Source organism: Urocampus carinirostris, chromosome 7 (assembly GCF_059441175.1).
Source record: "Urocampus carinirostris isolate Australia breed hairy pipefish chromosome 7, RoL_Ucar_1.0, whole genome shotgun sequence".
NCBI lineage: Eukaryota > Metazoa > Chordata > Actinopteri > Syngnathiformes > Syngnathidae > Urocampus > Urocampus carinirostris.
In genome coordinates, this window is record NC_142355.1 from 21503838 (window position 1) to 21575926 (window position 72089).

Consider the following 72089-nt stretch of genomic DNA (forward strand, 5'->3'; position numbering starts at 1 on the left):
GAACAAATGAGTGAAATCTAAGATAAGGCTCATGCAAGCGCTGATTACCTCCATCTTCCTCTACAATTGCAAGACATTAACTCTCACAGCAAAGCTGGAAAAGAAGATCTACCTGATAACACAGCACCGATAATCAGCGACACCGCCAAATCGCCAGCCTAAATTCGGACACCGGTGCCTTCCCACAAACCCCCTTGAGAGCTTAGATCCTCGGCACAACCAGCATGTTTCAGCACGCCCTCTAAGCGCCGAGTATGGCAGCTGTGAGGAGTCGTAATTAACACCCTACACAGAGGTGAGAGGAAGACACGTTGCGAGACGACTCTCATGACAAGACCAAGAACAGGAAGTCGTCCGGACGGCCCGTGTAATCTCCGCTCTGCTCCAAAGGTGCTATTAACTCAACGTGAGTATTTTTTTTAGAGGAGCCAGATGTTCAGTTTAGTGAGGGCACAAAAGCCTGCAGCTCCACGTCTACCTGATTTAACCAAAGATTGACTATACTGCCATGTTTCCTCTGAGAGCTTCAAATCAGTTTAACACAGTTCGGTATGGTTTGGGTTCTCCCCGTGTTAACGTGGGTTTCCTCCGGGCACTCCGGTTTCCTTCCACATTCCAAAAACATGCACGTCAGGTTAATTGGCCGGTCTAAATCATCCCTAGGTGTTAATGAGCGATTGTGTTGCCTGTCTTGATGTATCCTGCTACTGGCTGGCAACCAATTCAGGGTGTCCCCTGTCCACTGCCCGATAAAAGCTGGGATGGGCTCCACCAACCCCCTTCTCTTCATCGGCTGATCCTGTCTCACATTGTGTATTGCACTCAATGAAATAAGGTGGTGGACCTAACATTCACGCTTAAAATCACTTTTGACCATAAAATGAAACCAAGTTACATAGTTATAACTAGATAAATGAAGAAGTTATGAATAAAGAAATTATACAATTATGATTAAATATGGGAAATGACATATTTTGATATCAAAACAATGATAGGTATCAGTATCATTGCCAATACCAGCCTACATTATCACTACTTATAGTGGCATTTGACACCATCTTTAAAAGTAGTGGCCTTCAACAAGCAGGAATTAAAAGAACGACAATTGCCATCAAATGAATGCAATATTTAAGAAGAAATATCATGTAAATTACAGTCCTTTATCTCACCTTTGACATCATGGTGATACCTGATGTTTATAAAATGAAAGATACCGTAAATTCCGGACTATAAGCCGCTACTTTTTTCCCAAACTTTCAACCCTGCGGCTTATTCAGTGATGCGGCCAATTTATGTAATTTTTCTAACGGCCGCCAGCGGCGCTCGAGTACTAAAGGTAAGATTTAAACTGCAACCTCATAGCTTGTGCACAAATTAAATTAGCGTAGACATATCCTCATCATGCAAATTGCAAAAAGAAAGGCACATGACGCAGCTTTCAAGCTAAACGCAGTCGAGCAGTCCGATGTAGGACTTCCTTTGTAAGCGTGATGCTAGCGTGTTTTTAAATAAGGGAGCGTGGGACGACGTCTACATGACAATGTCTCTTTCCCATATTGATGGAAGACGACTTTGATTATGTTAGTTAGAAAGAGGAAGATGCGGATGGTTTACCGTGCTTACTCCAAGTGCGGTATGTTTTTTTAACAGAGCTGTCTACTGTGTTGCGAGCGTGTTGCTAGTAGCGTTTTGCTACCCTTCACAGGCACGGTTTGGGATGAAGGTTATAATATTATTATTAAAGCTTTGAAAACTCTCTTGGTATACCGTCTTTCTTTGTAAATATGTGTAAACATGTATAATATGTATTTGCAACTGTATATTTTTGTAATGTATTTATTTTAGAGACTTATTCTGATATGTTTTGTACGAGCAAATGAGAAAGAAGAGGCGGGGCAATGCGGGCTGACGGGAAGTGGAGTAAAGGTGAGCCGTGTTTGTGGACGCGGCTGACAATAGTGGATATATATTTTCCCACCCTTACCTTTGGAAATATACACTTTTTTCCTTGGATTACTTTCAACGGGCACCTGGACTCTGCGGGTCTGCATTAAATGTTAAGTACCGGTATCATCTACCATTCATTTTGACGGCTGTGTTTTTTGTACTGTATCTGGTAAGTATTAACTTCGTGTTTGTATTGCGTTTCATCAATGTGGCAATGTGGGCGCATGCGGCTAATATACAGGTGCGGCTTGTGTATGTACAAAATCGGTTTTCCTCCCGAAATGTAGTGGGTGCGGCTTATAATCAGGTGCGCTCTGTAGTCCGGAATTTACGGTCATTTGTGTGGAGGTGATTTCCCCCCAGGAGCAGGACGCCTCATTCACAAAAACACAGTGCATTCAAAGACCAGACACAAAAGCGGATCTTATGAAAAACTCATGTGTAAATACTTTTTGGGGAGTTATGTTCCAGATGTTTGACATCAAAGTACTTCTCAGAATTATGTTTTTGAGAAGAGCTTAATTATTTTGTTGTACTGTGTGCATGGCTGACAAAAAAAACAACTCACAGTGAAGGGTCTCCACGGTTGTCCCTATAAGCATTGCCATTCCTAGCCATTTGGGTGCCCATAGCACAAATGCTTTATGGTGCCCATAAATTGGCACACTTGTTTTGGTATTAAAGGTGGTCGCGTAAGACTCGCATCTTATAGTCCAGTGCGCCGGACCGGTCACATCCAATAGGCCAGTGGGCCAGGTGAGCCGACAAACTAAGAAAAAGTGCGCCCTTTAAAAAAGTGGGCCAAATAATGAGCTTTATTATTTCAACATTGACTACCAGCAAGCGCCGTTTCTTCTTTTTTTTTCTCCGCTCCAGACTTTTGTTGCCGTTTTGAGGCCATATTAGCACAAGTGTTCACCAAATTGCGATTGAGGCATAATCGATCATATCACTGGGAAGGGAGGGGGAAATTTTACGACCCTGATTTCTTTTGGTGCCCCCCTGGGCCCTTGAAGCCCTACGCCGTGCGCGTTATGTGCATTTTCGGGCCTTGCCTACAAGCGGATGCACCCAGGGATTTTGACAAATAGGAGGTAAGAATTTGCAGAAGTACTCACAAACGGGTCATTGAAAACCTAGTTGACTGTGTTTTTAGTGTGGAAAAATCTAAGTTTAAGGAAAAAGTTGCTGTCAAGATTTAATGGTATTTTTGGGGAATATCACAGATTTTATTTTTTCACAGGGAGGGAATTTTACGTACTAATGATATCAGTAGCAGCACGGTGATTAGCGCATGTGCGGCACAGTTCTGAGGTCATGAGATCAAACATTTCTGTGTGGACTTTGCATGTTCTCCCCATGGGTATCCTTCGGGCACTCCGGTTTTCTCCCCATTCCAAAAACATGCATGTCAGGTGAATTGGCCAGTCTAAATTGTCCCTAGGTGTGTATGAGCGAGTTGTCTGCCTCTGGTGTGCCCTGCGACTGGCCGGCTACCTAAAGTTAGCTGGGATGGGTTCCAGCGTCCCCGCGACCCTACTGAGTAAAAGCAGTTTAGATAATGGATGGATGATATCAGTATTGGGAATCAGTATCAATAACTACTCAAGATTTAGATATCTGTTTCTGTCGCTGTTCCTAGTCTGCCCAGTATGCAATTACTTCAAACAAGGATTTAATTGTGTACTTTATTATTTGAGAATTATCTTTTTCTTTAGCAAATGTGAATATTGCATATTTTTTATGCTCCGTCTACATCATGGCGGGTGGACTACAGATAAAAGGGCTTTTGGCTGAATCTGGTTTATTTTTTTGGGAAGTGTGTTTCATATGTTTTGTTAAATTTGTTTTTAAATCAACCAATTAATCGTTCCTAATATATATTGAATGAGAGCATCTTCAAGTTTCACACAGAGGCTGCAGTTAAAATTTAGGCCAGAGGTGGCAGGCGTGAGTAAATAAATAAAAAATAAAAAAAAGTTTATATTAGAGGTTATATCGAGTCTAAAAAAAACAGCCTGACCCGGCCCGCAGACATAAAAGCCAGAACCAGCCCAAACCCGACTAATTAATCTGATTTGAGGGACTGAAGTAAACCCGAAGCTGTATTTTGGCTGAAGTACGTGCGGTGCCAATTTGCAGAGCCAAAGTGCAGCTTCGGGTTTACTTCGGGCTGGATCCCTCAAATCAAGTGTGCACCTCGGCGCAGAGGTATACGTGACTCCGAGGTGCAGCGCCAAAGTGCCCTAAAGCACGCAATTCAGTGCCAAAGTATGCGTGTCGCAAAAGGTACAGTTACTTTAGAATAATATCACTGAAGTAGAAGTAAAAAGTAGTCATCGAAATAATTACTCAGAAGTAAGTGCATGTTTTGGGGATCCTCTGTGAAGGAAAAAAAACAGTGGGAGAGAAACCTGGCTCTGCCTGGCCCAACTTAATTATTACTATTTTATGCCCGAAGTTTGGGCCAGGCTCGTCTAGGTTTGAGTCTGGTTCGGGACGGTTTTGGGTCAGGTTTGTTCCGGGTTTGGGTCCAGACCAGAGAGCTCAACTCTAATTCATATACAAAACAGTGAACTGTCATACATTCCAACGGCAGTAGCTCAGGAGGTAGAGCGCTCGTCTTGGGATCAAGGGATTCCAATTCGAATCCCGGCTCGTCTGTGTTACATGTCGAAGTGTCCTTGGATAAGACACTGAACCCCTAATACCCCCAATACGCAGGTTAGCGTCTTACATGGCTGCAAGGCCGCTATTGGGAAATGTGGAGCACATTGTAAAGCGCTTTGGGAAGTCATTGACTTGAAAAGCACTATATAAATGCAGATCATTTCATTTCATTTCATTAAAAAACAGTACATGTTATCACGCTCTCTATTTTTACACAATCTGTCTCTAGAACATAACAAAAAAAAAGGGAAAAAAGCACAAGTCTTGCTTCAAATTAAAGCTGCAGTAGCCTAAAATACTAGTTTTAAGTTAAGATTTGTTTTCCTGGTTTAAATTTTTAAAAATAAATTAAAAAGGTAGATTAAAAAAGAAAATTGGAAGCCGGTCATTCATTCAGCACGTTTGAGAAGTACTACATCTTATTTTATTGTGATTTGGTTGGTTTCATTTCCTTTTCCCCCAATCAAAATGGTTCCCAAGAAGATTAATGATAAGGGGAAGGAAAAGTCACAGTAATGATCAAGTTGAGGAAGGAAATGATTGCTAAATATGGTGTACTGGTGTCTACCACTAAAGTGCTACTGTAAAATACAGTACTTTTTTTTTTTATATATGTTTTTTGCTTTTCACTCCTATTTTCATCTTTGTTAAAACAAAAAAATTCCAAAAAGTATCGATGTTTAGGTACATACTTCAATATAATATAATAATTTTTTAGTATGTAGTGATTTAAAGCAGTTTCAGGGGGTTGCTTACAGTATATTTTATGTACTTAAAGTTGTTTTGGTTCTGCTGGTCATTTTGTTTTTTGAAAAAAAAAAAAAAAAAAAGAAAAAAAAGGTGAGTATATTTCACTACCTTCGCTTTAAACTGCACAATCATTTCATTGGATGAATTTGAGTAGTGGATTTTTTTTTTAATTGTTTGCGTCGCATCTTGTCTCTAGGGTAAAATGTTTCGACCAGTATATAACCAGTGGTCTAACGCATAGAACGGTAATGTTGGTGAGTATAAAGTGGTCTTATTTCAATCAGACACCGCACAAAGTGTGTATATGTAACCATCGACACCCCAAAATAACAAAGCTGGGATTGTAGCTCGTTGTTGCAGGGTTCTCTGCTTCTGGAATAGAGTGAGACTTTGGCAGCGCACAAACCCTAATAACAGGCTTCGGAAAATCTGAGCTTTAAAAAGAAGTTGTGCGCTCGCACACACGCTCGCACAAATACTGTAAAATCCAGCGTTTTTTGGGGGGAAAAAAAAAGATGAAAAACATGCTGTTCAAGAACATCCAACCAGGGTCACCCACAAACAAGAAGTAAACACTCTATATGAACTGTCACTTGGCTCCACCCAAATCTAATTAAAGCCCATTTATCCCCCGGGAGGCTTGTACAATGCCCACCCCGTATATTTTACATAATAGTCTTCTAGATCCCCTCTAGTGGTGATGTGGATCTTTCTCCCCTCTTAGGAGACACAAAGGAGCAGGATAATGGCGAGTAGAGGCAAAGCTGAGCTACCCCTCAATCCTCTCCACGACATCGGCTCCAGACGAAGGGGGGAAAAGAATCTCATTATCGGGTTTAAAGGCGCTCCCGGTTTCAGACGGATGTCGCCGCTGGTCTATTAAAAGTCGCTTGTGAAAAGGCCAGCGAGTGGCGCTTGAATTGCTCCTTTGCTGCGCTGTGGCAAACACACTTACCGCCTGCGCCACCGATCTGACCCAACACCGGCAATTAAGAGGAAAGCCAGCAAAAACCACATCCACTCTGGCAGCAGTTTGGAGGGTTCCGGTAGGCTTGTTAAAAAAAAAAAGGCGCACATTCCACCTTCTAAAGTCCTTCCGATGTGTTTTATGTACGTCGGGAGAACCCAACTGGAACTTGAGAACTTTGAGAGGTCGGCCATTTTGTCTTTTTTCAGTGTTATGGAATATAGGGACCTCAAGGATGATGCAGGCGTATAGAGTTAGCCTGGTTGATATGTACTTAGATTAACTACTAAGTCGAAAAAAGAGAAAAAAAAGTTTTAAAATTTTAGCCTAAATCCTTGGTCTGACTTTGGGCATCTACTTGAGTGTCTGATGAGTTAATATAGGGACGGCATCGGCCTGGTGTCATTTAGCACCAATTCCTGGTAAATATATTTATTTTTGCCTCTTCCATGATTCTATTTATTTTGCCTGAAAATGATTGACACTCAAATAAATTGGGATGGATAAATACAAAGGATGTTTGGGATAGGGATCGACTGACGTGGGTTTTTCAGGGCCGATACCGATTTTCGGTATGAAGAGGCCGCCGATAACCGATGTTTGGAGGAGATATTAATTTGCTGTAAAAGCTTAAAGATTGGGGTAAGACATTTTTAATCATGCAAAAAGTGACAAAGACATTTTTTTTATAAATTGAAATTAAAACTTTTCATAGCTCTGAAAAATTTTACAGGAAATAAATTGTAATTTCAACACAACTTACATGACTAATCTTTCACTTACAATGCAGCAACTCGTATAAAGGTACATGAAAACATAAATAGCTCCCTGATTATTTTTTTACAATAAATTAAAAAATACAAATGTCAGTACAACCAACGTGACTTAAATTAACTTAAAACATAAAGTGCATGATAATTTTAATGGAGTGGGCAAATTAAAAAGTGTGGGCGTTCCTATTTTAGAGCCACTTTAACCAACTCATGTTAAAAGCTAATCACTTAGCCTTTCACTTTAGCATGCCTTGTTTGCTCACATATACAAACGCGTGGGTTACTGCCAGGCACTCCCGTTTCCTCCCACATTCCAAAAACATGCATGTCAGGTTAATTGACCATTCCAAATTGTCCCGAGATGTAAATGAGAGAGTGACTTGTGTGCCTTCGTGTGAAACCAGTTCAGGGTTTCCCCTGCCCACTGCCCGAAGATGGCTGGGATGGGCTCCGGCATCCTCACGATCCTAGTGAGGATAAGCGGCGTAGGACTTGGATGGATGGATGTTTTAAATAGCTTTTAATCAAAACATCATTCCTTGAATTTGAGTAAAATCAATCACTTAATCCTCTTATTTCTAGTTCCTGATTTCAAAGTGCCCACTAGGGGCACTAGTAAAATAGTCCATTGTCAGTACCAACACCTATTACTCCCCACATTGCTGATATCAACGCTGATAGCTATTCAACGTCAAATACTCCGGGCAGCTATAACTCAATCAGTCCATAACTTAACATCAATTCAAAGGAAAATGCTGATTTTTGTCAAATTGCAGGTATTACTGGTACTTAGATATCGAATTGGCTGACTACTTTAGTAGTTATACTGTTAGTGGTAAAAAAGCTGTATTGAACATATCCAATATTACATGATGGAATTATACTGTGCAAATCAAAGACAACATATTTTGGTCCCGGCTGAAATATTTTGGTAACATTTTTCAAGAAGTAAATATATTTTAGTTAGGCATTACCAAAAACACATTTTTTTGATTTAAAAAGCATTTGTCGGTGATGATTAATCTATTCTATATTAAACATAATTTTGTGTTCTTTAAGTCTGAAGAATCATTGAGGACATGTAAATTATCAAATCATTGTAAACACTGCAAAAATAATAATCATTTTAAGTATTATTTTCTTATGTCAAAATTATTTAACCTATTTCTCTAATAAAAACAGGAAAATTCCTTTTTAAAATAAACCAATTGTCTTATGTGGCAGATGGTAGATAATTTACCTTTTTTCTACCTGCTTTAGAAAAAAAGGTTTTTTTAGGAAGCGCTAAAAATGCACACCTTTCAGGAGGTAGTGTGCAATATTTAGGGCCTCCAAGTGGTCCAAAAAGCTTTTATTCAGTACAAATGATTGATTTGAATACTAATCAAAAATACATGAACATTTATGCCAATGTTAACCTTTATAAAAATCATAGATCAAGACATTTGTGTTTGCTTTAGATAGCGGAATCCCTAGAAGTCGCTACCATGTCTGTCTGGCATCTTGCTGCTACGTTGTACTCTTGGCACTTGATTTTCGTTCGCATTAAACAATACAGTGTCATCTAGTTGTCAAATTTTACACACTGGGGCTTTAAGCAAGCTGTGGTAAACAGTAACAGCAAGTATTGACATTCTTTCCACATAGATCCCTTAAAACACTGTGCAAAAAAGACGTAAGCAAGTGTACTTCTTATACGAATACTTTATTATCAATGTGTGAATGGTTAGCTTTTCGTCTGGATATTAATAGCATATAAAAACTATACACCAAATCCAGGCTCAGTCCTAATTCCGCGGTATAATTTCTCCGGTCGGTATTGAAATTTTCTTTTATACATTTATATATATAATATAGATAAGCCAAAGTGCGTTTTCCGTTTTTTTCCTCTTGTCCATAAACACATTGCACCATACATAAATAATGACATTGTAAAAAGGACTCCGTATGTACAAGTATAATATATATTTCGTATAATATATAAAACTTTATATTAAATCTAGGTAGACGATATTTGGGATGGTGTGTGTGGTGGTAGGGTCCGTGTTATCTGTGTTTGTTGAGGAGGATCTCCAGCCAGCAAGGGCAGGAGGTGATGAACTGTCTTGAGTAGCAGGGCCCCCAGCCCTTAGCGAAACTGATGCGAACGCTGTTTGGGTCGTAGGGCCCGTCGGGGGGTTCGGACCGGGCGCCCGACGGGCTGGAGCGCTCGTAGTCGAACACTTTGACGGAGAAACCCGGCATCACTTTGCGCACGGCGAGGCTGCGCCCGCCCGGCACGTCCAGGGTGGGCGAATTGACGAAAACGGGGTGTTCGCTTCGGTTATACGCCCACACGCCGTCAGCTTCCTTGCTGAGCAAAATGCCGTAACCGATCTTGCCGCGGGCTCGCTGCACCGTGCTGCTGCGGCGTTCGAGCTGGAGCTGGCCCAGGCAGAAGCCCGTGCCCTGAGGTAGGTCGTAGAAGATACTGACGGAGCGCTCGTACACCGTGTAGAGGCGGCCCACTCGGGTTCGGTGCTCCCAATACGCCACGCTGCACCAGTGGCTCTGTTTGGGGGCGTCGGGCGACGTACTGGCGTCTGTACACAGAATGGGGAGAGACGCTGGAGTCAAAACTTTAAGCAAGATTTTAAAAAATGTATGTTTATTTAGCTGTCTTCTTTTTGGAAGAAAATAGCATATCATTGATATTAACATATCGTGCATTGTGTTCTGGAAATGCTATCACAAGGGGCAGCTCTGTGTGTTAGGAGGGCATGACTGTCAGGTGTGCACGACTGTGATAAGCTGGTGTATGCTTTTAGTCAAACATAAGTCAAAACCACCTGCGTAGCACGAAAAAAAGTTCATCAATTAAATGGGAAAGTCAGAAGAGCCAAAGAAATGTGTGTGTGCTCTGTTGACTGTTATCGGGTGAGGGAAGTGACTGAGACAGCCTCTTACAGGGAACAATATCCAGGCTTCAGGTCCCGCCTACAGGTACAACTAAGCTAACAACTCTCACAAGCTACCCGTGCCAGGTTGTATCTCGCCAACGCCAGATCCATTACCCATGAAACGGATGACCTGGAGCTACAATTCGTGGGAAACTGGTCAATTTTGGGACGGTTGAATTTTTATCATCACAGAGACCTGGCTCAGTTCGAAAATACCCGATGCGAGCCAGCCACTCTCTAAATAGCTTTCTCGCACTGAAATTCCGTTGTACGTTTGTATGTTGACAATAAAGACCAGTTGATTATAGTTGTTTTTTATTTTACCATTGTTAGTATTTTTACTGTTGTATGCAGTAAATTTCGGACTCTAAGGCGCCCCTTTTGTCACAAGCTTTCAACCCTGCGGCTTATGCAATGATGTGGCAAATTTATACCAGGGGCACCCGAGCAGTAAAGGGTTAAGAGACTGTAAATTATTCAAACTCTTTCGGTGTACCGTCTTTGTTAGTAAATATCTTATGTTTCAATGTGAGAACATGCAGCTTATAGTCAGGTGCGGCTTATGTTTGTACAATATGTTTTTCTTTACAAAATGTATTGGGTGTGGTTTATAATCCGGTGCACCTCACAGTCTGAATTTTACGGTATGTAAAGGATGTCATCTCAAGGTAGCTGTGATCCAGGGTAGCTGCCATGCTACTTAGCCGATTTCAACGTTTCACGGAATATTCTGGTTCTCATTAACCACGATAACCGAGAGATTACTGGACTTCACAGAATAAACATACTGTAATGTTTGTTTTATTTACTATTCTACTGCTGCACCCACTAGGGCCACCATTTCCTGTGGTGTGTCTTGGCCAAGTACAGCCTGGTGGCGCCCATCCCTCTCCTGGCCAACAAATGTCTCGAACCGAGGACCTTTCGCATGTTATGAGAATGTGCGACAGGGATAAAATGTGAACTTGATTTTTTAAAATTATTATTTATTTTCCTGTTCTTAAAAAATGGACAGAGCTTTATATATGGAGTTCTGTCTCTACTGACTGAACACAGTGCCTAATAGGGCATGCTTTTATTTTATTTTTGTACAAATGCGCAGAATCTTCAATAAAAGATGCATTTTTCATAGTGACCATTATCATTTTCCACATAATTAGATCAACTTCAGGACAAATTTAGGAAAAAGATGAATAATTATATGATTATTGGACTAATCGTTTCAAAAGTCGGTGAAGAGTCGACTAATGAAATAGTCGTTAGTTCCATTCCTAGTCAAAATGTCAACACAAGAGGGGGGGTTGGGGGGGGGCTGGTTTTATTGTTGCCAGCAGTTGGCTACGCTATAAATACTGGATTGAAATCCAAGCCTGTGCATTCGCCCATCGCAGTCGCCGACTATACATAACCCGAGGGTGTATCGAGGTCATTACCCGCAGTTACCGTTTCTGCCTCGAGGGGTCGCCATGATAACGACAACCCTCTAAAACACACCTACAGTATATCACAGAGGAAGGACTTTTACACGTATATCAGCTTACTAACATGCTTTTTTAGGGATGGTGCCTTGAACGGTTTTCAATGATGGCTTTTAAAGACTTATTCCTGATTAAATTGAAAAAAAAAAAAAATGCGAGCACTGTGTAATAGTTGACCATTATATGTCGCTGTATTGTGTGGTGCAACTGAAAACAAGTGCTATAAAGTACAAAGAAGAAAACACACTACTGAGACTCAAAGTGACTTAACCACACCATTTTTCTTCTCAGCAGCAAGATGACGGACAAACATATCGGCTCCCTGTAGGTGAGCCTCGTTATGTAAAATAAAGGCCAAATTCGGGGCCTACGGGTACACGTTTATATGATAGTTTATGTGGTTTTGCTCATTATTCAAATCAATGTTGTTCTTTTTAAAGTTTGTATACACTAGGAGGTGCTAAATAATACCGAATTTCCCTTGTGGTAAGAATATCTTATGGGGATTTATATGCATTTATCTAAATTTATAAGTTCTTTTTGCAGGGGGGACAGCAAATTGTATTTACTAGTACCAAAGCAGCTTTCAATACCAGATACCGATACCATTCGCAAACAACATTACCAAAAGACTCACAATTTTGGCTTTAATACCTCATACAGGTGCCCAGCAATTCCAAATTATATCATTATGTTATATTGGTACAGACAACTACTTTAGTCTAATATTGATCTAAGAAAAAAAAGTGGTATCATGCTTCCCTAGTTTTCAGTCCACTGAATTTGAGCACGTCTTCCTCCTCACATTCCGCAAGAGGAAACAAGGAGGGAAGGCGGGGGTGGGGTACCCCCTCCCCCAAGCGAACAACTCTTCCCCCTGCTGTGGGCCCAGGGACGGCATTCAGCTCCCTGACAACTTAGCACAAGCCCGTGACCTGCCGACCCTCCGGCCTTCATGCTATCAGCTCCCATTAACTCGCACACAGAGTGATGCCATTATTTTGCTTCACAGCGTCTATTGGCGCAGATGATTTTAGGCCCCGTCCTTTTGAGCCCGCACGCTCTCGGGGGTGTACCGAGCACCCGTCGCATACACGGGTGCTTTGGAACGGCGGAGGAGTCAAAAGCAACGCCCGGCCGGTGTCGTTCGCGGTTAAGACACGACTACGCTTTAGGCCAGGCGGGGGTTTAGTCGCTGAAACAACACCCCCACCCCCAGGGGCCCCAAAATGCATGCGCCATTAGTGAATTCCACGCTGCGACTCCCCCCACCAGAGTTCAGCGTTTATTGCGAGCGGTCAGTACAAAGGAGTCCCGGCCGACTTGTTTACGGCCCCCTCTATTGTCTCAAGTCAAACGGAGCCCCGCGGATCAAGGTAAACTTTCCGAGGGCGCGCACAAAAAGGCCAAATGGCGAATGCCGCCTCGCCTGCAACATCCTTCGGACGTAGCTTCATACCAAGTTGGGCAAAGCGAATACATAAAATGTAACCCCCATTTTAAATCTTGATTCAACTGTTTCCAAAAGCATCATAATGTAAGAAAAACTATTCCTGCACTTAAAGGTATTCTCTAATTCTTAAACATGGAAAATGTGAGGGAATAGTATATGGTTTTAGCGTAAAATCTGTATCAATACAGAATAATCAATTTTTAAGTATGTCTCTTCTTTATCTTCCTGAGCTGTGACGTCCTCGGAGGAATACCAGAACCCTGGCAGGCCATTTGGCATATTGTCTAATGTGTTAATCAAGCAAAGAGGTTCAGAGTGTTTTAAGTGAAGTTTTGGTAGTTTTTGTGGCGAAAACCTAGGCGTTGTGTCGCAGGGGCGAGCAAAATACAAAGGGACACACCAACTGGGGCTAACCAAAAGCGATCAATGGAAGGAAAACGTGAGGCTGTCCGACCAAAAAACACGCAGTGAGCAGGCAGCCTAACCAGGAACCAACAACAAAAAGAACTGATCTGCGACAACTGAAGCCAGCCGGGAATAAAAAGACCAAGAGACATGGTAAAACTGGCCGATCAGAAAACGTGCGCTGAACAGCAAGGCTAACATGGAACCAACAACGAAAAGCTGCGAAGACAACAGCGATACACCCGAAGCTGGCCGTGGAATTAACCGAGCGTAACGACAAAACTGGCGCTAACGCCAGGCTAGTCCGCCAAAAAACACACGATCGGCAGCCAATGAGGGGCAACCAGGAGCAAACAAAACAGGAAAACCCTCAGCAGACCCGACGCTAATGGGAGCTCGCCGGACAATATTTAACCAATTGCGACACACGAGGACTTAAACACAAACAAAAAGCCACATTTGCTTACTTAAAGGGAGGCAAAGGCGAAGAAAGAACACACGCCGTAATGGTGGCAAATAAACTTCCCTCACGCAACCTTTGGAGTTCAAAACATTTACAAGACCCACAGAGACTGGGTAAGCGAAGTTCTAATTTCTCGAAGAAAAACTGAGCGGTATACAATTGCTCTGCACTACAATCAGTTTTGTAGCTGCCGCACATGTGTTAATGGGATTCGCCATTTTGAAAGTGTTGAGTTCCTTCTACAGGAAACAAGCATGTGTGTCAACTTTGAGACTAAATTTCTCGAGTCACCTCCCTATGGAATATTTTTCAACAAATTTGCATAATTGTGGGAAGGAACACAACATCTCCTGTGCCTAAAATAGAAAAAAATGTTTGGGAGTACTTTTAATGTTTAGGTATGTGTTGCCTATTTTTTCTGACATTTTTTTAATCACATTTTTCTTTTTAAGCTCTTCATTAATATGAATTAAAAAAACATTAAAAATTTGGACCGTGATAGACATTTGCTAGATCTTATCTGATAAGCCATTTCTAATTACTGGTGGGGCCTAGTGAGACAGTTAGACTGGGGGTCAGCATCCTATAATTTTGAAAGAGCCATAACTGTCCAAAAACAAAGAACAAATATGCCTGGAGCCGCATAACAATTAAAAGGCTTATGTAAACCTATTTTTAAATCAAAAGAATGAAAGAGGAATAATGCATTAAAGTAAGTCATTTAATATTTATTGAAAATATTTCCAAAGCGCTGGAAAACAATAGGAATTGATAGGGTCCTGCAATCTACTGTTCTCCAGAGGGCACTAAAAGGTAGAAGGACCCCACACCGGTTCATCATCTGCACCTGACTTTAATCAAGAACCTAGTATTAAACAACTGTGCCGACAGCAAAAGCCGTTGTTGCTTGCCATTAATGTTTCTGATCTCCTGAGTATGATGGGTGATTTGATTTGGACTTCCTAAATTTTTGTGTGTTTGTTACTCATTTTTCTCCTCTCTCCCATGTGCCTTTTGTTGATTGCATTTGCCCCCAAATAAACTCTAGTCAGTCAGCCTGGGTCCACCTCACCAGAACATAACAAAGAATCTTTGTGTCATGTTTTCCTCCAGCAGAAAACGATGGCATGAAAGTGTATCTATTATTCCCGTACCCATGTTTTTCTATTTCCAAGAATTTCTGGAAAAGCTCCAGGGAACCACTAGAGTGGCGCTAAAGAGCCACATGTGTCTCTAGAGTCACAGGTTGCTGACCGAGGTTATAAGACAATGAGTCTATGAGCATCCAGGCCTTTTCCTGAAAAGTGGAAAGTGTCTTGTGCGTCTACGTTTGCCTGCGAGCCCGTTTTGTGTCTTTGTGATCGAGTTCTGTGTTTTGGCTATGGGAGGGGGCACAGAGGTGAAAAGTTGGAGAGTAGGGCTGATTAGGATCGCTTTGACCGAAGCGTGACTATCGGCGATCATGCCGGGTGCTCGGAAAATCACCAGGGCAACCTTCGGCGGCCACTGATGACTACAACTCAGTGGAATTGTTCTTTCACTGTGGAAACTGATTTTCTTCTACTCGGAGCGGTTTACGAAGAGTGAGATTCATACTCGCATGAGTCAGAAGTGCCTAAAGTTTTTTCTTTCCAGACTGGGACAGTTATGCTAACTCACGAGCTAACCAACAGATACAGCAACACATTAATTTGGGTGCCTTGAAAAGATTAGCAAATGAGCTGATTAATGGTCGACTGCTCTGTGGCCCTTTTAATTTTTTTTTACCAAGAATACAAGTGCTTCACTGATTCTAGAGGTAAGATCTTGGGCCCCGGCCAAAACCGGACCTGGTTTGAGGTTGAAATGTCAATCTTTAAGTCGAGAGAGGCCTCTCTCTCTCTCTCTCTCTCTCTCTCTGTTTCCCCCCCTCCTTCATTGAGGATCTCCACAGCATGCATTTACTTTTACTCAAGTAATTATTTAGATAAAGAACATGCTTACCAAACTATCGTACAATACGCATAGCATCGCTTGTGGATTTCAGATTTTTGTTGGAAAACAAACTTTTGCTTTTGTGACATGTTAAAGGCTCAAAGGCTCTTTGTCCAGGAAAGGATGTTATATTTTTGTATATTTTTTGTATTCAAATTTTGTCCCTGAAAAAAAGCTCGAACGACACAGTGTTGAATTGGATAAAGAAAGACCTTTGGAAATTTCCTGATTTTATCTTTGCCAAAAAACCATGCCATTGTTCAGTATCTTTGCTTTCTTCTAGTGATCAGGCCTGCATTAAATACATATGACTTTATTGATTTATTTTCATATTACTCACATATACATACATATAAATACAGTAATCTATCGCTATAATGCGTTTTACTTATGATTTTGCTACTTCATTGTGCATTATGTTCTGCATTCTGATTGGCTAAACTTCTTATTTGACAGTACAGTATTTATTTGCGAAAACAAACAAATTAAAAAAACTTTATGGTACAGTACTTTTATTTTGTTAAAAAAAATGCTTGAGTCTGTATAAAGGGCTTGTTCTTTTGTTAATAGAGTAACTACTTGTATCTTAACTGTAAACGAATGGAGGTTTCTACTTCACGGATTATCCCTATCACGAGTTCTATTTGGGTCTAAAGCTGTAATACTTTAAATATATTTTTTAAATCCTTAAAATAAAATAAAAAAAAACCTATATACTTTTAAGATTGATTTTTCCTCCCTCACATCGGATGAGACATATTTGTCCCTTAATATGTATCTTCTCCTTAGAACTTGTGCTAATCTACAATCAAAATCGATGTCGCCATATACATGGATACAAGCTAGGCCTGTTGGCTACCAGGGAAAAAGGTGAATATTTGCTCCGAATCAAGTGTTTGGATTACAAGCAACAGAGCTAACTTTACACCCTCTGAGTCTAAAACGACATCAACCATTTTCAAGGTCCAGCTAACAAACGAAGACAATTTGATGTCAGCGAGCAAACGTCAACCAAAAGCGAGCAAATCCACGCTGCGCTTTGAGAGGGTCGGCTCAGGGTGGTGTCGTGGCAGGATGGGAGCAATTACTGGCGCTCTGCCTCCATTTAACCCCGACGCCCTTTAATAGCTCCGTTTACCCATTAGAATAGTAGCACGTGTTATTATTGTTGTTTTAATTCAAAAGCCTCTCCTCTTAGCGTCACTCTTCAGTCCTTGCGCCCGGCCACCACGCAACACTTCCTCTTCTGGGACGCAAAAATTAGTTCAAGAGATTGGGCCCGTTACGTCGCGAGATTCCTAGGGTCGGGATACAAAGAAATAGTTCAGCAAGTAGGGAATTTTCTGATTAAATAGAAAAAAATGCAATAGTTTGGTATTTCAACTAAGCGTTGATATCAGATGTGCTATGTATTGACACACTCATTCACATTCTGAAGATGGGAATGAGGGAGACCCCAAGTACCACAAACAAATGTAGAAAATAGTGAACGCTTGTTTGTTGGTGATAACTGTAAAACGGAAAAATTGAAAAGAAAGTTTTTCTACAGGACAATTTTTATCCTTAATTACAGTGGTGCTAAGCTTACAGTGTAGTTGGTTGGTCGGATCCCTCAACTACTAGAATCGTAGGGGCACCATTTTCCAGTGGAGCGTCTTGGGCAAGTACAGCCTGTTGCCGACCATCACTCTCCACGCCAACAGATGTTTCCACCCGGTCTCGAACCGGGTACATTTTGCGCGTCAGGCGAATGTGCTTGTCATTCCAAATGACGAGAGAAGACATCAAACGATTCTGAGCTTGCGATTAGAAAAGGAGAGAACCAAACCCTCAGATAAAAAAAATCCAACTTGCTCCAAAAGCCCTCCCTTAAACTCTGTCTTAATTACAAAAGCGGGTCCGCCCTAAAGGGTGTGGTGATCAAAGAACGTCAACATGATTGGTTGATAGTGACAATGATGTAAACAGTGCATGATAGTCAAAATAACGAACAACCGTGAGGTATAAAAGTCAAAATAACTAAGTGGAATCCTATGCAATCTACCTCAGCTGTCCATAGGGGGCACCACGTTGGAGACCATTGGCTTAGAGACTTAATTCATAACAATAGGACAAGGACAAAATATTGGAAAACAGTTTTTGAATTAATCTAGCAGTTCTCTAAAATTAGCTTCCGAGATAAATGCATTAATCTTTAGCTCATTCAAATGTATTGTCGAAACTGCAGCAGTTCTACGTAAAATAAGAATAAAAATAAATGCTTGCTTTACTATTCTCCTCCCTTTAGAATGATTAGTAGTCACAACAAAGCAAATTGAAATCCGAGTTTGATTGTGTAATGAAAGAGGAAATAAAGATGCAGCAGTTCAAGAATTACTTTCAGGGGGATTTTTAAAAAGAGACCCGTTGTATGAACTCGCTCCTCGGCAAATCTGCAGCGAAGGGGTGGAGGAGACAAAAAATAACACCAGAAAAAAAACACTGTTTCCAGTTCAGTTCTGAGCGGCCCGGTGGTGGGGGGTAACAGCCTCTCATCCTGTGCCAAGGATTAGATTCCCCTCAGGCTATTAGTCTCTTTCAATGAACTGATAGGCTGGAGGGGGAAGGCTGTTTTTCAAGGGGCTTGAATTTAGGGTCTGTGGATTGCTTTCGGAGAGTTTTGCTCGTTTTTAGGGCCTGACCTCATAAAATCTCCAAATAATCGAGCTCAGACTGGCAGACTAAAACTGTGAGGGGGGAACATTTAGGCTGGCGTCTGCATTATCTCTACCATCAGAGTCCGCTTATCAGTCAGACACTTTTATATGGCTCTGTTTTTTTCCCTCGCAGAGAAGGCAAAACAAGCATGATCCCACAAACACACCACAGGAAATAATAAACCATCCAAGTTGAATTAATAGAATAAGAATCATTGATTAAAAGGTACTTGTTATGATTTGCTGTGGACCGTTATGCAGGGGTGCAGGAACCATGGCAGGTTTCTCAAAAATGTTGGTGTTTAAGAACAAAACCATCAACGAATTAGCAAACAAGTAGTCAATAGAAAATTAACAAAATATCCAAACTAGAAAACAAAAAACAAATCTCACTAACCAGGATGAAACTAGAAAACAGTGTGATGGTAATATGGCGATAATTGATGACGATGACGATGTCGATGTCGGAGCAGTACTTTTATAAATGGAGTCAAATGTGGAAGATTGGAGCCAGGCATGGGCATTCTCAGGTCCCAATATCGGTTGGCGCACTCTGGCTAACGGTGGCAAGACAGTACAAAATAAGAGAGTGAGATGTCCGGCCAATGGACCAAATCAGACCCGCCAACTAATTGAATCCGGCCCGTAAGAAAACCCTTATGACAGCACCAAAATAAATGAGGAGCATCATGTCAAGAAACAGACCTGCAGTTTTTAAAGAAAAATCAATAGGGTGTTGGAAAAGCGTTCGCACCCTCAATTCACACTACTTTTCGTTACTTTTTGTCACTTTTTGTATATTTGAATACTTTTAAGTACTTGTTGTATACTTAAATAATTTTCAGTGCCTATTCATACATTTGACAGTTTTATCGTACATTTCAGGAATTTTTCGTACATTTCAGTGTTATTTTTATATTTCCATGCCTTTCTGTACTTTTTCATTCTTTACAATATGTTTTCATACTTTTCATTCATCTTTTCCCATTCCAGTTTTTAAGTTCTTTTCAGTACTTTTATATATTGTAGTTAATTTTGCTGACAAACTACGGAGACGGTGATCAAAACACACAATTTTTCTTCTTATTTTTTTGCCCAGCTTTTTGGGTGTTTTTAAGTACCCGTAGCAGAAAGATGGCGGACAATTATGTCAGCTCCCTTTAGATGAGGCTCATGTTGTGTAAAATAAATGCTAATTCCCCGACCTTCTGTATAAGTATTTTTAAAATACACGTTAATATGGTAATATATGTAATTTTTGCTCATTACTCCAATCAATTTTTTTTTTAACTGAAGTTATTTTTACCACTAGAACGCACATTATCACTTTACCTTTCTGTTACAAGTGATTAAAATTTATTTTAATTTTTCTGATTATTTTTCGGGATTTTCTTTTTAACAGAGAGCTCTATAGATTTTGCACCTTTATTTATTTTTTTACCCGATGATGCTACCTCCTCGCTTGTGTCATTATTGCAGCCTTAGTCAGCTTGTTCAGGAGGCACGTGCAAATACGTGCATTTCTTAGATGCGCTTGAATAAACTCACCCTTTTTCATCATTCTTGTGGCTTCGGTTGGTGTTTTGACTCTACTAGAAGCAGAGCTTTTCATACTTTCACGATTTAAAGAAACCCCTGCAGGGATGAGCATGAGTATCAAATACTCCCCTCACCCCCCATTCCTCCTACCTAATGTATTCTGCTCTGAACAGCTCTGCTAAGAGTAAGATAAAATAAATTAGGTGAGGTGGGAAATAAAGCATAATGGCTGTTTAAACTCAGTTGGACATTGTTAGCACGTACCAAATAGAGAATACATCTAGTTCTTGTCTTTTTTAAGGAAACCTCAAACAACGCACCCCACCTTTAAAGTTTCTATGAATAAATGTGTATGCCAAAGGGTTTATCTTTTGAAAACCTATTCATCCACAGTGGTATTTTGATTGTTGTCCCCAACCAAATCCAGGTAACTATAGAGATCCATCATTAAATTACAGAAAGCCTGCAAATGAGGCTACATAGAGGGCGAGTCTTTTACCCGGGGGCCGCAACTCCGGGCCGCATCCGAGCGCCTAAAGCAAAACACTCAGCGAACATCCTGCTGGGTGGCTGCGCTCTTTGACCCGCCGACTCGTGCAAGCTACGTGCGTACGTGCACGCGCTAGCGTTTGTTTGCAAGCGTGTAAGGTGGATTTAAGCCAAGTGGGCTGGAAGAGTAAAGAGGGGACCCTTGCACATTCCTCAACTACCCCCCCTCTCCCCGTGCCTCCAAACTTCCTACTCTGGTTAAGATATAGGGGGGTGGGGGTGCAAAAGCGAACACTACTTTAGAGACGTAAAAAGCAGCTATCGTACATTAAAAAAGAAACTCAACGACACCCAAAGGGGCAGAGGTAAGATCGGGCCTCAAAAATTCAGCCCGACCAGACCCGTAGCGCAGGTATATAAACCCGAACGCGTCGAACCCGACGGATTAACTTGATTTGATAAGCTAGCCCGAAATAAACCCAAAGCTTTATTTTGCCGCCAAAGTAAAAACGAAGATTTACTCTGGCCGAACTGTGAGTTTCGGCTGAACTACGCAGCTTGGGTTTCCCTCAAATCAAGAGTGCACTAAAAGTGCAACGCCTTAATGAAACTGAACGAAATGGCACTGAAAAGAAAATCAAATTCTGCAGACTACAAGCTACAAATAGTGAAATATTTGGCCAAAAAGCTGAAAGAACCTTTCTAAAGCTTGTAAGCTATTGGCAAGAAGCTGAAATGACGTCTGCCGTTGGGGAGGTGGAAGAAGGAAGCCAACAACGACGAGGAAAGTTTTTCTTGGATTTTGTGTTTTTGAGTTAAACTCATAGTTTGGAAAACATTTTTCTTTATCTAAACAATTACTTTAGTAAGTTTATGATGTGTAAATCTTCCACGAAAGGGAAAAAAAAAAAATGTCGAGAGAGAAGCCGGATCGGCCCGACTTAATGCCTGACATTTTAAGCCCAAACCCGGCCCGAATTTCGAGGGCCAAGATCTTACCTCTACAAGGGGGGCTGTGTTTTGGGTTTTACTTGAATGACTGACTTGCCTTTTTTGCTCGAAAATAGTGTGAGCATTGCCTTGTAAAGCGCTGAACTTGCATTAGGCTAGTATTTAGCAGTAGCTAGCCGAGATAATAACGCAACTTCAGGTCAACAAATTGGCCACAAATGTAAAAGTGCGCCTTATAATCCAGCGCACCTTATACACCGGAAAATACAGTGGATAAAATTGGAAATGCTCAGTTACAGTTAAATGATAAGGCGTATGTTAACTGTTATGTCTTTGAGAAATATATAGAATGGTCTTAGAATGCCCTCTTGTGGTAAACACGTTAATTGTTTGTTGCTTAAATTAATTTTAGTGGTGACACCAAATGCATAATGTTAATTCATGTTCCATGAAATAAGTAATTTTAATTTGAATGAATTTTATTTAGTATGCAACCCTCGCTCTTACTGTTGTTTTAATTCCATCCTTATAGTCCAAGAGTAAAAAGGTATATCACAAAAGACTATTTTAAGGGGTGTGCCTTGTAAATCGGTTCCTCTTATAGTGCGGAAAATACGGTATATATTCTGAGCAATTCTTGATAGTAATTTAATGCATTTGGTATTTTCATAACAAATATTATTTTCACTTTTAAAGACTGAGCCGTACAAAGAAAACCATCAAAGTCAGACCCATTTTGAGTACAAAACAAACCAAACCAGACAGCTCTATTGTTCCACGTTGTATTAGCGTCACTGATTTAAGACAAGAGGGACTTTCTGATTTCAAACGTACGTGATGGACAGAACTCCATCCAAAGCAAGGCTTCCGAATCGATCGGACTCGGTGGATCAGAGTCGGCGAGGACAATGTGTTCTGTCAGGATAATGTGGCACCATAGTTTATATTTCAATCACAACACTTGCACGGCCTGTAACACAAACCACCGCTTCACAGTGAAAACACAGACAACAACACAACCACGCCTCCCCCTTGTAACCCCCCACCCCCATTCGGTCCATTCACGACAAGAAAGACTTCAATTAACAGAAGAAAAAAACAAAACAAAGCAGAGAACGTTTCCTATCACTTTGCTGTCAACATCTGCAGAAAGTCTTGAAGCTTAAAGGCGATGGCAGGATTTCATTAAGAGAATTATGTGCTGGCAGTTGCAAAGAGGGGGAAGAAAGGGGAAGCTGCAGCCAGACCTCTAATTGAAACCGTACCCTCAAATGCGACAGCCTGACTGCACACATCGAAGACACGCAGCCAAGAATTGAAGAAAGGAGCATGAAAGAAAAGAAAATATGAATTAACATTGCAAAAGTCAACCCTGTGAAAAAAGAACAATATTTTCCGGACTAAAAAGTGCACCATAAAACAAAAAAACAACCATTATTCAGAAATTCTTAACCGCACCTTATACTACAGTGAATCTTATAGTCAAACATATGCAGAGAACAGAATAGATATTTATGAACGGTATTTTTCTGTTTTAAAACGTGCGGTATTCTTGCTAAATGCTAAAAAATAAAAACAATATATATCAAAAAATGTACGGTTAACTGGATACCGTCTATGGTTAGGAACAATGTGTTTTTATATTACAAGCTTCTAGCTTAAGGGAAAAAAATATACTTAATCATGTACAAGTACAATTGGAGATGCAAAAAATCCCTATATCATCTTAGCAAATTCCAAGAACAATGTGAAAATCTCTTCCATGCTAAATTTATCAACTCTTCTCCCATTTTCCAGACACTTTTGTCTCTATTTCACTGAGCTCATTGGAAGATATTTTGCCCTATTTGGCCAACTTAGGGTGTACCTTAAAACTAAAAATTGCCAGGAATTTCAAAGCGCGCCTTATATTCCAGTGCACCTTATAGTAGGAAAATACAGTAAATAAAATTACAGGAGAGTCTTTACATGTTAACTTTGAGGGAATGTTATCACGTACGATCAAATATTTAAACTTTTTCGTATCATAATATTTAGCGCATTATAAATACATCTTAAAAAGAAAATGTATCCCGTATTGTTGCTTTTAATGTTATGAAATGACGACTTAAGTATTGATCAATATCCCGATATTGCAACTATTGTTACCCAGGCTAAGCTCCTCCTACAATGAAGTGCTGAGTCAAGATTAGCGGGCAAGCTCCACTTTAATCCAAAACAAAGTAAGACAGAACATACAATAAAAGTATAGTGAGTCTGGCACCCCACCACAAATGATGGACAAAATCATAAAAACAATTAGCTATTCCAATAAAATACAACAAAATATCTATGAACAAAAGGATATCTTTGGAATCTTTTAGACAACTTGATCAAAGACACAACAACAATAACAGCTGGCGGTTGACGGTGAGGATGCCATGTGTCAATGAGAATGTTTAACTCTCCTGAACCTTTATGTCTCTCAGTGTCTGAGTGTCCTCCAAAATCAAAACACACAAAAAAAAAACTACGTAAATTTAGAACCAACTTTTCCTGGGGGTGACTCAGAATTTCCAGATACTTCTAATACAAAACCTAGAATGTTTTTGACTTACATATAAACAATCATGAAATATTAGAATGGACTTGATCAAGTGATATCGTTTTAACAACGAAAAAAATCTTTAGTAGGAAATAAGACTTAGTTGGTCCAATCGTTTGACTAGTTGGATCATGACAGAGCATCGTAGAAGAACAGGAGATGAACCCCGAGTAACCTTCAAGTATATGATTGCTAACTCCAGATGTTTTTGAGCTGACATGGAATGGCTATCGGACTGATATACGATAGTAATATCCAATAAAGACAATCGTATTCTCAATAAATGAAAAGCACATTTCCACAACATTTATCGAGCTGGAAAAGTAACAAGAAACCCGCAAAATAGCAACGCAGACGCAGCTATGGTCAAATATGAAAACTTGCGCGAAACCGCAATTGAGCCCGAGTCGTGCACAGCATGAACTGCTGAAAAGTTAAGGTCATTCACATGTTTTGCGTTTTGCTCGAGCATCAAACAATCTTGCCAGCTTTTTAAAAAACAAAAACACAAACAAACATTTATATTGGTGTTATGTTCGTTCACAGCCGTATGAGATTTACGGCCAGCAGATCAAGTTTAAGATAATGGAGCAGAGAAAATCATCTTTCTCCAGTTACATGTGAACAGCCCGAGAAAATGAAGCGACTTATTGTTCCTCCGCGTCCACAATGAGCTTCTGTCCATCCCCCCTCGTTGGGAGATGGCGAGTGACGTGGGGCCCTCCGCGGCTAATCCGCACACGGAATTCTGGTGGCTGCAAAGAATGCCTCGGCTATTCTGAGTAGGCAAAATACTGCACGGATCGGGACGCAACTGTCCGTGCTACTCTCCGGAGGAAGCTCGGGGGTGTTACATCTTCCGGCTATTTTAGCAGGCCATCAGACCGCGAGCCAAAATCTGGATCTGGATTTATAATTGCAGGTGAAACAGTCAAAAATTGAAAAAAAACAGCCTTCCCTACTGGCACCTCCTCCTCTTGCCTTTGCCAGGCAAGCAATTTTACAGTGGCCGCTTAAAAGGGAGCATTGTAACCCCCCCAACTCCCGTTCCTCCCCCTTCAGCCTTGAGCACGCTAAAACACTAAACTAACAGTTGGACATTCCATGCATTTTTAATGGCATGGCACGCTTCGTGTTTGTTGCAGTGGCCCAGCTAGAAGGACGGACCTATTATAAAAAAGCGGGGGCATAACTGATTGTGATTACCGTAATTGTACGTGTATAACACACATTTTCCTTACTTAAAAAAACAACCTCAAAGTTAGGGTGCACACTAGGTTTTACAATACATTACCGTGTTTGTGCAATGATTAGTTGAAATGTATCGCTGACCACAACCACAAATCAATGGCTGCATCAAGAATCGAACCCGGGTCACAGCAGTGAGGAGCGCCGAATCCTAATCACTAAACGACCAGTGATATAGATGATATACGAAAAAGACATTTGATTCAATGTGATTATCACAGTATTTTAATTCACAGTACCAGAGAGAAATGTTAGGGAATGGAGAAAACAAGTTCTAAAGTTGAAATATAAAAAAATGGAATAAATGCATATACCACAAAATAAGCACTTACAATGCTTAGATTGAGTTGAGAAAAAGTGAAACAAAAATCGATACTGGGGTGTGCGTTATACACAAATGCTCGTGATACACAAATAAATACAGTAGGGCACTTGTAGAGGTGAATGATAATAAATCATTTTTAAATCAATAAACAAGATTAGAATCTCAGAAAAACCAAAAGATCATTACAACGTCGCTAGGTGCTGTTTCAATATGGCCCAGATTTAGTGAATACCGTCATTACATTTACCGCTAGCTATAGCAACAAATAGCATCACTTTGGTAGCTAGCCTTCAGCTAATACTGTTGTCACAAACACTTAACTCCAGAATGTGGCCGGTGGTGTCTTTGCATTAATGCCTAATGTTTAATTAGTCCAATTTAGATACAAAAACATACATGATTCAAATTAAACCCAGTTGATTTATTGTGAGGTTCCTGTTGGACATGGCAACTGATTGACTGATTGGGTACCCCTGGGGCTCATTATTCCTCTGTCTCTCTGTTGTTCATGCCGTCTGCACTGACCTAAAAAAGGCCCTCTATGCCTTTGCTGCTTTAGGAAGACTTTGTGTTTATTTCAGTCTTGCCTTTTTAATGGACTGTGTTTTAGTAATACGTTTTTCTATTCCATTCCTCTTTTGAGCGCTTTTTATTTCTTTCCCAGTCCTTATTAAAGACTGTCAACCTGCTGATGTGTCTGCACTTGAATTATTTCAACCCAAACCTAACTTTTATATCATAAATTGTCAGTTTTTCTCATTTAGAAAAGCATTAAGGGAAAATGTTTCAGCTTAGCCGCTGGTGAACATGGCTGTTAGTGTCTTAGCAATAATGCCTAGTATTTAATCAAAGAATTTTGCATGAATAAAATTGTACTCTACTTAGAAAACAGATACATATTGAAAACCTAATGTATATCAACTTGTATTATAAATAGATAATTCCAATGCAAAGTACAAGTTTAAACTAATGTCAGGAACTTCAAGCTAAAGAACAAAGTTCAGTCTGATGTCAAGAAACCACAAGACCAAGGTGCCATTAGGGTTAAGGAAATGTTTTGAAAAAGGCTGTTAAGAACAGAGTAACGTGAGAACAGAAACTTTGAGAAATGGCTGACAACACAAAAATGTGTGAACGGAGGTAGTTGCAGTTTCCTGTTGATACTACACCTCAAAAAAGGGATAAGAATCTTGCTTCAAAATGCTAAGATTGTCCGATTGAAGACTTGATTTGTGGTGGTCTCCCAAATATATTCTGCCGATAAAAACTTCTTGAGAAGCAGTTCATCTCCAGCCTTATAATCTACCAACATTCTCCTCACCTGATATTCAACGAACACGCGAAGAACAAGGTCAGAAACCTGATGTGATATTGCCCACTTGAAGTCACTTGTAATTTTGAGAATGAATAAATAACATAAATGCACACTAGCCTCAACACACATACACACACACACACCTTGTGTTGGTGGAACACAGGGCGCTGTGTTACCTTGAATGACAAGAAGGGTGCCGGGAGAGTCACGCATGAACTTTTTGATTAATCTTTATCTGTGAGTCCTTTAGAAGTTAGTCAAACAGCCGCCGGCACTGGCACCGTGCTGGCTGGCCAAAAAGACAGATAAATACACAACCGTGTGCTCCTTTCTCATGTCACATAAAAGGTTTGAGGTTGCTTTAGATTAGCATTGCAGGCAACGGTATACTACCCAGCATCGCAATTCGGTCGAGACCTTTTTTTTATTTGTCGAATTAAATAAATATAGCCACAATGTGGCCGAATTTAGCGCGGAACGTCAACAAAGCTGAACTGTTCACAAAAGGGACACAAGCGTGACGTAGTTGCATTCCGTCCCACCGTTTGTTAGTTAGCAGGCCATTTCCCGACACTTCGAGTGCCTTATATAACGGCACAGGTGGGGGGTGAGGGAGTCCGACAAACTATGACGGGGACATTTTTGTCATATTTGACCACTGGATGTCGCTGTGTTGAGGAGTGCAAACGAAACGAGTGCTAAAAAGCACAGAGAAGATTACAAACTACTGAAACTCTAAAGTGACCAAACGCGCCATTTTTCTCCTCATTTTTTTGCCCAGCCTTTCAGAAGATTTTGAGCAGCAAAATCGGAGAAAATCATGTGAGCTACCTCTAAATCAGTGTTTCTCAAGTCGTGTGTCGGGACCCAAAAGTGGGTCACTGACCAGTGGCCCTGCTCGATCTTTTCTTCCTGTTCAGACAACGGCACCTCCCCAAATGTGTTTGAGAAGGACAACTTCTCACTTCATTGTGATTTGGTTTGTTTCATTTTCCATTTTCTACCCATAATAATGTCTCCTGAGAAAGAGAGTGATAAGGGGAAGGAAAAGTGGAAAACAGTGGCAACGATCAAGTTCAAAAAGGAGATGATTACGAAATACGAAAATAATGTACGAGTGTCTGCCATTGTAGCACCGCTTTTGGTTTAAAAATGTTATGTTTTTAGCTTTTTATACCCGGATATTAATCTTTAGTATCTACACAATCAAGTATTTATCGTTATTCACATGTTTTAAGAATATTATAGGAACAAACTTCTTTTGGTTAAAATAGTTTTAGAAGGTTGCTTATATCCAATACATCATTTTGTTTTGTTTTTAAATAAAATATGACAATAAATTCTAATCTCTGCTTCAAACTGCCCAATCATTTAATTCGATAAATTAGAAATGCGGATTTTTTTTCTTATTTTGAGTCACCGCTTGTCATTAGGGTGGAATGGTAGGTCCTCATGTCAGACAAGTTGAGAACCACTCCCCTAGGTGAGGCTAATGTTATGTAAAATAAATGGAAATTCCTCAACTTTGGACTATTTTTTAAGAATGCAAGTTTTGGGGGGTACCCTTAAAGGCAACATGGCAGACAATCATGCTATGTAAAATCAATATGCTAAATAATACACAATGTTCCTTTAATGTAAATCTGGCCTTATGTGGAGTTCAAAAAATATTTATATACTATACATATATTTTCTCTCGAAGTAGTAAAATTCAATTTTAGGGATCTTTGATAAAAATACTTAGACGGATCCTAGTGCAATTATTGAACTATATATTTATTTCAAATAAAAATAAATATTTTCCTTTTCTAATTTTGAGTTCCTGATTACTCCATTAATAAAATATCAATTGATTTAGTTCTTAATAACTATGTTCTATGAAATAAGGTAAAAAATTAAAATAAAAAATAGTTTTTTTAAGCCCTTCCAAGCAATGAACATACTTGCACATGCATCATAATTAGGTTGACATAGGTTGCAAGGATGACACTAGTCAGGAGATGGCAGCCACAAGTAAAAAAAAGTTCCAAATAACGTACAGCCCCTTTAATTCAAAGGTCAAATGATCATTCTTTTTTTCTTTTTTTGAAAATTGACTTCAATCAAGCTAAAAGGAAAAAAAAATCAAAAGAAGGCGAACGTGCTTGAACCCAACAACAAGGTGTGCTTTGGACTCCATTTTCAGCCCCCTAAGAGCTAAAGTTGAAAGTGGATTTCTGATCGCAGCTTAACAATGCTGAGAAAGGGAAAATGAAAAATGTGCTTATCGCTCTTATCAATGGTTCTTTTCTGTGACTGTGTACGTGTTACGTAAGAGGAAACGGAAACCGGCCTCCCAGGACAGGAACAGATACTTGAGACGGGGATTGTGGGTAAAGACTTGACACAGAGAACGGAGCACAAGAACGCTCAGGATGTAAAGCCGCGACCCTCGGCTGGGCTGGACGTGACTGCCGGGGGGTTACGCGAGCCTCCGCAGGACCGCCCAACATTCCTCAGCCCCCCCTGCTGTCGGAGGGGGTCGTCCGCCTCCGCTGTGAAGAACCAAGGCGGCTTTTTTAAAGCAGGATGTTTGTCTGAGGGCTCCTTCCCCTCAAATAAACAATCCGCAAAACCTGATTTCAGGAGGCAGGGTGGAAGCACTCCAGTGGCATTATTTCCACATCCCGTATCCTGAAGCATCGGGGTTCCTCAGGGAGGAGCGCTGGGAAAAGACTGGGGTCTGCGGTGGAAACCTGAGGAAAATGAGCCAAGCTTCTAGGGGGGGCGATGATGACAAACTACAAGATGCTAATCCGGTCGTCACTACGTGACGACTTGGCAGTCATCAGCGGCTACTGAGCTAGATGCCAGAGTTCGGTTTGCTATAAATAGTAATCGTTAAACGAGGAGTCACACCTCAACATTTTCTGCGCAATAAAAAAAATCTCAGTCACTCACTCCCTCAGTATTAAGTATTAGATCAGATCAGATCAGGGCAGGGGTCGCCAACCTTTTGAAACTGAAAGCTACTTTTTTGTTACTAATTAACACGAAGTGCAACCAGTTTATAAATTATTTTTAAACAAAATTGCATTACTATATCACCGGGTTGTCATTATTACAGGATAAAATAGGCTCAGTCAACCACTTAACATAATACCAGTTAGAAATCTGTATTAGAGTGCTACCTGGTGCTTGCGGGCAATACGTTGAAAACAGCTGTTTTAGATTCATCCATTTTTCAGGCATTATCTGTATTTTTTGTTCACGAAGAAATGTCAGAAATTTGAAAGTGTTATAATCCAGTGCGCCTTATAGATCAGAAATACCGTAAATCATATCATAAATGCATAATTGCAGTGAAATGCTTTTACATCCGTTAACCATTTATGCAATAATCCAGTTATTTTGGATAAGAAACAAAATTTCAGAATATTTGTTTCATTTTATTATTTTAAATATTATGCCCTTTTTATGAAACCCTTAGTTTTATGTAGATTTTCTTTGTGCCTTGATTAAGAAAAATATCCCATAAAGGAATATTTTGAGGGCATTCCTTATAATCTGGTTCACCTTGCAGTCTGGAAAATACGGTAATAAGTAATCAAAATGGGCTTAAACCGACACAGCCTGCTGTATGTGGGGCTAGGTGCAAGAGCGCAAATCTATAGAAAACAAACAATTCAATCCTACTGATGTTTTTAAATATGACATCAAATTAGTTGCTTAATATCAAGTAATATATGATCTATGTATCCTTTTCTGCTACCTTATAAGACTAATGGATTTATTAATAAAAATAGAGGGCCTTTTTAAGCTCAGTGCAGACGGGCAAAATATGGCATATCAGTAGCCCTATTTAATAAGAGGGTATATATCAGTTGTATTGTAATTATTTCACAAAATATAAGCCTCACCTAGAGGTAACTGACACACTGTATTTTGCACCCTAAAAGGTGGATCGGATTAAAAGGTGTACCTCTAAGACCACTCTATATGTTTCTCAAAGAACTATATATATCTATTTGAATAAACCTACATAATTAAAGAAAAAACAAACTATTGGATAAAAGGCTCTCAAAAACGGACCATGTAAAGAGCCATGTAAATTGGATAAAGAGCAAAAACAAAAATACTATTGTTGCATTATGATTATTATAGAAACCCCTTTCATCATTGGTTGAAATGTAGCAAACATGATGGTACAAACAAGATGTTAACCACAATATGGCACATAGATCACCTTTTATTTTTCTCAGAGGCAGAACAGATACCGTCTGCAGAATCAATTATTTGTAACAATGCATTTCCAATTATATCCACTGCACTTTCTGGTGTATACGGGTCCAGATTAAAAGGCTCACTTTCAAATTTCTGGCCAATTTGGGGTGTATATGTGCGCTTTAGTCCATAAAATATGGTAATTGTCCACCATCTTGCTGTCACGGGTACCTGGGAAACCCAAAACCCAGTGAAAGGCGGAGCAAAAAAATGAGCCGCAGTTTGCATTCTTCCTTGTGATTTTTTACTGTTGCACGACACAATACAGCGACATCTAGTGGTCAAATAATACACACTGTTACTGTAAAATGATCTGTTACATCATTTGCTAGCTTTGTCTAGGCTTCTTCCATTCTGATTGCATATAAATGGAGGCTTTGCAGTGCCTCGTTGTAAGCAGCAAGTGTACGCAAGTCATATGTAAAACGCCATAGAGTAGACAAAAGCTTGATCTTTAGAATATCACAGGTCCATGACTCTTTCCGCTAGGGCAGGGGTTGGGAAACTATGGCATGCAAGCCATATATGGGTCTTTTTATGAGTACATACAGCTCGAGACCAAATTGATTCCATGCAAGTTTACTCCATGTCAATTCTCACTTGAGCGAGTGAGCCTTACAGTAGCACATGCAAAGCCAACCATTGCTGAAGAGCATGGTGGTAGTGACCAGTATGAATACCATTTTTACCTACAGTTTACAGTCAAGGTGTCACACCTAAAAACTCATTTAGGCTGTACATTGCTAAGAAATCTTTTATATGTTATCATTTAATAATCCATGTTCACTGTTGAGACACCCTATGATGAAAATCCATATAACAAACTGTAAATACCCCAAAACACCAGAGGAGCACCCAGAGCAATTTGATTGGGTGAGCGGTAGGGATGGGTGGAGCAGTACCTCCTGTCCTGACATTTTTACAAAATAACTGCTTGCCCCTTGTTTTGAAACCATTATTTTTGAAAAAATGAAGGTCAAAATAAGCCTCAACAACCTTAAGTTATTGCGGGAAAGAGTTTAAAGTAGTACATTTGTTGACATTTGGGACACAGGCTCTGGCATTATTCTTATTTTATGAATTGTATCAAATCATTTAATGTCACACAGTGAAATAAAATGTGCAGAAGAATAAGATTTTGTCAGCAGAGCGAGTTAAACGCTTTAGTTGAATTTTGTCTCAAAATATATGGTGTGGCTCTTTCCCAAAATAAAATCACAATATTTTGCTTTTAAGGGTCTTTGAGTCAAAATGGTTCCCGCTAAGGTCATTGCATTAGACTTATAGTTGTTGTGATAATTCAAAAAAATACAATTAAATAAACCGCAATGGATAATAAACAGTCAATCAAAGAGAATGTATTCTTATCTTTTCCCATGCAGTTTCAGTCTTTGCAAAGATAAAAAGCCAGGTATGTTTTGCTGAAAGCAAAATGATTACTGTGTGGGAACTTTTCACGACAGACGCCCTTGACGATGCCCGCATTAGAGGCAAGGGGCCACCAAATGAACACAACGTTTTTCCGCTTCTCTTGTCCATTTTTCCGACTTTCTCAGGAAAAGGGAAAGAAAGGTGACAAAAAGGACAGCGACACGGGTCACTTTGTATGTCATGTGAAAACCCCGTGAAGGCAAGGGAGCCCCTGTAGTCAAAGCGCCGCGTCAGTGTGAGCACAGTGTTACGCTGACAAATTCCTCGGCTTGATCGGGCACACAACCTGCGATGACAGAAGAATGTCGGCAGACTGGAGCCACTTTATTACAGCAGACGTCTAAAGCGGGGATTGCGTCATTTGCTGATCGTAAATAATGCATGCTATCGCTGCAAAGCTATATCGGCACTTTAGCGTAAAATCGTCTCTGATTTAATTTGGGCCATTGAAAAGTAATTTACTGTGGGTGTGTGTGTGTGCACAGATATATATTATATACTTATCAAAAATATCTTTGGGGGTTGCGCCTTAATCAAAGACCTCCTGACTGGCTGTCAGAGTTTGGGTACACGTAGATGATTGAGATAATAACTGTTATTAACGATAGTTCTACTAATCAATTATTCAATCTTTTAAATTACCTAGTCAATAATTGTATTGATCATACTTTTTAAAAATCATTTTATTACAAACCATCTCATATCATTGCATAATGAAAAATGGGGACAATTGTCGGTCACAGTTTTAAATAATAAAAGAAAAGATTACTAGATTACCACAACAATTATCAGTCTTATTTTAATGAGGATAACTCATTGTCAATCAATTAATATTCTAGGGATTTTAAAAAGGGACGTTAACCATTTACATTCCTGTACAATTCACCTAAAATCCCAATCCAAGATGTATCCAAAGTAAATTGAATGCTTTTCTTGAACCAGTTGGAGAATATGAATGGTTTTGGTCTCCTCTAAAAGGAAAGACTCTGAAGATTTGTACCAAACTGAAATAATCAAGTGCTACTAACATTAAGTAATCGGATTTGGAACACAGAGAAAAATAAGTTTTTTTATTCTCTCCTGATGTTTTATTTTATTTATTTTTTTATTTTTTTGCAGTTAAATGCCTCCAAATGAGTGGAGCACGGGCATCTTAGCTGGAAAACAGGTGAGAAAGTAACGTGAAGCCTTACCTGGTATCAAATTTAATGACCTTCATGAAAAACATTGTATTTTACACATTTTTCTAAGGGTAGGTTTAGGCATTTCTAAAAGTGGCCATTAGGAGACGACCAATTTACAACACTAAAATCAATAACTACTTTGGTCAATTTCTTAGACATTGTGAAAGAGTTGAACATGTTTATATTCTCTTCCAGAAGAGCGTACAGTCAATAGAAATGTTCGAAGAAAACTGTATGGAACATTTTTAAAACATTCTGAGATATAGACAGAATCAACAATCTCTGGATCGCTATTTTATGTGTCTCGAGTGGGAAAGCGTGGCATTTACTTGACTATTTAGATTTGGCTGTTGTTATTGTTTTTTAACTCTGCTTGGCTGATAAAGCTTTGTACTGTACAGTAACTTTATCCTTTGCATTTCTTTAGTCTTAATTCTTGTTTTATTTATACTTTGAGGTATATTTATGAACATGGACTGAACATTAGTGTACCTAAGGGGTAGTTGCAATTGAGTTCATGGGGGTTGATTGCATTTGATGAGTTTGGAACGTATTCATCCTGTTTTAGTTAATTACAATGGGAAAACATGTTTCCATCTACAACAGTTTCATTATACAACGTCACTGTTAAAACCAATTACATTCGTAAGTAGAGGTACCATTGTATATAAACAAAAAATCTAGAAGTGTTTGTTACTTAAGATGACAAAAACTCCAAGACCAAAAAAAGGTTTCCAAATCAACCACAAGCTCCTTCACCATCCAGTCCATCCTTCAGCCGGCAAAAATCGAGTTCTCCCTGAATTAGAGTGTCATAATAAAGGCAACGCATCTGCAGCCGGCGGCCCTCGGACACTCATACAGGAAGCAATGAGGATTGCTTCAAAGCTTTTCCTTCTGATGTGCACACGACCGTTCCAGCCACTGAGGAAACAGGTGTGTGGGCACATAGGGAGGGCAGCGAAAATGCACACAAAAACACGCACGCAAGTACACGCATTGCATACTACACGTGCACACACCAAGCCAACCTGACGTAAACAGAGTGTCTGGTGCGGGCTGTCTTTTCTCCCACATTGTGACACAGCCGTGTTTAAATAAATCACTGAGAATGGCCCAGATGGCTATGAAGACAGATTGGTTAAATATAGCAAAGCAAGCCTATTGATAAAAGCCATGTGATAATGTGTGTTTCCTATAAATTTATCCAGTGCCACAGATGTATTTTCATCTTATTTCCATTTTTTTAGGTTAGGTGAGTTAGGTTTGATGGGCCTTCAAACTTGGGAAAATAATGCCAAAAAATGGAAGCAATTTTTTGTATCTTGCATTTCAGGTTATGACAGAATAAAGCACTGTTAGCATAAATGGGACGAATCAAAACTGTATTTTTTCAATACCTGACCTGGAAAAATAAATTTATTGTTTTTCCTATTGATCTTTTTGTTTGTTTCTGTATGTTATGATAAAGCATACTGTGAGACTTGGAGCATAATTAAATTATATAATCTCTGATTAATATTAGTCTAGATTATTCTATTTTATATTATATTACACATTATACTTGTGCACTTGCTTCATGAAAATAGCTAGCGGTGAATAAATCATTCAGCAGAAAATAGTAATAAAAAAAAGTATTTTTTTTCAGATGATAGAAAAATCTTTAGTAAACATTGATACTGATACCACATACTGGTATACTCATTACATACAATTGCCTTCCTTCTGAAACTAAATGAGTGATATCTTTAAAGAAATAGAATTAATAAATTAAACAAATCCAATATAATAGAAATAAATTTCTTTCTATTATATTGGATTTGTTTAATAGAAATTTACTATTTCTTTATTATCAAGTTACTGATTGTGAATGACCACAAAAAGGCAACTGATACTGGTTTAGGCTACCCTTGCTATTCGTAAAAAGATGCTAGTATCTGCATCAATACTGATTCTCAGTTCAGTAGCCGCTCGATCCTTCTTGTGTTCATTCAGAATAGACCAAATAAATGTTTTTGGTGCATTTGTCTTACACTGAAAATGCGTGATAAGTTGATTCATTGTTTTGACTATTAAGGACTGTTTACATCATTGTGACTATTATTATTTCCACACAGTTTAGGGTGGATTGGCTTTTGTAACCGCAGATATTTAATAAAATTAGCGGGCTCAAGGGAGGGCTTTTAGAACAGGTAGGAATTTCTTATCTGAGGTTTGGGTCCTCTCAATTTCTCCTTGCTAGATGAAATGCAATGATCTCTTCTCTACCTATTGTGTATCTACTGAACCATAAACTCACAAATGTGCATCAATCATTTAAGTGGCCGTGGTCCATAATCCTGGTTTGATAATTCCACTTGTTACACCCCACCCACACGTGTTTACGTGTTCTTCTGTAGGGTTTCTGGCAAGCAAGCATGCTCGTGAGCGGAGCTGCAGGGCAGATCACATGGAGTGCGATTTCCGGGTCAGCACCGTGCTAAATGTACGATGACTTGACAATATGCATGACAGGCCTGCAGGTTATCTAAGTTGAGCTGTGTAGGAAACAGCACAGACAGCACCTTTTTCTACTTTTAAGTGTGCTCATGGCAAGAAGGTCTAAATTATATAATTTTTTTAAAGTGTAATATCTTACAGCTCCTTCTATGTGAATTTGATTGTGTAGGCACCAAATGTTTCTCGTATAGTGAGGTTTTCATTGGCGATTAATATTTGACTTATTTGCCAAATGGTAAGTACTAAAAGTCACTCGCATTCCTTTTGCCCTTATTGTAGAATAATTATAAACAGAAAAAAATGTACCATGAGCAGACAATTTTTCAAAGTATTACAAAGTATTTTCAGTATACCGCCGAGTTTGATTATGAGTTAAAAATGACTAGGAATGAACAAAATTATTTTAGAGGGCAATTGATTATTTTGATCTAATAAATGACTGATTCTTTCTTGGCTAAGTAAAAGGTAATTTTTAAAAGTAAAAAAAAAAACATGACTTGCTTTTTTGCAATATTATACATTTTTTATATAGTTTCATTTTGACCATTTTAGGGACAGTTTGTGTTTTACAATAACTAATATACAAGTATTGTTAAAATCAGAAAAATTACACTTAAAAGAAGGAACATTTTCTTCCAATAGGGCAAATATTTAAGCAGTTTTGCTTACTGTTATACAGTCACTTAAACAAATCTTTTTCTTATCCCCTTAACGTTCCGATTAACAAATTTGTGTCTTTACAATGTCACTGGAACACATCATTCAACATATCAACTTTTGAGATTAAAGATATACTCATCACAGAAACATCACAATCAGTCTGAAACAAGATACCCGAAAAACTATGAAATCGGGATAGCTCACTCAAAACTGCTGGGAAACGGCATTGAATTTGCTTTGGGTTCGCCTTGGATTGAGATTTTATGCAAATCTTACAGGAATGCTACACCGACTGTCTGCGACAGGATTGGACAAAGTTTTTGAGTCGGGGTCCGATTGGTTGAAAAAAGTTGGCCAATGGGCTAGGCCCGGAAGAAAATTTGTTTTTGATCAATTTATAGATTGATTGATTAATTGATTGTTCAGTAAATGCATACATGATAGAAGTATCATGTAAAGAAAAATGAAGTCAGGTATTTGCACGTTAGACTAGAGCTCAGTACACAGGTAAGGAAATTAAGGACAAGACTGGCACCAAAATGCATTTTAATTAGTAGCACTTTTTAACCATTATGGTAGTTGATCACATTTTTCACTGATTTTTTTATTGGGCCAACTTAAAAAGCCTAAATTGTGCCATAGTTTGCACAGCCCTGGCCTAGACAAGCATTGCTGCACTTTGTGTTCCAACTGCGATGTCCTAAAAAATCTGCAATTGGTTTCAATTAAGTTGTTTTTGGTTGACTTGGACAAACGTTGAATGTGGCTAACTTATTTTGTGTGTGGGAACATTGAATGTCTGTAGGTTCAAAAACAACCTCGAGTTTATCCATCATCTCAAAACAAAAGACATCAGGATCCAGACTTCACACTGAAAAAAACAGCACCTTCCGACCCACTGGTCGGCCTCTCACCCAAGCTCAGTCCGAACTGGCAGCGACACCGTAAGAAGAAACCGATGCCTCGCACATCTACAAAGTCCCCGCTCACCACAGTCTCCCAGGAAATGCGGTGCACGCTCTGACAAGCCCCTTATTTGTTGACTCAGGGAGCGTCGTCCCGCCGGGCCGCACTGGGTGGTGACAGCCGTTTACTAGGGCTTCAGCGAATAGTCCATGTCCTTGACAAAATCAATAATCGAAATGGCCAACAATAACTTCCATCATTGACCATTGTCGCCAGACACATATTTTGAAAAAAATGAAGCACCTTACACAATTAGAATCTCTGCTGAGAGTCGCTCATGTGCAATAGCACCTGTCTCCAGCAGTAACATACAGAAATGATGGCGTCAAGATCAAGTACATGTACCAAAAAATTTGAAAGTTTGGGAGCATTTTTGCCTGAAAAATGGCCGACAAAAAGACTAATTGCAAAGTTTGCAAAGCAGACCTTGTGTATCATGCAGTACCTCGGTGATGCACCAACATTTAAAGATAGTTTTACAAAACGTAGTTTGACTCGCCTCAGTATGAGCGGAGTAACATTCAAGCCAATACTGTTTTGATGAGGTGCACTATACAATTTGTATGCGTAGATTTCACTAGAAAAGTGAGCTTAAGAGTTATGCCAGACTGTACCTGACAAACGTATTTGAAATTAAATGTATGTGGTTCAGAGGACAAACGGCAGTTGTTCAACTGCTATAAACGACAAACGTTTTTAAAACGGTTTGATTTCAAACTGTTGAGAATCGTTAATTCTTTTGTTACACTTTGCATTCGACCACTGAATGTACTTCACAAAACACACATATTTGTTCTATTTACTGTTCTACTGCTGCTTGTGGGTCTGTTCTTGGTTTACAGGAATGAAAAGAGTTGACTTAATTATATTATTTAATGCCTGTCCCTTATAAACAGACAAAAGGTTTATTTATGGATTTACGTCGGTACTGACCGAGCACTGTGCCTAAGCTGTTTAAGATAGGGGGTTTTCATTTGATTTTGGAACGAATCCGCCATATAGTCAGAAAAATATGTAGTTTTGATTATAGAATATGATATCATAGTCTTTATTTTCATTAAGATCAACCTTGTGAAACATTGTATGCGATGAGATCATGCTAAATTTAAGATGAAATGAATACTTAGTTGATTATTCGACTAATCTCTTTATTAACGAGTGACTAGTTAACTATTAAAATAGTCATTAGTTGCAGCCCTACCTTCTACCTTTAGAGAAAGGCAGTTGCGGACTTTTGAGCACGATGCCGCCAGGTAAGCCGCAACCTAAGTAAAACCTCACGAGAATTCCTAAGTACGTACTCACACTACCCCGCAAAAAGCAATAGGTGTGCGCCAATGTGTTTTTTGAATGAGCCCGGATCTCATTACGCGTTTTTATCCCACTCAAATATTTCTAAAAGGAAAACAGAGGGTGGGGGAGGCCCGCACGGAACCGCTACTCACAATGGAACCTTTATCTGGGCCACTCGCCCTCTTAGTAGCTTTTAATAAGGAGGAATAAAAAACGAGGCCAAAATGAAACCTGGTCAGTTTGTGCATTCATTTAGACAGGCTCAACTGCTGTGCTAAATACAGTACAGACGGACAGGTTAGCACTCAGAAAAAATAGGATGTGAATTAATGCAAACAAACAAGTGGTAAGCACTTAAATTAGAAAAACATATTCACTAAGAATATAAAAAAAAAAGATTTGACTTCTAATGCCGTGCAAGGAACTGAACGTGTTAACAAAAACACCGTTAATTGTAAGGAAAAACATGTTTCACGGCAGGATGTATCTGGCATATAATACAGATAGATACCCATTGGGCCAGCGTACTTAGGGTAAAGTCAGTGCTATCTTTTACCCCCAACACAAATAGAGGGCAAACTGAAGAAACCGCGCTTATGTAAAAAAGAAAACTGAATTATTTGTTGTTGTTTCAATTTGTGAGCACAGTTTTGTCGGTTCTGGTGGCTTTTTTTCTCACGAAAAAAATAACTGCACTCGTGCCCCTGTAATCTATTATCCCCAAACGCATGCTGCTGCAAGCAGGGACTAGCAGTTGGGCCTGGTGACTCCCTTTTTTCGCAGATCCTTTATCACTGACGAAATACTGCTGCTGCAAGCGCGTTTTTGTCGGGCCTGGCGGCATATATTTTGTAGTTTTGTTTACCAAAAAGTGAAAAGCATTCGAGCGGCCAGGGTGTTGTCCCCAATCCTATATTGCTATGAGAGGCGACCGACGGAAAGCACGTTTTGTGTGCCGTTTTGGCCCGCCAAAAATGAAATACACAGTTGTGGTCGACTTTTGCTGAGGGCAGAGGCCAACATAGCGACATATTTTTGGAGGAGTTTTCGTCTGAAGCTTGCCTTTGTGACCCGCCTAAAATGAACGGCAATGTTTGGGCCAGGAGTGTCAAACTCATTTTAACTCAAGGGCCACAAAATAGAACAAACATTCTCTCGGGGGCCGGACTAGTAGATTAGAGAGAAAGAAAAAAAGAGAGAGAAAAAAATAAGAGAAAGAGAGGGAGAGAAAACGGGAGAGGGTGGAACAAAGAAAGAGAGAAACGGAGAAAGAGAGAGAGAGAGTAAAGGGAGAGAAAGAAATAAATCCAAAAAGAAATTGAAAGAGAGACAAGGGAAGGGGAGAAAGAGAGAAGGGAAAGCAAAAGAGAGAGAAAGAGAGAAGAGAGAGAAAAAGAAAAAAGGAAGAGGGAGCAAAAGAAGGTAAAAAGGCACAGAGAGAGAAAGAGACAAAGACGAACAAAGAAAGAGAAAAAGAGAGACAGAGAGCGTGAAAGAGAGAGATAAAGGGTGAGAGAAAAAGGGAGGAAGAAAGAAAGAGAGTGAGAAAGGGAGAGAGAGAAAAAAAAAGAGAGAGAGAGAAATACAAATACAGCGTTTTTCGGAGGCACCTGGCTTTGGCAACGTCAAGTGGATATATTTCAACCTGCAGCTCGTTTTTCTCTTGCGCTTCCCTCAGCGTTGTCTCGCAGGCCGGATTCATTCCCTTAGCGAGCCTTATCCGGCCCCCGGGCCGCCTGTTTGACACCCCTGGTTTAGGCCGTGATCCATTATCCCCAGTTGACTATTACTATAAATCGGGCCCAGAGAGCAGGTTTAGAGAGCCCAGGTCGACTATTGGTGCGAGCGCAGGCCCACAAAGCGCATGTTAGAAATAAGTGTGGGGGCGACTGGTCAGATTTTCGTATATCGTGCAGGGTTGTGGTCCCCATTAACTGTAATAAACGAGGGGTGACAGTAGTTACTTTTTTAACTGGTTTTATTTTTTTTTAATGTTGGAAGTTGGATGATTTGGAATTTGGCATTGTGAAGTTTTTGTACAATCATCTCCTGTTCTCAAAGTCATTGATTTATCCTTTTAAAATTTTATAAACTCTTCAAATGTGCTTTGCATTTAACACATTTCATATGAGCAATTATCGTTTTTATTATACTGTATGCTGTAGACCGCTGAACAACACACTTGGAGGCCATCCAATGGCCCAAAAGCCATTGTTTGGACACCACCGTCTTATGATGGCATACATGTGTACAAGCATTTTATTTATCTAAATAATTAATTGAGTAAAAGTAAGTGCATGCTGTGAGGACCCTCCACAAAGGGGAATAAAGGGCAAAAAAAGAACAAAAAACAGCGAGAGAGACCTGGCCGGCCTGACTTAATGATTGACATTATAGGTTCAGGCCACAAATCTTACCTCCAACTGCCATCCACTAGTTTTAACACTAAAATTGCACTCAGTTTTGTGTTACATGACCTAAAATGAATCCAAAACGGATGTTGGCTAGCTAGCAAGCATCTTGTTTGAAAAAAAGATTCCATCGCTGATAATAGACTACCACAAATACCACAATACCATCTCATCACCTCCAAATTCCATACTGAAATCAAGATAAGATTCTCCTGCATCCCTCACCACATCTTTCCCAAACAATCTGCTTATTTGGAGAGGCGCACCCACCTGAAAATTCCCCCAGCGTGACGTTGGGTGAGCCGGCAGCCTCCGTTTCAGTGTAAGACAATGTGGAGTCTGACAGGTCTGCAGGGGAAGGAAAGAGGTATTAGCCTCCTCATTAGGTGCATCAGCCTCCCTGCAATGTTGCTACAGGCCTTCTCCTGCTCCTATTCATCACTGCTAGTGTCAATATCATGTTCCCCGTCCACTAAAGACTATTAGTTTCATCCCATAATAGATAACAGGGCAGGCTCACTAACAGGCTTTAACTGATGACATCTCCCCCGCAAGTGCTTCCAGGACGCTCAGTTGGCCTCGCCAGCCCAAAGGCCTTAAACGTGCCTCTGGGTTCTTCTTGTGGAAATGGATGGATATTTCACAAGATTCTGAGAAGCAAGGCAAGAACATTTGGGTTTTGTCCCATTTTTACCGTATTTATCCGAGTATAACCGGGGTCGCAGCGGTAAGAGCACTGAATCTTGACCACTACACCACCAGCGATATAGGTGACATACGAAAAGGATGTTGATTTTATTTCATCATGACTATTTTTGTGCATGTTATCAGAGTGGAATTTTAGAGAATGGAGAAAGCACAAAGTCAACCTGAAAGATAGGAATAAACGCAAAAAAAGCACAGCAAACAACTCTTGGGTGTATCTGATGACGAATCAGACATTGAAGGATATTAAAAAATACATTGTAAATGTTATGTTTGTATCGTTTATGTGGTCAAAACCCATTTAATCATGGCCTAATTGTCACCGTTGCCATGGCGCCCAATTGGCCCCGCCCATGTGGCGCCAGTTGCGGCTCTTTGACAGATTGGCTTTCCGTCTATTTAAGCTCAGTGCTCTCATTCTTTTTTTGTCAGTACGCCAACGAACCTCTTCCCCGCAAGACGTGGGTTTTGACTCATTTCCTGTCCGGTATTGTTCCCGTTTGTTTTTGTCCTGTTTAATATCGGTTTCCAGTTTCGTTCCTGTCTATTTTTGTCCCGTTTATTATTCTCTCCAGTTTTCGTTCCCGTCGAGTTGGTCTTGTTTTATTTCGCTATCCTGTTTCATTATCAAGCCTGTCTGTCCCGTCCTGTCCAGTATCGAACCCATCTTTCTGATATCTACTCGGGCAATTGGTATCGATCTCGTCGGCCTCTGGCTTCCAATCATTTCACGCCAGACTGCTGCCTAACGTGCATGACTCCCCATTTCCCGTAAAATAAAAGGCTTGTGTGAGAAACGTCACGCATTTGGGTCCTGATCCATTTCTGGTTCTTGACACCAATGTATTCAACAATGTTTGTGACTTATAATTCTTAGTATGAGCAGAGGAAAAGTGAAAAAAAAAATAAACCTAATTTTAATTCAAAAAATCTCAGGTCATACAAAAATGTGCATTATACATGAATAAATAAGCTACGAATTTAGAGAAACATGGTATTCGTGTCACTTACCCAGTGGCTTGTGTTCTTCATTAGGGGAGAGCCTTGAATATGGAGGTGGGGGAGACTCTGCAATGAGAAAAACATCCCATTAAAATATGAAATTAGCGTAGAAAAACAAATTTTCATGGTTTTTTTGAGAACATAGAGGAGTTCACTTCACTGGAGAATTCACTGTTTTAAATCACTGACATTAGCGAATGTATAATTTACAAGAACTGCTTATAAAGTTATTTTTGTGATTTTTTTTAATACATCAATAAGTGGAATAAATTTAACGAGGACCTTCAGCCCCCCATTCCACAACAAACTATATTCATCTCATCTCATTAGCTGCACGGCTTATCCTCAGTATTGTTAATAATTATTCCATAATAATAACATACAACAATTATTAAAAAAAGAATCATTTCAGATAACAATAAAACAAAGTATGATTCACCCTTTTGACCCAGATTTTTTAAAGGACTACATTAAAGGGATTATGTGTAATATTTAACCACTAGATTTCACTGTATTATGTAGTGTGACCGAAAACAAGTGCTACATAGCACAAAGAAGTACACAAACTACAGATACTCAAAGTGACCAAAACTGTGCCATTTTATTTCTCGTTTAATTGTCAAAAGGTTTATGGGTCTTTGGGTAGCAAGATGTCAGACTATCATGTCAGCTCCCTCAAAATCAACCTCATGTTATGTAAAATAATTACAAATGTCTTGAACTACGAGTATGTACAAACAATATACATTTGTCTGATGGTATTTCACTTACCATTTAAACAAATATGGTCTTTTTCATGAATTAATTTATTTTTACCAATAAAATGTGCTAAATTATACCCTGTGTGCCTTATAGCATAAAAGATTTCTAACATACTCTAATGCTAATCTTATGTAATTCTTCATGAATGTAGATGCTAACGCTAGCAGTCATATCAGCAGCGCTAGTTGATAATGCTACTCACTTTGCCGGCTGCGCGAGCTGCATTAGCGCCTCTTTGCAAATATGTGGTGAATCTAGACTAACCATCCCTATCTAATCAACGACGAAAGACGCTAAGGTAAGTAAACAAGGAGAGTATTGAAGCTACAAATACTGTCGAGCAAAGTAAGCTAAGCCTACCAAGATGAAAAACTGCCATAAAAGGAGTCGGCATCACCTTTTTTCTTAAATATAAAAAATATTGAAATGACTCTTATACCGCACATAGTATCCAAGTGTAGTATGTTATGCCTGCAAGTCATAGACTTAAAGGACTAAAGACCAAACGTAAATGAATTCAATATAAACTAAAATCTGTTTTTATTCATCTGATCATTTATGAGACGTCCGAACACATTAAACCAAATACTGGAATCGATATCGGCACCGAAGCCTTAATATCAGTCAGCCTTCAGTATGTAGTGATGTAACAATAACAAAATATCGAAATATTGCACTATGTAAACTAACAAAATATCGCCGCCACCATTTCATATTACAAAAATCATTACATCAAGTGAAAGAAATCCAATGTAGGGTTAGTACACCTTTGTTCTGGCCAAATTCAATCACTTTTTAAGTACTCTAAAAGTCAAATTATCCAGTACCTAGTAGGCCCGGATCTATGTTTACCCACTAGGATGGGCACTAAGAAATATTAAGGGGGTACCCCCAATGCTGGCAGTTTTTACCCTCTCCATTTCTCCAGACTTGGGACCGAGTTAACTAGGACACTGGCTTTCTTCCATTTGAGGTTAAGTAGATTTTTTAATTTATCTTTTATTAAATTTTTTAAGCTTTTTAATCATTTTTAATAATCTACCTATACCTACCTCCCTATCGTGTTCTTCTACCTATTGTCATATTTATCTGTCTTTGCCTGTCTGTCATCACACGTCTGTTGCAGGGTTCCTACAGGTCAAGGCAAGATAAATTTAAGACTTTTAAAGACTTTTTTAATACCTTTTGAAATAGAATTTAGGGCCAAGTTCATAAAAACACAATTGAAACAAACAAAACACAAAAAAAAAACAAAGATTTCTTTCGCATAGTACATTGACCTGGCACATTTTAGCCATGGCGAAAAACGTTCGTCGGACAGCCACGACTCATTAAATGTAATCTTTTCCATGGTCCCAAGAAAACATCTCTGTCCAAAGTTGCTACGTGTACTGAGGCTATACCTGGACATAAGTCTGCTCTGAAAGGCAGGAATAAAACTCCATCACCATTTTGACGATTCAGTTATTGCGGTAACACAATGTTTCCACAAAAGTAAATTGGTGAATTATTAAAAAAGTTCAAACAAAACAAAATCTTATGTTCATATTTTTAAGACTTTCGAAAATTGAATTTAAGACATTTAAATGCAAACGGAGGCCTTATTTCTAGAATAATGAATTCAATGCCTTTTTAAGACTCATCAACTCACTCCTAGGTGGGCTGTGCCCAACTGGCCCCCCTATAAATCCTGCCCAGGTACCCAACATATTGGTCTCTTCACCTGTCCTCTTAGACGGAATGCGTACGGAGCAATGATACTTAATACGACAATGCCGTGCAAACTAATGCCAGCTGCCGTTAGTCACCAAGGAAGAAGAATTGCAATGGCAAAGTGAATTCACCAGAGCAGGTGTGTCTGCATGTTTTTAAAGGAGACTCGTTTTTTCCCTTTCATTTAATATGTGTTCCATTGAGTTAAGCTGCACATGGCAACAATTTCAAGCATTTACAGGCACTTCACCTAAATGAAATGATCTGCATTTATATAGCTCTTTTCAAGTCAATGACTTCCCAAAGCGCTTAACAATGTGCTCCACATTTCCCAATAGCGGCCTTGCAGCCATGTAAGGCGCTAACCCTTCGGGGGTATTAGGGGTTCAGTGTCTTACCCAAGGACACTTCGACATGTAACACGGACGAGCCGGGATTCGAACTGGGATCCCTTGATCCCAAGACGAGCGCTCTACCTCCTGAGCTACTGCCGCTCTAAATTTAAAGCACTTTTCAAACCTTGAAAATACAACATTAATATTCAAGCGTTTTCAAGGATTTCAAGCACCTGTACGAACCCTACATTTTGTGCAGTTGTGACACTGACTGATGCTAACTGTTTTAGTAGGGTTGAATTTTAAGTATGTTTTGACTGCATCTGTTTTTAAGAACTATAGTCATTAGCAGATGACATCATTGTTGTGAAAAATAATAACTAACAGTAACAAATTACTGTGATATATCACATTTCATCAAGTTTAAATCGTAATTGTATCATTTGGTGATATTTGGTTTATCTTAATTATGTTCACTCAAACTTCATTATATTTGTTAGCAAGCTCCCAATAGCAGATTATAGAATACTGCATGGATAAAATAATATTATCTGAGAGCGCAATACAAATATAGCAAGCATTAGAGTAAATGTATGTAGTCAGTTTTAAGCCTAAAAAGTCAAATTCCGTTTTAATCCGGAACATTTGAGGCGCTAATATGCTAACGGTAGCTCGTAAATTTAAAGTAAACAGGCGCTTATTCCTTGCAGGGTGGTTTTATCTTTTCAAAAGAGGAGAAATAAAGAGAGTTCTTTACCCAAGGAGGACAGAGAGGAAAAGTGCTAAAGGGGGAAAAAAAGTAAAGCATAATAGCGCCACGTCCTTTAAGAGTGGCGGCAGTAATTGCTGGGATTTGAACACAGTCACTTAGAGTCGGAGTCAGTCTGGCGCCAGTGCTATGCAAACTTTATATCATGGCCGCTCCTCCACCTAAATGGCACGGGGGGACCTCTCAGGACAAAGGGGCTTTTAAAGGCGCAACTTGAAACGGAGCTTGTGTGAAATCTACAATGGCCCGCCAAATAAAAGGAATGTGTTTGGTGTTCGCTCCAAGTGCCCTTTTATGAGGTTTTAAGAAAATAAAACCCCTTTTTGATATAAAAGGACACTGTGCATTTAGTGCCTCCTTGTGGTAAAAAACAAATCAATTCATTAGAAAAAAACATATAGATTTGATTAAAAAGAAAAAAAATACATGAACTATCCTATAAACCTGAGTTGTTTTTAATACTCGAGAAATTTGCATTTTACCTAACAGGAAGCTCACCTTGAGGGAGCTGACATAACTCTCCGCCATCTCGCTGATTCAGGGACCTTCAAAACCAAAATTCTTTTGAAAGGCTTGGCAGAAATATTAAAAGAAAATTTATGTGGTTTGGTCACTTAGAGTCTCCGTCGTTTACATTCTTGTGTTTTTTAGTATTTGTTTTTGGTTGCACTTCACATTACAGCAACATCTAGTGGTCAAATACTACACACTGTCCCTTCAAAAGAAAGTTTCCTGAGCATTTCTATCCCTGAGTGAGCGCCAGGAAATTAACATTATCAATTAGATTCATCAAGTACAATTAATTGCATTGACCTAAATAAATAGATTGAGCGTTTAAAAATGTAGCAATTGGAAAATATGCTAAATCGAATCTTCAGATTTCATAAAATTATTGAAAGCCGTTGCTAATTCTCAAACGATATTGCCTAGTTAATCATGGGATTTAAGCAAATTAGTCATAAACTATGGCTAGCCGTTTTTGCACCGTTAACTTGTGTTAAAAATTGAGTTAAATCTACTTACTCTTGTCAGAATGTTGAAGAGTTATATTTTTAATGTTAACTGATAACAAAAATAATGAAAATCCAAACAAGGAGCGTCAAAGTCAGATCTAAAATAAAAAGTAAAAAAAAGATTGCAAGCCAAGGGCGGGACTGATTGAATATTATAAACATTTTAAATGACGCATATAGTCTAGTGAACGTAATTAAAGATAATGAAAAGCTAACAAAAATATTTAAATATGATCAGATTAAGAAAGCACAAAAGACAAATTTCCTTGATATACAAATACTCGGAACATCCAAATCAGATGACAAAAGACAGTATTTTTCAGTCACCATCAGTAGCCTAAATTTCATATTTTAGCAAAAGCAGGCTAAAATCACTTTAAAGAACTAAAATTATAGAAATTTTCTAACATAACTACAATAAAACGTACAGGGAGAATGAACTTACAATAAAATCAAACGCACAACGATTCTTAGTTTATGATGTGTTAAAATAAATCAAGATCTGAAATGTATTTGTATAGCCCAATTCAGACACAAAAATACAATTTAAAGGTTTATATAGAACATTGATTGTACAATAAACTATTACTAGTACATAAATCCCCCTTAAGGCCAAAGCAGGCATTTTTAACCAACCTAATCTTTCTTCAAATAGAAATAAATTAAAAGCAATTTAATTTACCTTAAAATCTAGATTGAAAGAGACGTATTTTTATTTTTTGACTTTTTATTTTTGATTACAATGCATTTCTTACATTGTAAACACTTCCAAAATGTTTTAGAAACTATAAAAAAATGGAAATATGTCTTTCTCAAATGACACCGTCGATGTCCCATTCTTGAGGTGTCTTTAGTCCCAAACGTAGCTAGATAATTATTAGGGATGGACAAAGTTTTCATTCTTTTGCTGTAAAAGCTTAAAAAAGGGCCTAAGGAATTCCTAATAATGCAAAAGTAACGAAGAACATTTTTTTAGAAATTCAAAAACAACTTCTAATAGCTTTCTGAAACATTTTACAGTAAATAAACTAGAATTTAAACACTAGCTTACATGACTAATCTTTCACTTAAACCAAAAACTAACACTGCGGAAAACAATTAGGCTTAGCCACAACTCGTATGAAAGTATATAAAGACTTGAATAGCTCCCAGAAAACGTTTTACAGAAAAATTAAAATTTTAGCATAACTAAGATGACTAATCGTTCACTTAAACCAAAACAGTGCAGGAAATAAATTTAGTAGCAAGTCCTAAAAAGGTACATAAAAACTCAAAAATAACTCCCTCATTTCCTTTTACGATAAATACATAAATAAAAATGTCAATACAACCAATATGACTTTGAATGAGTCGAATGAAGCGAGAAGGAGGAGAGGAGCGAGTAATACAGTAACTCTGCTTCAAAGCAAAGCTCTCGCCTTTTCCCTTAACACAGTTTTTAATATATTTATCGACCAGTCGAATGAATAAAAAACTGATACCGATATCCATCAAATTCACGAATATCAATGCTGCTAATCAGCCCGCCCGATAATCTATTCAACTCTAATAATGTGATCCAAACTGATCAAATCGCAATTTTATTCTTGGGCCGTGTTGTCCCACCGTTCTCTGAACTCGATCTACCTGACTTAAACGTTCCTAAACAACCTCCAAGCCAGTGATTAAGATCTTGATTCAGAAAAATAAAAGGCTCAGGCTTTGAATAGCATGAAAGAAATACCGTCGCTATTGGGCCATGCATGAGCGCATGTGAGCTATGTCTACTACAAGCCCGGCTCCTCACATGTGCAACGTGAAATCCACCTTACAGGCGAGTGTTTTCCACCGTGTCGACGATCAACGGAAATCGAATCCATATGGTGTAATCGTAAGACACTGCGCTTTTTTTAAAGGATCTATATAGTTTCATGTTTGTGTTTGTTTTCCCCTTTGTTATTTGAGTGATGGAGTGTTTGGGCAACCACGATCGTCACAATTCGGGTTTTAATGACGCCGGGCAGTCACAATTCGGGTTTCAATGACGCCGGCCAATCCGGGGCAAACAAACGACAGAACAACGTGACAGTTAATAGCTTTAGAAGCTTGTTTCATTGAAAAGAAATTCATCAATTAAGTCGAACTCTGAGTAAGGTCAGAAGAGCGCAAAGAAATGGTGATCACCTGCGGGTGCTCCGTGGACTGTTATCGTGTCCGGGAATCGAGGCGGCATCGGGAGAAAAAGCAAAAGCGAGGCTGCCAGGCTAACAACTCTCACAAGCCACCCCTGACAAGCCTGTAGCTCACCAACGGCATATCTATTGCCTCTGCTGGAGTCGAGGTTACCTGACCCTAGTGTGAAGCTAGCCGGCCGCTCTCTGAATTGCTTTCTTACTCTGAAAGAAGCCCTCAAATGTTATTGTACTTTTGTATTATGAAAACAAAGACTATTTATTCAACAGCAATTCTGTATTCTGTTTTTATTTGTATATCTCTTGTTGTTATTTTGTTAGAGTTGTATACTCTCAGTCGGTAATGACGTCATCTTGAGGTAAGTTTAACCCTTGTACCTCCTAGGCACTCACATCGATTGAGGAATTAAAAAGTAAATAATGGTCAGCAGACAACAACCATAACAAAACTCCCCAGAAGAGGGCCCTGTTTTCTTAAGGTTAAAGCATCTCACTATGATAATGTAGTCACAAAAAAACAAACGATCTACCTATAAAGCGAAGCTATATCTCCCTAGTGGAGGTGGTTAGAGTCAAGACACTCTCATTCACCAAAATTGCATTTCCCTTCACTTTCCCCAACCTGACACCGAACATAAAGCTTTCAGCACAGCAAAGAGTGCGCCATGCAACCCTTTATCAGCAAAGAGGCCCGACAGCATACACTGGTTTACCCCCTCTCCATCACATGCGTCGATTTTAGTCATTCTTAACTATCCTTCTGCGATTCACATCTATCCCGATCACACACTCTTGCATCCATTTAATTAACCGACCTCACATCCAAAGCACGTTTGACCCAATCCATCCAATCATATTTAGGCCTTCCTCTCATTCTATTTCCCACCACCTCTGCTCACAAACTCTTTTAGTCAAACAACCTTTATCCATTCTTTCCATCTGTCAAAATGATCTTAACCTTTCCCACATAGGCCCATCATCTTCCAAAAACTTAGCAAGTGAAGCCCTACAAGGCAAAAAGACTCAACATCGTGTTTTTTGCGCCTCGAACGGCACAGCACGCGTGTCTTTGAAGAGCCCAAAGCAGCCACCTGGCATGTAAACCAGGATGTTATGGAAAATCCGCCACTTGTGCCAGGAACGGAGACAGAAATACAGCCCAACGCATCTTTGAGCGTGATCCTTTGCGTTGCCATGGCGGCGCCGGGGTCAAGTGGCCTGCTGTCTTTTGGGGGGGTCGGCCAGACTGTGCTCGCCCGCTGCCTGAAGTTTAATGCGTTCGATAAGTCAGGGAGCCCCACGACACCAGCACAATGGCCCCGGGTTCTCTCAGTTTACGATTATTATGGCAATTATGCCTAAGCGATGGAATCGACGTGAACGACAACATACAAAAGACTTGTCTCAAAGTCACGCGGCGGACGTTAGAGAGCGGAGGTAGCGGAAACGGGAACTACTTTGGCAAAAACACAAGGCATCATTGTGAGGGCTTGTGTTAAGGCGTACAAACTCTGACAAATGCTTTTGTCTAAGGTTGTTTTCAAGGTCATGCAAAGGTCACAGGACTGAATACAGAATTATCTAAAACTATTCTGGTGCAAATTTCCGTTGTTCATTTTTGCGAGTCAGGTTTTAGCTGAAAAAAATCATTTTAGGTTAAGTGACGTAAAAATGGCAAATAAAGCACGTATACATAAGGTAAATAATTCAGGGTGTGAATTACACACAAAACTAAGAAAAAAGGTAATTAAAAAATAATAAAGAGTATTTTTGTGTGTGTTTTTTGAGATAATTTTGATAATTTGATGATTTTAAGTAGTATTTAATGGTATTTCTTTTTAGAAATATATTTTACCTTAATGATTGCAGCTCCATGCTGCCAAAAGTCCAGTTGAATTGGTGGTGGGGAGGAGGGGATGCGGGGGGGGGGGGGGGGGGGGGTTATATAAAATTAGCTCAAGGTAAAAGAAACTAAGAAAAAAGGGAAAATAATAAAAATAATGACAACTTTGGTGTTCATTTTTTACCAAGTAATTTTGATATTTTTGATGATTGTAATTAATATTATTCTGTTAAAGCCCAAGTGTGTAAAATGTGACCACTAGATGTCACTTTTATTTAACGTGATAGAAAACCAGTGACATGCAACAATATGGCAGACAAACATCAAGGCGAACTAAGTAGGGACTCTACTATTCAAATGAAATACACATTTCTCGACGTATGATTAAAAAAAAAAATTGGTATGATAGTTCATGTATTTTCACCTAGTATTCAATTCAATGTTTTGTCAACTAAATGAGTTTAAATAAGTAATAAATAAGTAAATATTTTTCTTTTTCCCAATAGAAGGCACTAAATATTACACAGTTTCCTAAAATATATATATCTACATATATATGTATATATTTTTTTTATTTTCAATATATTTTCCCTTTATGTTCGTATTTCCATGCCGCAAAAAAAGTCAAGTTAAAATAGAGAAAAAAACGGATTAAATGATCTCAAGTTAAAGGAAACTAAGAAAAAAAGGATTTAATCTCTAAAGATTGGTTACCTTTTTTGCAAGTTTTGCAAATAGTTTTGATATTTGTGCTGATTTAAAGTCATATTTTCCTTGTTAATTTACATTTTTTAAAGGTTTTTCCTCAATGATAGCAGTTCCATTCTGCAAAAAGTCCAGCTCTTTGATTTTAAGTAATATTTTATTTTTACTATTTTAATAACAGTTCTCAAGTAAACAAAGGCTGTCAGAAATCAAAGGTAAGCGTAACAAACTAAAACAATCTTTTAAAAGAAAAAAGAAACAGTATTATGGTATTTGAAACAAACCAAGATGTTTATTGATGTATTTTTATGTATTCTTGCCATAACGTTTAGTGAATATTCGATGATGTGCAATTTTTTTGTGCGAATCAAATGTTTATTTTGGCTTAAAAACGATTGGGAAAACCTCTGCTCTCCATCTGAGTCCGAACTACAACCAGGCTCTCTCTAGTGGTACTTTAAAGCATTGCTGAAAGACATAATAAAACTGTGTATTATCGTGTGGGTTTAAAACAGTAACAGTTGTATTTACCTTTTAATCGCAATACTTTGATATAATGTACATACTTTCTGGCCTTCTTTGCACCTATTGTAGCATTCTAATAAGCAGTTCACTTTGATACACTATTTCATATTAGCGTGAAAAAGTTTAAGAAGTACTCCAATGGGTTCTTGTGCATGTACAGGTGAGTTAGTCGAGTTCTTACCTGGCCCACAGAGGCGGCTGTAGTGATAAGGGTTGCAGCATACAGTCGGACTATCCGGGCCCCCGAAGCTCTTACACTCACAGAGCGGTTTGAGCTGGGCCGGGTACTGGAGGTCAGACCAGCGATACAGTTTGCAAATGAGAAGCTGCGGGGACGCCACATAGTCGCCGAGCCTCAGCTCAGTCCGAGGAACCTGGACGCAGTCACTAGGCAGACCACCTTTGGACTCCACGGCCTCCAATAGTGTATCCAACGCTTTATCCTTGAGTTTTTTTAAAAGAAAGTGCGCGGCCGTCTTGAGTTCTTGCTCGTGCACGGCGCGCGGCATCGCGTCCTGCAGGGCGGTCTCAAGGGAGCCATGGTCCAGGCCCCTGACCGCCAGATGGCACAACCCGGGGTCCCTTCCAGTGGGGGCGGGCTCTGGAGCCCAGGGTTCAGAGATGTCCCGGTCTGTGAACAAGCAGCATGTCACCGTCCTGGAGTCGCTGTCCGGCGTGTAGCGTGGACCCCCTTGGTCCTGTGCGTGCCCCGTCGCGCACCCATCTTCAAATCAGATTAAAATGTATTGGTAAAGCACTTTTCAGCGAATAAATTGCCACACAAAGTGCAGTATAACACCATTAAGTGTATACTATGAAAATAAAATAACCTTCTTTATCCCCATCCAACAACCAGAAACGACAAAATACAGGAATCCCTCAATGTATCATGGGTTGTGTTTTACATTTTGTTCAGCTTAACAGTTAACCTGCCCTTTTTCTGCCTGTATCTGCCTGTGCACCAATAATGTTGTGGTCCAAGTTGTACACAAACGTAAAAAAGCTTGATAAACCTAGATTATGTAAGCCTAATTTTTTTTTTTCAATTCAAAGTTTCTCTAAAAGCTGTCATGTCTAGAAAACGCTCTAGACCAACAAAAACATCAAAAGTCAGATGAAGATGCTGTCTATCGCCAACAAATTAGGATTTCTTGACGCGCTAAACGAAGTTAAGACCAGTTTTACGTAAATGTTCAAAAGATGGCAACAATATATCATCTGAAGTAAAAAACTAGTGTCCAGAAATATTTGCTCCCAAGTGCAGTACAGTATGGCAGCAAATTTATTTTGAAAATTGGAATTTTTCAGTGCAAAAGTTATTCGTACAAACATTTTTAATAAGTACAGCCCTTTTTTTGTTAAACAAATACTTGACCCTGTAAATGGAGTTGTTTCTTTGGTTTCATTGTATAATTATTAGTATTTACTAAATAAATAAAGATATGTACTTTGCGGATTTGGATTTTCGCTGGTCCTTTTTGGAACACAACTCCGCAAAAAAAATGAGAGATAACTGTACATAGAAACATACATGTTATTTTAAGAGTACAATTATGGCAAGGGACCTGAGGGGGGCTCGTCCACACTGATAAGGGTGGCAACAAATGGCCTTGGTAAAGAATTTTCAGCCATTGAACCATACCCAAGCAGTGTGGGAGGCCCCACACTAGGAAACACTAAAATATTACAAATATTAAAAAAAAAAAAAAAAAAAAAAACTAATGGCGAAAAAAAGCACGGAAATACAAAATGAAAAGTTTCAAAAATTTACAGCTAAAGTTTAGAAGGGAAGTTGTTAACCACATGCAAAAATAGCATTACTGACAATGATTGGTTTTTGATAAAAAGGGCTAAAAACTGTTCTGAAAACAAAATTTTTACTTCATTTGACTTAATTTCTAAATCACAAATTAATCCGTATCGATACCACAATCTCTAATTTGTGGATAAATAAATATTTTTAGTGGCCTTACTGTTTACAGATTTCTCAGGCAATAAGGAACTTACCAACATCTGATGAATTTGTTGGAAACATTCTCGAAAAAATACTGGATTTCAAAATTATATCCTTTGCGATAATGGCCTTACAGTAAGTCAATAAGGCCATTATCACATACTAGGTATGTACAGTAAATAGTTAAAACCATGATTGTCTGCCGTCAGTTAAATTATGGAATTAAGAATACTAATAATTCTATTAGCAAAAGTTATTAAAATTATGAATTATGAATACAATTATGAATTAAGAATACAATTATGAAAAACAAAACATTAAAAAAATATATATTTTTTGCATTAGATTAACAAAATAAAGTAATCTAAATTTTAGTGACCAATTAAAAGCCATATATAAAATCTTGAGCTTCCTCTTAAAAAATATCAAAGGGTCCCTGCAGACATGGAGTCCTCCGACAGACTGTTCCGTAGGTGGAGACCACAGTGGCTGATTGCTGCCCCACTATTGGTTTTAGTTCTCACTCTAGAAACATTCAAAAAACCTCTGCCAGAGGACTTCAGGTTCCTGAGGTCCTTTGGCAGACCCTTCCGTAGGTGAAGACCAAAGCGGCTAAATGCTGCCTCACCATCGGTTTTGGTTCTCACCCTAGGAACAGTTAACACAACTATGCCAGAGGACCTGGGTTCTCCAGCTGACTGTTCTACAGGGAAGGACAAAGTAGCAGAGTGCTGCCTCACCATGGGTGAAGGTCCTCACCCTAGGGAACAGTTAACAAACTTCTGCCAGAGGACCTCAGGAACCTGAGGTCTACCGACAGACAGTTCCATAGGCAAGGACCAAAGTGGCAGAGTGCTTCCTCACCAAGGGTGCAGGTCCTCACCCTACTAAAAGTTAACAAACCACTACTATTTGATCTCGGAAACCGCCAGGGCTGATATAATAAAGCAAATCAAAAATATAAGATGTCCAAGCACCGTAAAGCCATTTGAAATCTAGTAAAAGCACCTTGGTCCGCAGGGTCCCCAGCGCCCCCGAGGATAGACCCTCCGGGGGTCACCGCTCTGAACTCCGTTTTGGGGATCTTTTGTGGGTTGTTGGCAAACGCGTCGTCCCTGCGCCCTTCGCTGCTTTGGCCATTTCCCTCGTCGCCTTCTTTATCTGGAATCAAACGGCTTCTCCAGAGTCGCCGCACAAGACCTGAGCGTTTCGTCCTGAACATACGACAACTTGACTATCTATTTGGGGCAGGGGTTTGGGGATCTTACTGGTGCACTGCTGTCCCAATTTTGCACGCATTCGACATGGAAAAGTGAGCAAAACGCCGTGCAAGGCATGCGCGAAGCGGCAACATTAGTCGCGTTGCGCGCTGCTTGCGTCTACGCGCACGGGGAGAAACATTAGCAACGCATTCCGAATACAAAAAATAATAATAAAAAACACGTTTAAGAGTGGTTATAAGTCAGCTGCGTGGAAAAACCTGGAGTGCATCGTTGAAGAAGAAAAAAGTAGCACCCCAAACTCCAAACCACTTGGAAAAAAAGTTGGGCACTTTTGGTTCGCTGGTCACACGCCGAGCACAAAAGGAAGATTAAATCCCAAATTGCGCGCTGGGTATTCACATCCTTGTACTGCCAGGGACGTCACTGCTCCTTTTTGGTTTTTATGCACAATCCCAACGAAAAATCCATGTGAAGAAGACGTGAAGACCAGAAAGGGCATTCCTTGCTTTTCCCTCCTCTGAGTGCAAGCAAACTGCAAGCAAGCCAACTCGATTTCTTTCCCTGTTTCTCGCCTTTTCACTTGTGGTGTGTCATTGGTGAACTAAACGGCTTTATGAGCCGGCTCTTTGAAGCCAAAGGCGAGACACTCTCTCGCTCCATCTCTCTCTCTTAAAGGTGCTTGTGATTGGTTAATATATGTGACGTCATCTCACTCTTTTGAAAAGAGTTCAATGATGTTATGGATATTTAGATAAATAATTAATTTACACTATTTTGGAGGATTCATGTGCTTGAATTATATGACTCTGAATCATGTAAATTAAAGCCAAAAGAAACCTTCATTTTTAATTTTATGATCATAAGTAAATCCTACATTTACAAGTACAAATTTACGGGTAGAAAAATATATTTTGTGTCTTTTCAATTTACATCAAAGGAATACATTTTGTCAATGAGGTACAAGTTAACAGTAATTGTAAACTCGTTAATGTTTTTGTGTAATGTATATATTTCCCTTGGTATGTTTGTTTATCTATATTTTCTTGTATTTTGGATTGTTTGTAATATGTGGTTCTATTGTTAACACAACATTGCACTGACATTTTTGTATGGAAGTGTTTATGTTTCGTTCAATAACGTTTCTTTTTTTTTAATCTCAATAAAGAGTTTTATAGTTCACGGATCCCTTAACCACCTGGATTGTGTTGTGGTTTGTGCAAGTACAGCCTGTCGGCATCCATCTTCTTCAGACGTTTTTTTGGGGTAGGGATTTGCTCCCTTACAGTATACGGATAGTAATGGTTTTCATGGTTACGTGTAGAAGGAGAAACCTCTTGATCTGACTCAGGTACAGCGCCTTCATCATCTGGTCACCGTTGTTTTTCGGTGTAACGCATCATCCCGTCTTGTAGAGAGGAGCTGGACCTCAACATTGACAGACAGTGACATGAGACAATACTGATACAAGATCCTGATTAACCAGGGGGAAACGATTTCGTTCAGAAATTTTGAGTATTACATCGCAGAATAAAGAATTGAGGCAGGAAAAGGAGCCAAACCAGTCCATCAAACCTGATTCACTTTCGAAATCTTCAGAAGAAATTATTGATTGTTTCCTTTTTGTTTTACGTATTTTAATTTATATATGCTTGCGTTTTTCTGAAGTTCTGTGTCTAGGTTTGTCAAAATTGGATCGTAAAAAGCTCCTTTCTATGAAAATGGCCGATACGAGTTTTGATTCGGCTGCTTTCAATGGTCGGTGGTCGACCGTGTCTTCAAGACCCTTGCAATAAAGGTTCTAATAATATAGTAGCATCGTACATTTTTAAATTTGGTACAAAATGTTTCATTAATATTGGTACTATACCATTTAAAACAAAAACAAAACAATCTAAACAGCCGTTTAGAAGTCGAAAGAGCCGGCTCTTTTTAGAACGCCTAGCCGAAAGAGCCGGTTCTTGAAAAAAGAGCCGTAATCCCAACCACTACTTTTCACTCCCCCCCTTTTCCTCTCTCTCTTACTCTCTGTCTACCCCACTCTCTCTTTTGCACGCGCGTGCACGCACACACTCAGACGGACGCGTGCGCGCGCTTGGGGCCCCCGAGGAGAGCGCTGGAGCCATTGGCTGCCTACCATCATGTGCTAGTCTAGACACTTTGGCGGCTGCGAGCTGCACTGATTGTTGCGCAAACAAGGTTTCAAGTTTCTTAACTCTTAAAGGCAAAACGGCCACCTCTCCTCTCGCTTTAACTTCCACTCGTGCTCCAAAACTTTATTTACATTTCCGCTTGTAATGGAGTTGGCGCCTGAAAAATAACAAGAGACTCTCATGCTTTTTTTATATGAGTTTTTTGGAGGGGGGAGGGGGGACTCGAAGCTCATTTGATATCACATGGCATGTTTTAGAACTGTGTTTCTTAAATTAGGGGCCGTATTTAGACACCTACTAGAACAGGGGACTCCAACCTTTTTCAAGTTGAGAGCTACCTTTTAAAAAAATCAAGTCAAGTCATGTTAATTTGTACAGCCCTTACTCACTAAGAGTCTCAAAGGGCTGCACAGACCACAGATTATTGCAAACTACAGACTATTATCACACCATCCCCTGATCTTAAACCTCCATGAGGGCAAGAGAAAACTCAAAAACCCCAACATGAGGAAAATGAAGAAACCTTGAGAAGGGGCTGCACATGATCCCCTTCCAGAATGACCAGGCTGCAACACATGTTGCAATAACAATTAATACACATGTGTTGTCAACATGAAATATAATTCATTCATAAACTATAGAATATAAGTGTGTTTCAACCCTAGATTTAAACAGTTCCACTGAGTTTGCGGATCGAATCTCAGGGGGCAGAGCATTTTACAACACCAGGGCCCGAATGTAGAATGCTCTCGAACCTGTGGACCTCTTCTTGGCTCTTGGGATCACTAGTAGACCATTACTGATTAACCCAGGGCACCCAGTTTGACATTATTTCAAACCTGTCAACCTGTGCGTTTTTGCCATACAAAGTACGTTTATTATGCATTTTAAGACGTATACGACGTACAAGAAAATCTTTACGGAAAACCGCAAATTTGTCAATTATGAGTACCATCCGGTATACACCAACTATCACGAAACGGCAATTCAATCAAGTTAAACGAGTTCGAGTTGTGTAGTGAAAGAAAGTCCGTCTCTTTTTAGAGAAGTGTCTTTTCCGGCTCAACTCATTAAAGAGAGCCGGCTCCCAAACGGCTCACTTGCTTTGATGAATTATATTACGAATTATTATGTTGTATAAAGAAGTTAAGAAAAAAAGGAAGTATAAAAAGAGAAAATAAAAAAGACAGGTTTGTGGTTATCCCTTTAATCAGTATATTACCAACAATAATTGAATGCAGAAAATTAAAAATTTGAATAAGAAAATGTATTATTCTACTTAATTATATTTGCATGTATTTTTTTCATTCTACAGTGAACGTCCAAGCTACTTACTATTTGAACTTTTTTTTATAATAAACCTCATTCATGTCGAGCAAATCAGTATCTCACAGCGAAATGTTAATTAACAATATATATGATGTACAATATAACATGTTAAACTACATAAATAAACACGTTTGAAAAAAATATATGGTGTAAAACATTTTTGTATTCTGTAAGGGAAAATACGACCGTTTGTAAGGGCATGGAGCCCTGGAGGTTGACAGGTATGTAATTTTCTAAATTAGCAACTGGCTTGCTAAATAGCTAAAAAGTAGCTTTATACTTAGCTAGAAAAGTAAACGGGTACAAAACCAAAAGGGAGCTTGATAGTTTGCTAAAAGATCATAACTATATATATAAATATATATAAATATATGTACATACATACATGCACAATTTCCGTTCAAGAACAATCTGGGGTCAAGCTATCTGCTACCACCTGAGGTGAAATTGGATTGCTAGCAATAGCGCTTCCTTTGCTGCCCAATTCTTAACAAACCTGATTCGCTGTGTTTGTGAGCGGGAGGCTCAGGGTCCTGAGACGTAAATGTTAACAGCTTAAAGCCAAACTCAAATGAAAAGGTTTCGTACGAACATGTTAATAAAACGCTAATATTATTGCTGCTTAACATGTCAATTGGAATTGGGCAACCATTTGTTTACGTAATAATCTGTGCGGTTTGGTTAGCGAGGTGCAGCGAAGATTGCCAGCAGCGAAGCTATGACTGAAATTGCGAATTAATTGCAAAAATTGAATTATTTCAGGATTGGCAGACATGTTTGTTTTTTACGTGTAGTTTTTTTCAAAACTTATTTTAAGAATAGAATAACAAAAATCATCCTTAAAATAAGCACAGTTATTTTATCTGGCACAGTATTCAGACTCCTTAACAGTAGAGGACAATTATTCCCCGCTCTCTTCTATCTTTTCAGTCAATTGGCGCGTTTGAGAGGGATCACATCTCATTTTATTGCGATTTTCTTGGTTTGATTTCCTTGTTCTACCTATAGTAATGGGTCTCAAGAAAGTTAATGATAAGGGGGATGAAAAGTGAAAAACGGTGACAACAGAAACCGAGTCGAAGAAGGAAACGATTCTGGTATATGAAAATGGCAGACGAATGTTTGCAATTGAAGTGCTGCTGGAAAGTACAATAAAAGGTTTAAAAATGTTTTGTTTTTAGCATTTCACCTGTATCTTGATCTTCATTCACTTCATATTTTAATAGTTATTGATGGTTAGGTATATGTTTTATTAATATTTTGAATTTCTTTTAATATCTGGAAATTTTGAAGAAGTTTTACACAATTTGATACGGTACTTGTAGTCGTTTTAGTTTTGCTGGTCTTTTTGTTTTGTCTTTTTTTTTTAAAAGAAGTTGAATATTTTCTTCTTTTTAGGCTTTAAACTGATCCTTTCACTGGACAAATTTGCGAAGTGGACAAGACCAGTAGAGAACCAGTGATCTGTAATATGGTAGACTATTTTACTCATTTTAAGAAGTATTTTCTATCTACACTAAGAATAAATGCTTAAGATAAATAATCAATGTTCATTTTCTTTATCATACGTATAATTTTACTTATCTGACGAGATTAAACAAGTTAGAATGTCTTTAAATTACAAACATACTCTTGACATTTTCTGCCAATGCTGTAAAAAATTATTTTCTTCAGACTAGTTTTATACTGCTTTAAGATTCTTGGCCCCCCCCCAAAATTGAAAATATTTCAGTTATGGTAACCTCAAAGCATACACAGTTATCAGATGAATGCACTTACAGAAAACAGTAAGGGTGCACGATAACCATTTTTTCCTATTGATACTGATAACTGAGAACAAGTCCTTTTTTGACAACTTGTCCTGCAACGACTTAAAGTATTTACAACAACTCTCTTATTGTTAAGAGTACTGCAAGTTCCGGACTATAGGCCGCTACTTTTTTCCTAGATTTTAAACATTGCGGCGTTGATTACCGTGCGGTTTGTTCTTTTTTTGTTTCGCGAGGCGGATGGTCGTAAGGGTTATTGCAGCAACTCTGGGTGCGGTCCAAACTCGTCTGCAAGATCTCCTCGGCTGTGGTCCCACATCGACGCAGATAGGCCTATACCAATGTCTGGCAGCGTTGCAGCTGGTTTAGAACTGGTGCAGACTAGTGGAATCTGACTATTTCTTTGAAACAAAGTGAGAATTTAGTAATTTCTGCCAAGTGCTCTGAATGTTAAAGTCAAGAAATTCAATGAAGCATGGGTTAACGGCACCCGCTCCGAGATTGGGAGGTCGCTGGTTCAAGCCTCGGCCGAGTCATACCTAAGACTTACAACATTGGTATTCATTACCTCCCTGCTTGGTGCTCGGCATTAAGGGTTGGAATTGGGGGGTTTGGTTACCTAATGACTCCGAACACAGCAGTTGGGTCTAAAATGGCGGCCTCCTGTTTGGCTGCACCTGCATCGGCTAGCTACAGTTTAACTGTACGGGTCAGGTGTATCGACATTTTGTTCTGTGTGCATGGTTACAAAGAATGACAATAAAAGTAAATTCTATTCTGTTATACACCTTTGGTATACATGTCTCCAAAAGGTTTTGTTGAAGATAGAAGAGCAGGGGTCACCAACTATTTGTGAGCTGAAGGCTGCTTTCTGTTACCTATTGGTGTGAATGGGGCTACTAGTTTGATACGTACTTCTCAAATATCTTATCATGATATTACTATGTTGTTACTATGTAATAACCACATCGTGCTTTCTTTGGAAGCACAGTAATACAGTTAACACCGGCTTCAAGCATTAAAGCATCATGCCAGGAGGAAATCAGATTTTCTAAAAAATCACAATGCCCCCAACTGGTGAGCTATTTTCAGATCATGTCCGCGGGCTATTCATGTGTTCTTAGGGGGGTACCTGGTGAAGATCCCTGGACCAGACCTCAACTTTATAAATCATTCAATCAATCCTTGCTTTGTTCCTCAGTAATAACTATAATGGGATTTTGTTATTAGCACCATAATACCGACTGTAAATTCCGGACTATAGAGCGCACCTGATTATAAGCCACACCTACCACATTTCGGGAGGAAAACCGATTTTGTACATACACAAGCCGCACCTGTATATTAGTCGCATGCGCCCACATTGAAAAAACGCAATTCAAACACAAATTTGGGGTTTTGGGGTTTTTAAGGGTTATTGTTCTATCTTCGTTATTCATTATCCATTATCCGTTATCGGTCAGTTCATAATACGCTACAAAGCCTAGGAGCCGGGACACTTACTCTCAGCCAAAAGGCCAAGCTAAGGTCCTAGCCCTAAAGCCTTGCTGCAATCATTGCGAATGCACCGTTCCCGGAGGTACTGCAATACCGGGCCGATGCGTGGAGTGGACAGAGCAAGCTCTTATTCCATCTCCGGATTGCAAAAATCTAAGATCATGGCAAGTCAATAGTACACACATTCCTAGAAATTTAACCAATACCCGATAAAGCCCAAAACACACAGCCGGCAAATTGAACGGAAAATGATACCGGTACTTAAGATTTGATGCCGACCTGCAGAGTCCAGGTGCCCGTTGAAAGTAATCCAAGGAAAAAAGTGTATATTTCCAAAGGTAAGGGTAGGGAAAATATATATCCACTATTGTCGGCCGCATCCACAAACACGTCTCACTGTTACTCCACTTCCCATCAGCTCGCGTTTGCCCCGCCCCTTCTTTCTCATTTGCTCGTACAAAACATATTAGAATAAGTTTCTATAATAAATACATTACAAAAATATACAGTTGCAAATACATATTATACATGGTTACACATATTTACAAAGAAAGACGGTACACTGAGAGAGTTTTCAAAGCTTTAATAATAATATTATAACTTTCATCCCAAACCGTGCCTGTGAAGGGTAGCAAAACGCTACTAGCAAAACGCTCTCAACACGGTAAACAGTTCTATTAAAGAAACATATCGTACTAGTTTCAAGCACGGTAATCCGTCCTCATCTTCCTCCTTATAACCGACGTCATCAAAGTCGTCTTCCTTCCATGTGGGAAAGTGACTTTGTCACATAGACGTTGTCCCACGCTCCCTTATCAAGAAAAAGGCTAGCATCACGATCGCTAAGTAAATTTTACGTGCGGTAACTCTGTTTCCTTCTATATCGGACTGCTCGATTGCATTTAACTTGAAAGTTGCGTCGTGTGCCTTTTTTATTGCAATTTGCATGATGAGGACTTGTCTACGCTAATTTAATTCGTGCACAAGCTAAAAAGTTGCAGTCTAAATCTTACCTTTAGTGCTTGAGCGCCGCTGGCGGCCGTTAGAAAAAATAAATAAATTGGCCGCATCACTGAATAAGCCACAGGGTTGAAAGTTTGGGGAAAAAGAAGCGGCTTATAGTCCGGAATTTACGGTACATATAAAAATTGCAGAAATTACATCTGATTATGGATGTGTGAAAATACTTTTATACCCTATACCCTAAGTACTCTAATATTTCAATTTCCCTCAAGAAAATATGTTTCATATTCTTATCAAGTGGCAGTATTTTGGATGTGTAAATTAGGAGATGTAATAAAATGAAAATATATTACACAATGCTGATGCATAAAACAGAAACTAGATCAGGCAAATGCAACGTTGGGCAAACTACAGCTGCAGAAGTCACTCTTATGAGCACACGCGAAGTATCAAAGCACAAGAATTCAGAAACTAATATAATCAAGACATCATGAACACATCCAGAACCATGCGACTTATTATGTCTGAGTTCTCAGAATCCTCTGCGCAATTATGAAGAGGTGGAGAGGAGAAATAATCAAGTTGTGCTAACATTTATTTTGAAAACTAAAATATATATGGAGGATCATAGATGCCCGTGATCTTTCTCATTTGTAGTGTCGTCCGATCGGATATTCTAAAATGGCGTCAAGTGACTAACTAGCGGGTCTTTTTCTATCAGGTCGATAGCTGATGTCATATTTGGCTGTTGTCAATGCTATACCTATACTAAAAACACATCCAACCATATTTATCAAATAGTTAAGTTTCATTCTCTTATAATCAAAGTATGAAAAGGCCTTGACAAAAATTACTTTTGCAAAAAAATCCCTGTATTAAAAAATGCTTCAATAACCTCACTCAATTGATCAAGAAAAAATTTCTGATGAGAAAATAGAATCCACTTGCAAATATTTCATGTGAACTTTTTCATACTTTAAAGGTGGTGTCTGTAACTTCAAAATATTCTACTTGCTGACCCCCCCTTCTGGCTGAAATCATAATTGCAGCCTCCGTAAAGGTGCTTGTATGACGCATGCACAAATCCTAGACGCGCTCAAATAAACTCTTTTTTGGGGGGGATTTGGTCAGCATTTGGACTATGAAACAGCCCTTTTCTCACTTTCACCACGCTTGTGAAATCCCACTTAACCCCCCAGAATACGACCTATTTTTCAGTAGCAAATAGCATTCTGAGCTGTGGCTGTGGGCCCCTGAGCCGCACATGGCCCCCAGGTTTGAACTCCCTTGTATTCGTCAGCACGCTTTACTACTAGTCGGTGACCAAGCTGAAGATAAATCGGATCTACTCTTGTAATCGGTACGCATTCCGGCTCCCAGTTTAAGGCAGCAGCCAAGTGGGGGTAACATAACCCCGGAGGGGAAAGGGTTCAAGTGCAAGAGCGTTTCATTGGGAGGCCACGCCCATTTGGAAAAAGTCACCTCCACAGTGGAATTTCTGTGGCCCCTGAGGTCGTGACCAATGTTTTTGAGTAAAACATGGAAAAACTAAAAGCTTTTAAGCAGACGACAGTTAAAGCTGGAGTTGGATTATCCCTCAGACTCAGACTCAGACTCAGACTCAGACTCAGACTCAGACTCAGACTCAGACTCAGACTCAGACTCAGACTCAGACTCAGAATTAGAATTAGAATTAGAATTAGAATTAGAATTAGAATTAGAATTAGAATAAGAATTAGAATTAGAATTAGAATTAGAATTAGAATTAGAATTAGAATTGGAATTGGAATTGGAATTGGAATTGGAAATGGACTCAGACTCGAACTCGGACTCGGACTCGGACTCGGAATTGGAATTGGATTAGGAATTAGACTTGGACTTGGACTAGGAATTGGAATAGGAATAGGAATAGGAATAGGAATAGGAATAGGAATAGGAATAGGAATAGGAATAGGACTTGGACTTGGACTTGTAACATGGCACTCCAGGTAAAACTTAAACGTAATATAGAGACTGAAGAAAAAAATAAATAAAATATGATCAGGGTGAATAGGACAAAAACAATAAACATTTATTCAGATTCAGATTCAGATTTACTTTATTGTCATTCGTGTACACGTGTATACAGAACGAAATGTCGATACATCTGACCCGCACAGTTTCTTTGAACGTCAGCCGGGATAGATAAGATTAACCATGTCTTCGTCAGAATTTTAGCGCAACAGTTCGTCATCTCACGGTTCGATGCCACTTCCAGATGTTAAATGGTCCAGTTTATTGTCCAGAGAGCGAACGTTGGAGAGGAAAATGGATGGGAGAGGCGTTTTGCAGGGTTTAGCCTTTAGCCTAGCTGTTAGCCCGGCCCGACAACCTCGCTTCCTCGTCTGGCGGTCACGCCGCTGTCTTGCCACTCTGCTTCGCTGCTTTGTAGGCCGCTGGGTCTTGTTGACATAGCAGTCCGTGGCTAATAAACACTCCCGAGTGGTCGTAGCACCAAGCGCTTGATATCTGGATGATCGCATATCCAGCAAAAAAAACTGCGATCGTATCTTAATCTGCAGTTCGAGCCGACTTTGTGCGCCATCAAAACTGAGTCGAAGACTGGATCTTATGGCCGACGTGTAAAAAACCGTTGCGAGCCGATGCAGCCGCAGCCGAACAGGGGCGCCGCCATGATGAATAGAAAAATAGCTAGTATAATATAAGCTAGTGTTTAGAAAAACTGGCCCAAGTTATGTCAATAATAATAATAATCTATTGATGAAGGATAGTTTATTGTAACAATAGTGCAATAAAAAGAAGAAAAATAACAATCTTCTCTTTCACATTTTCATTTGGTAACAACAAAAAGAGAAATAAACGTAAATAAAGTTGTTGTCATAGTTTTGTGCATTCGTTTAGGGTTGTGATGGCCCTGGGAGAGATGTCACAGTTGTCATGGCGCCCAATTGGTCCCCGCCGTGTGGCGCCAGGTTCTGTCACAGTTGCCACGGCGCCCAATTGGTCCCGCCCATGGACACCAGCTGAAACAAGTTGACAGATTGCTCCCTGACTACTTGAACGCTGTCTGCGAGTCGCCTGGTGTCTGAGCGTCTGCGAAACCCCTGCTAAACTCTGTTGTGATATGTCAAGCCCTGTGAATCCCCGTTTTTGCCTGTGTTTTTGCTCTTGGTCTGCTAAGCCCCGTGAATTTCCGTTTTTGCCTGTGTTTTACTCCTGTTTTGTTCTCGCCCCGATCTGTTTGATTTTGACCACTTCTGCGTTCCGATCAATCTACCTCCGTGACCAACGATCCCCGGATCGAGTGTGCGCTCATTCCTCTTCTCCCCAATAAACTGTGAGTAACGTTACGCGATTGGATTCTGCTTCCTGTTTCCTGTCCTGGTTCGTGACAAGAGAAGCTATCTCCCTACTTGTTTGTCTTAGTTTTGAGGGACCTGGAGCGCCTACCAGAGAGAATAAGGTCAAAGAGGTTGTGGCCGGGTTGGGAATTGTCTTTTATAAAGTTAATGACTCTGCTACAGTGGGCGATGTCTTCTAGACTGGGCAGAGAGCAGCCAAATAGTTTTTGGGTTGTGTTGATTACTCTCTGAATGTTTTCCCTGTCTGATGCCGAGCCCATATAGTGATGCCGTATGGGATGATGGGGGCTTTGTAGAAGGACACCAGCAACTTCTGTTCCAGGTTATTCCTCCTGGGGAAGTGGAGTTGCTGCTTTTTGTTTCTTGTTTCTTTAGTACTTCACTCCTTGAATTTTTCCAGTTTCAGGTTTCAGGTTGGGTTTTTTGTTTGGACACTTTTTGCTTTGGGCCCACTTGTTTGTTTGGTACTTTGATCCTATTTTGGTTAATAAATACCTTCCTTGTTTTAAGCACACCTGTTTCCAATTCCTGCTTCCCCCACATGGGTCCAACACCTTCAAACGTAACAAAAAGGAGATAACTTTAACGTCCAACTCAAACCTTTTATTTAAACTTTTGTTCAAGCTATTCAACAAAACGTGCTTAAAAAACACGGGGGTTATTTTCGGTGGTCCTTGCGTATTTGTTCCACGCAAGTTCACCAATACCTCCTCTACCCACGTCGGTGCCAGCATTCGCACCAGAGTCATGTTTCCCTGGCGGGCTCAGGTTGGGTATTGGGGAGGTCTTGGGTGCACTGAGAGGTGATTGTGGGGGAAGTCGAAGGCCGTCACGCCTTCACTCTGTGGCACCTGTCGCAAATGCATTCGACTCTGCAATTGAATTGCAATCCAGGCAAGGAAGTATTTGGGGCTGGCTTTTTGACAGACCCATCTGATGTTGCAAACTCAAGGAGAATATTAATCTACGAATGTTACTCATGGCTTAGTTGGCAAGATGCATGTTCTTTATAATTCGATGCTATGTACAAAATTAGCAGCAATTACTCTTTTTTGTGTGGACCGGCTCAGTTTTATTCAAATTGTTTTTTCTTTTTCTTGGCGGTGAGTCAAACATCTATTGAAGAACAGCCAAATAACAAATTCTAAGTAATTGCCGGAGTTCATTTGTTAAAGGTGGGGTGGGTAGTTTGAGGTGTCTTTAAAATCGAATATTTTTCTCTTTTGAGCATGTTTTAACAACGCCCAACTGAGTTCAAAGAGCCTTTATATATTCGTTTCACCAAGCCTATCTGCTTACTTTTATCATTGGTTTGGTGGGTTTTCTTTGACTACAGGATGAAAATGATGAAAGTGAGAGAAGGACTGTTTTAAATAAGGAAAAAATGAGAAAGGAAGAGTTTATTCAAGCACATCTGGGATTTTCACATGCTTGGACGTGCAATAAAAGGAGCTGCAATGTGATTTCACCCAGAAGATACCGTCGGGAAGTAAAAATATTTTGAAGTTACTGACACCACCTTTAAACTTTGGTCATATGTAAGCATTTTTACGCTGTAGGCAGCCATTCAGTGCCTCACCGAATGTATCCATACTATCGCCCAAAAGCCATTTAAAGCTCGGTGGCCATTTATTAGCCACAAGCAGCATATATAACACTGCAAAGAAAAATCCATCCATCCATTATCTGTGCCGTTTATCCTCAGTAGGGTCGCGGGGATGCTGGAGCCCATCCCAGCCATCCTCGGGCAGTGGGCAAGGGACACCCTGAACTGGTTGCCAGCCAGGCGCAGGGCACACAAGGACAAACAACTCACTCGCTCATACACACCTAGGGACAATTTGGACCAGCCAACTAATCTGACATGCATGTTTTTGGAATGTGGGAGGAAACCGGAATGCCCGGAGGTAACCCATGCAAGCACGGTGAGGACATGCAAACTCCACGTAGGGGATTCGGTCTCATGACCTTAGAACTGTATCGCAAACACGCTAACCACTGCGCCGCCGTGCTGCCCCAAAGAAAAAATAAATCTTACTAATTGGCTACAAATAGTTTTAATCCTTTTTAGGAATGTTTTTTTTTTTTCATTCAAATGTAACTTTTTTTGTATGAAAATAGAAAACTAAATAAGAAAAGTTATCTGAAATAGCTGCTAACTTTTTTATGATGCGGTAGAGTATTCTTAAAATCATTAACTAGCATAAGCAATTTAGCTGATTTATGGATTTAATTCAATATTTTCTGGAGAAATAGGGGGTATGCAAAGGGAATTATAGCAACATTTTCTTACAACTAGTGGAATTCTTTTACATGGAACATGGAAAAAAGAAAATACGCCGTGTGCTTTTTTTAATGAATCCAAAGATGTGAATTATCCAGTTATTTTTATCTCGTATTTTTCTTACTATCTCTAAAAGAAAGAAATCAGGAAAGATATAAGGAAGGAGAGTAAAAGAGCAGAACAGATTGAAAGAAAGATGGAAAGAAAGGAAGAAAGAAATAAAGATGTAAAGAAATAAATAAATAAAGAAAGAAAGAAAGAAAGAAAGATAGAAAGAAAGAAAGAAAGAAAGAAAGAAAGAAAGAAAGAAAGAAAGAAAGAAAGAAAGAAAGAAAGAAAGAAAGAAAGAAAGAAAGAAAGAAAGAAAGAAAGAAAGAAAGATATGTATGAACTCTATGTGATCTTAAGAAATAAATGTTTGGCCAACTCTGAATCCAAAAAACTTGCAAGTGGTATTTTAAATGTTGTGAGAATGGACAGCAATTACTTAAGACAGCATCCATGAAGCAATATTTGACACAATCCATCCGAAATAAACGTATGTCATGCAAATGACATCCACCATTGTTTAGCTAACAAATGATACGCATGCCTTTGCTTGAAATAGGTTTAAATAGGTTTAAAAAGGGTTATCTGCCTGAAATGTGGCAGTAGCATCTAAGTGCAGATGTGCAACGGTTTGTGTACCGCACGACCAGCGTGCAAGCGCTATGTAAAACCGCCGCGCCTTAAACATGGCGCCACTCGCGGTCCGAAAGAGATGGCTACGGTTTTTAAGTGCACGATTCCCAGCTGCATGCGTTTAGCGCTGGTGGCTGTAATAGTCAAGAGCAAGATAGCTGCCAAGGAACTCTTCGTCTAATGGATATTTGGCGGGAGGCTTATTTCCAAGGGAGAAAGTTAGGTCATTTGGAGAATTGGACATGTGTAGTGAGAAAATAATGAGGTTTTTTTAATGAATGCGGCGTAAGCCCATCCATCCATTACTTATCTGTACCACTTATCCTCAAAACGATAGCGGGGGTGCTGAAGCCTTTTAAAGCCATCTTCGGTCAGTGGGCAGGGGACACCTTCAACTGGTTGCCAGCCAGTCACAGGGCACATGGAGACCTACAATTATTCACAAGCTCATTCATACCTAGAGACGGATTGGAGTCACCAAATAACCTGCCATGCATGTTTTTGGTAGGTGGGAGGTAACCAGATCGCACGGAGGAATTGTGCACAGGCACGGAAAGAACATGCAAACTCCGGGATGCCGGGACAAAAAAACTGTGGGCCCGACATGCTAACTATTAATCCAACATGTTCAACATTAGTCATCATTAATATTACAATTGACAACCACAAAGATCTAGAAACTGTCACCAAATTTAAATACATTGGAACTGTCAAATCAGAAGAGGGATCAGAACCAGAACTTATAGCCAGAAAAGCTCAAACTACAGCCACACTTACCAGATCAAACCCATTTGGCGGTACAATAACATAGCAGTGAACTCAAACATCAGACTCATGCAAGCGCTGGTTACTTCCATCTTCCTTTACGCTCGTGAGACATGGACTCTCACGGCAAAACTGCAAAAGAAACTCCAAGCATTGGAGATGTGATGCTACAGGAAACTTCTAGGCATCAGCTACATAACCCATGTTACAAACGAAACAGTGCACAACACCATCAGAAGGCAAATTGGACCCTACGAAGAACTGTTGTTAACTACGCATACGGAAACTTTAGTGGTATGGTCACATCACGAGATCATCAGGACTGGCCACGATAATTCTCCAGGGCATAGTCTAAAGGGGCAGGAGGAAGAAGACTGAAAAAGAACTGGGCCGACAACATTACAGAATGGACAGGTGCCAACTTTGCCACGACCCAAGAACAAAAAGCGGTTCAGAGTTGCGTCCTCATTGGTGCCCCAAAGACCCTTGCAAGGGATCAGTGAACCGTGACAATTAAAAGTAAACAAATCGATACATATGTTTATTTTTGAAATAACAACATGCTTATCCTAAAAGGAACAGCGATTTTCCAGCATCTACCATATTTTACAGACTATAAGTCTCTCCAGAGTCGCACTATCCCAAAAATGCATTAAAAAAAGGAAGGAAAAAGGAAAAAAACAGTATTTGTCGCAGTATGATTTGCATTTTGGAGGTCAATTTATTTGATTAATTTAAACACCTAAGACGTACATGTCATCTTGAAAGGCAATTTAAAATAGAAATAAAATAAAGAACAACAAGCAGGAAGTGTAGGGTATACTATCGGAACATTTTTGAATTGCCTGGTCATTAGCAACGTAACATATTAATAGTTATTCAGATAAAGCACATGC

The 72089-nt window shown here is 39.4% G+C and overlaps 1 protein-coding gene and 1 pseudogene across 1 annotated transcript; both read right to left on the minus strand.

The window, feature by feature from the left end:
• Positions 1-8793: 8793 nt before the first annotated feature.
• On the minus strand, positions 8794-56986 carry smad6b (SMAD family member 6b). Its single transcript, XM_088340141.1, has 5 exons — positions 56179-56986; positions 53398-53940; positions 43390-43446; positions 41944-42021; positions 8794-9689 (listed from the first exon to the last, which is right to left on the minus strand). The coding sequence occupies exons 1-5, from the start codon at positions 56390-56392 to the stop codon at positions 9154-9156; spliced, it is 1428 nt and encodes a 475-aa protein (XP_088196267.1). The 5' UTR covers positions 56393-56986; the 3' UTR covers positions 8794-9153.
• A 6212-nt stretch (positions 56987-63198) lies between these two features.
• Positions 63199-63333, minus strand: LOC148362655 (U2 spliceosomal RNA; annotated as a pseudogene).
• Between the last annotated feature and the right edge of the window lie 8756 nt (positions 63334-72089).

Excerpts from the sequence above, each read along its gene's own strand:
- smad6b (XM_088340141.1), bottom strand. The coding sequence starts at position 56,392 with ATGTTCAGGACGAAACGCTCAGGTCTTGTGCGGCGACTCTGGAGAAGC. Across the intron at positions 43,447-53,397 it reads CAGCCGCCTCTGTGGGCCAG|AGTCTCCCCCACCTCCATAT; the intron begins GTAAGAACTCGA and ends TTCTCATTGCAG. Across the intron at positions 42,022-43,389 it reads TGAAGAACACAAGCCACTGG|ACCTGTCAGACTCCACATTG; the intron begins GTAAGTGACACG and ends CTTCCCCTGCAG.